At 37.2% G+C, this 72,089-nt stretch overlaps 1 protein-coding gene and 2 non-coding genes across 8 annotated transcripts; all 3 read right to left on the bottom strand.

Annotated features, from left to right (window-relative positions):
• Positions 1–25,285: 25,285 nt before the first annotated feature.
• LOC108987017 (protein MAIN-LIKE 2-like) lies at positions 25,286–40,706 on the bottom strand. 6 transcript variants are annotated; one of them, XM_035694567.1, is made up of 9 exons: positions 40,473–40,664; positions 40,097–40,190; positions 30,308–30,639; positions 28,814–28,933; positions 28,049–28,174; positions 27,284–27,928; positions 27,024–27,191; positions 26,540–26,929; positions 25,286–26,447 (listed from the first exon to the last, which is right to left on the bottom strand). In XM_035694567.1, exons 5-9 carry the CDS (start codon positions 28,154–28,156, stop codon positions 25,434–25,436), a joined length of 2,325 nt encoding a protein of 774 aa, XP_035550460.1. In that variant the 5' UTR covers positions 28,157–28,174; positions 28,814–28,933; positions 30,308–30,639; positions 40,097–40,190; positions 40,473–40,664; the 3' UTR covers positions 25,286–25,433. The 6 variants fall into 6 exon arrangements, with proteins under 6 accessions (XP_035550460.1, XP_018815399.2, XP_018815398.2 ...); XM_018959854.2 differs by having other exon boundaries at positions 40,477–40,664; XM_018959853.2 differs by lacking the exon at positions 30,308–30,639 and having other exon boundaries at positions 40,473–40,706.
• LOC118349777 lies at positions 37,456–37,587 on the bottom strand. The gene has a single exon (XR_004802692.1). It is a non-coding gene; the product is annotated as a small nucleolar RNA snoR74 (small nucleolar RNA).
• On the bottom strand, positions 37,867–37,998 carry LOC118349776. The gene has a single exon (XR_004802691.1). It is a non-coding gene; the product is annotated as a small nucleolar RNA snoR74 (small nucleolar RNA).
• Positions 40,707–72,089: the final 31,383 nt, after the last annotated feature.

Genomic DNA, 72,089 nt, shown 5'->3' with positions numbered 1-72,089 from the left:
GTTTGTAAAGGAAAACTGGGTTTTCGTGTATTGCATTCATGTTCATGTGTTTATGAAAACTGGGTTTTCATGTGAGAATGGAATTTGGGTGCGTGCGTATCACGACCCCAAGCCGAGATGGGGCATTATCTCGGTGGAGCTCCTCTGGTTACTCGGGAGCGGAATAAACTGAGTAACGTCCCCTGGATTGTCGCTGGGCGACAATGGGATCGGACGAGTGATTCGTGCCGACTCCGTGGTCCTTCTGCTGGCGGGGACTAGAGGATGTCTGGCCATGTACGCGCTGGGCGCGGAACTGGGCATCGCTCGTTGTGTAGTGGATGTACCCACGAACGTGTTGGGCGCGTAAGTGGGCATCGCTACAAAGCCAGGGTGTGCGGATGACCCATAGGGGAGATCATGGTGCATACACTAAAAATGGACTATTTTCTGGGAAAATAGCGTGTGTTGGATTTTGTGTAATTCATTTTCTGGGAAAATGTTTTACGGATTATTTTGGGCCAAATGGGATTTTGGCGTGTGTTGATAAATTAATCATTTTCGGGGAAAATGATATTTTGAGGAAAATGCATATTTCTTCATATGCATGCATGTTGGTGGTATTAATGCATTTTATATTCCTGAGTATATTTTTGGGTTATACTTACCTGCGGTACCATTCTGTGGTAACGCAGATTTTGATGCAGATGAGGAGGAGGAGGGGGTGAGCCTGAGGAGACGGCTCCGCCCGAGGAGTGATCTGGGATCACTAGCTTGTTATTTATTTTACCCTTTGTATTTTTGGGACATGTGTTAACTTTATTTTGGATGACTGTATAACTGTTTTTAAAACTTTACTGATGTTTACTTGTATTTAAATTCTGGTACTTAGTTGACTAATCCGCTGCGTTGTTGTTGTACACCATTGCATGTACACACACTTGGCACGTTTGTTGGGATGTGTGACCGTGTTGTCATCATCCCGGCGTCTCGATTTCCGTATTTTCCTTACACGGGGGTCGTGGGCGCCACAGGTGGTATCAGAGCAGTTCGGCTCTGGGTAAAACCACATGTCCCATAGGTGCAGTACCAGAAAGTTTTAAAAGTTGTGATTTGAAAATTATTTAATTTAAAGTTTGTGGTTTTATTGGTTTTATTTAGTTATTGTATATTACTTGTTTGTTTATTTATTTTATTGATTTATTTTATGGTATGTTATTTTATTGTTTTAATCATTTTATTGTGAGCTACTTCATTGATTTTATGCATTTTGTCGTATGCTATTTTATGTATGAAATTTTATTTGATATGATTTGATTTTGTTTTGTTTTGTTTTGTTCGGAATTGAAAGGCGGGTTAAGGATTATGATATAACAGGAGATGGTACGACTGAGAAGGCCATTGTTAGGCTTGAACATTTGGTGTAATAGGTTTGAACTCTTGGTGATTGGTTTGTTTTAATATCGAGGTTCGAACATCTTGGTCAGAGTGAACTTTTTGGAGTAGGAATTCGAATTGCTGCTAAGGAGGGGAATAATTTTAAATTGCTTAGGATAATTAAGGTCTTAGGTTCCGTAGAATTTATGTAATGAGTTTTTGGGGTAGGAGGTTGTAAGTTCAACAAAATTCAAGGTTAGATTTATGATAAGTTCATATGAGGTTTGAGGCTTTATAGTTTTTAGGAAATAAGTTATGAGATTTAAGGTGGTAAGTTCAATAAGCAATTTGATAACATTTGGGGTTTTAGAATTTACAAGTTTTATAGGGTGAATGTTTTAGATTTGAGGTCATCGATTTTAAGGATTTCAAAAAATGATTTTATTTTGTTTAAGGTTTTAGAATTACAAAGTTGAAGGACTGAATTAAAATAGGATTGATGAGAGTTGAGTTACTGATATGAGAATTTTTTTTAGGATAATTTCTTTGGAGACTGAAGGGAATTATCTAGTTCGTGTATTTTCTGAGGATTGAGGATGTTGATCTAATTCGAAAGATTATTGCTTTTAGCTCGATGTTTCAGTGATAGGTTGAGGATTTAATCCGTATCAATTTTAAGGATAATAGATGGTGCAGATTTAAGAAATGATTCTTGTTCATTTCGAGGATATAGGTCTAGTGATGGAAATGGTAATGATGATCATCTGCACGTTTGGAGGATTATTGGTTTTGGCTAAGGGTGCGTGACATTGATGTATAGTAGTGGTAATTTAAGAGACTTTGGCTTGGAGTTTTTGGTGAGTTGATCGAAGTGTGCAATTGAAGTGGGTTACTCAATGAAGCATGGTTGGGAATAGTTATTGTGATTATCTTCAGGAATTAATTGTGACCTGAGTTCACCTAGGAATTTAAATTTTTGAGGTTATACTTTCTTTTGGAAATTGAGCATCCAGTTGGTTGAATTAAGGACATTGTTATTTAACTGGAAGAGAGATTGTTGGGACATCATGTATGGTGTATGATAAGATCTTCGAAGTTAAACCTTAGGTATCAACAGTGGATAAGATGATCAAGTATGCGGTTAATAAAGCATTAGGATCCTTGGGTGCTTTGCAATGACTTTTGGTGGATTGAAGATTTGAGCAGTATGGTTTGCCTTGAGGTTTAATAGTGATGTACTATTGAAGGAATTAGTTATGTTAATGCTAGCTTGTAGGAGTAGAGATAAGTGAGGGAGTTACCAAGAAGGTTTTGATAATGTTTTGGTGTAGTCTATGGTGGTTCGTAGTGAGTTTAGTCACCGCTAGATTAGATGTTCAGAATGTAAGTGATGAGCTTTTGGGTTGAGACTGCTTATTTTCAATTTGGGAAGCCGAGGTTGTTTGAGTTTGGGTTTCTGTCAATGATCATGGATGTATTGTATGGAATTGATTTTGATTAAGGCTGCGAGAGTTAATTGAGGAATTTGAGTTTTAATTCGTGGTTTTTGGAAATGGAGTTTTTTTCTACCAAGATGTGATAAGAGTTTTTGGTCAATAGGAATGGAGCTACCTTGTACTCGATGGTGTTAGTTTCTTGAGGACATAAGTTTTATGCATGTTGCGAATATCAGAGTGCGCAGCAGGAGCATGGTATTTTTGGTTGTAGTCAGGAGCTCAGATTGTGCTGATTTTGGGGAATTAGTGGTGACTTGAATTTTGACAAGATACTTGTAATTGGAGATTAATAATTTAGTTGTGCAATTTGTTATTGATGGTTAGCTTTGGAAGTGGCTATTAGGTTACCAAAAGTAGAATTCAATTGAGGTTTAGAAGTTGTAGCATAGGTGTTGATTTGGAGTTGGCGGCAATAGTTTTTGCTCTTAAGATTTGGCGGCATTATCTGTATGGTGAAGCCTGTGAAGTTTTTACTGACCACAAGAGCTTGAAGCATCTATTTACTCAGAAGAATCTCAATATGAGACAGAGACGGTGGTTAGAGCTGATTAGCGACTATCAATGTGAGATTAAGTATCATCCAGGAAAGGCAAATCTAGTCGCTGATGCTTTGAGTAGAAAGTCTCAACAAGTGGATGAAGCAGAGTCATCAGATTTGGACTCTCTCCTTTATGGAATGAGGAGACTTCTTATCGAGAGTTCTCAGCAAGAGGAATTTCTGGTGGGGAGGAATGAAGTTGGACATCGCTTTGTTTATTGAGAAATGTGACACGTGTCGTCGAGTAGGCTGAGCATCAAAGACCTGCTGGTAGACTTCAACCTCTCCCTATTCCTGAGTGGAAGTGGGATGATATTTCTATGGATTTTGTTGTAGGTTTACCGAGGACTCCTAGTGAGAAGAACTCAATTTGGGTGATTGTTGATCGGTTGACCAAGAGTGCCCATTTCTTGCCTGTTAATAATACTGACTCTTTGGGTAAGTTGACTCGGTTATATGTCAAGGAGATAGTGCGTTTGCATGGAGTACCCAAGAGTATCGTGTCAGATCGGGACCCGCGGTTTACGTCCCATTTTTGGAAGAGCTTGCAGGCGGCTTTAGGCACTAAGTTGAAGTTTAGTAGTGCATATCACCATCAAACAGACGGTCAATCAGAGCGTACTATTCAGACTCTAGAGGATATGTTGCGGTCTTGTGTCATAGGATTTCAAGGAAGTTGGGAGAATCATCTACCGCTTATTGAATTCTCTTATAATAACAGTTTCCATTCTTCCATCCTGATGGCCCCGTATGAAGCTTTGTATGGAAGGAAGTGCAGATCGCCCTTGTGTTGGGATGAAGTCGGCGAGAGTAAAGTAATTGGGCTTGAGATAATTCAAGAAATGAAGGATCAAGTTCAGTTCATAAGGACTAAAATGGCAGAAGCGCAAAGTCGCCAGAAGAGTTACGCAGATACAAGAAGAATAGACTTATCCTTTGAAGAAGGTGATTGGGTTTATCTTAAAGTCTCTCCTATGAAAGGCGTTAAGCGCTTTGGTAAGAAAGGAAAGCTTAGTCCAAGATATGTTGGCCCTTTTCAGATCGTAGAGAAAGTTGGGCTTGTTGCTTATAGAGTTGCCTTGCCGGATTATTTTAGGGATGTTCATGATGTGTTCCATGTGTCTTCATTGAAGAAGAGTTTTGGACAGCAAGAGCCACGTTTTGTTGACCCTGAACGCATTCAACTTCAGCCTAACCTTACTTATGAAGTTGCCCCGACGCAGATTGTAGATTGGAAAGAGCAAAGATTAAGGTTCAAGACAATACCTATGGTGAAAGTGTCATGGGGTGATCCGTTGGTTCAAGATTTCTCTTGGGAAAGAGAAGCCGACATGAGAGAGCATTATCCTTACTTGTTTGTTTGATTTTGACGGTATGTTCTAAGTATGCTCTCGGTTGAATCTTGTTCCTGTCTTAGTTTAATGTTTGACCTTGCTAATTTCGAGGACGAAATTTTTTTTAAGGGGGGGAGGATGTAACACCCCGTATTTTAGTGTATTTTTATTGAAGGATTATTTTTATGTTATTCAAAAAATTATTCTCTTGTTTTAAAATTATTGAATTTTAATTGGATTATTTTTAGGATTTTTAATTGGGAAAAATTAATATTTTATGTGCTTTCTTAATATTTATTTATTGTTGTGCATTTAAACTGCTTTTCATATTTAATTAATTACTGTGGGATTTAATTATTTCAATTTGACTTTACCATTACATTTAAATTATTTTATTTAACTTGTGGTTTTGAAATCGTTTCCGTTGGATCATTTTTGTTACCCAAGTTATGAGGATTGGACCTCATTTCTTTTCCCCTCTTTTTCTTTTCCTCCTTTTCTTTTCCCTTTCTTTTCTTTCTTCCCCTTTTCTTTTTCTCCCTCTGCTTTCCCCTTCTCCCGCGTGCGAAGCCCAGCCCCCTCCCTCTCTCTTCCGTCCATTTCTTTCTCTTCCACCCAGCGCCGCCGTCCGTCGGCGGTGGTCAACACCGCCCGGTCCCTTGCATTCCTCAGCTGCCGGCCGTCCTACCCCACCAATATCACCGCCGTTCGTGCCGCCGTTAGCCCCCACGAAGCCCACAAAGCCGCGGCGCCACTTTCGCTCCAGGGCCGCCGTCGCTCCACCTCCGGCCACCATCTTCTTACCACATCATCCCCGACCTCTTGGCAACCCTTTGGACCCAACCCCGGCTCCGATCTGTCACCGGTGAAGCCACACTAAGTACATTTCCGATTTCGACTTTTTGGCCTTAAAACCGCCCCTTGCGCCGCCACCCACGGCAAACCACCAACACCATTGGTTTCACCGACCTCTCTAGGCCCTACCCTATCATTTTGGGGTCTTCGTTTGTCTCCGTTGAAAAGTGGGTATTTGTGACCCACGGCCACAGTGTATTTTACATTGTGGTGTTGCTCAGACATCGCCTTTTTCAGCTTCGTGATCCTCCGGAAATTATCATATAGCGCTGTAAGTATTTCTCCAAAGTATTCTCATGAATCTTATGTATTTTTGCACTAACTCATTTCACTGTATTTTTGGCATGCCGGACTGAGTCCGAGGAGTACGGGGGTCGGATGGATTTGTGATTGGAGTTGTTGGTTTATTTGGATTGGATTGGATTGGTTATTGGTTATTGATGAATTTTGGATTGGTTGGTTTATGTGCATTTCATGCATGTTCATGTTTGTAAAGGAAAACTGGGTTTTCGTGTATTGCATTCATGTTCATGTGTTTATGAAAACTGGGTTTTCATGTGAATGATTTGTTGGGTGCGTGTGTATCACGAACCCCAAGCCGAGATGGGGCATTATCTCGGTGGAGCTCCTCTGGGTACTCAGGAGCGGAATAAACTGAGTAACGTCCCCTGGATTGTCGCTGGGCGACAATGGGATCGGACGAGTGATTCGTGCCGACTCCGTGGTCCTTCTGCTGGCGGGGACTAGAGGATGTCTGGCCATGTACGCGCTGGGCGCGGAACTGGGCATCGCTCGTTGTGTAGTGGATGTACCCACGAACGTGTTGGGCGCGTAAGTGGGCATCGCTACAAAGCCAGGGTGTGCGGATGACCCATAGGGGAGATCATGGTGCATACACTAAAAATGGACTATTTTCTGGGAAAATAGCGTGTGTTGGATTTTGTGTAATTCATTTTCTGGGAAAATGTTTTACGGATTATTTTGGGCCAAATGGGATTTTGGCGTGTGTTGATAAATTAATCATTTTCGGGGAAAATGATATTTTGAGGAAAATGCATATTTCTTCATATGCATGCATGTTGGTGGTATTAATGCATTTTATATTCCTGAGTATATTTTTGGGTTATACTTACCTGCGGTACCATTCTGTGGTAACGCAGATTTTGATGTAGATGAGGAGGAGGAGGAGGGTGAGCCTGAGGAGACGGCTCCGCCCGAGGAGTGATCTGGGATCACTAGCTTGTTATTTATTTTACCCTTTGTATTTTTGGGACATGTGTTAACTTTATTTTGGATGACTGTATAACTGTTTTTAAAACTTTACTGATGTTTACTTGTATTTAAATTCTGGTACTTAGTTGACTAATCCGCTGCGTTGTTGTTGTACACCATTGCATGTACACACACTTGGCACGTTTGTTGGGATGTGTGACCGTGTTGTCATCATCCCGGCGTCTCGATTTCCGTATTTTCCTTACACGGGGGTCGTGGGCGCCACAACTTCTACATGCTATTAATTAATCAAATCCTTGTTATGACATCATTATTCAACCTTTTAAACCTTGGAAATTTGATTGGGTCAAGAAAAATTGATTTTGGGCTTGATAGCATCTCAAACCCTAACCAAACCCCCATTAAACCCCAAATTGAAGCCCACTTGGTGGAGCCCACCAAGGCCCACGAAATTGGCCACCTTGGCAAAGCTTCTTGGAGAATTTTCCTCCCCCACATGGCAGACCATCCACTGCCATTGGTTGCACCCAATAGTGCCTTGATGTGAAGGAGAAATCCACTCCATCAACCTCCATCTTTCACAGCTGCTGTAAGCAGTCTCTGCCCCTCACTATTCTCCACTTTATGTCACATAGCCACTTCCAATCAAGGGTCATTCCAGCCCACAACTTCCCCCTCCAGGAATCTATAGTCGTGCAAGTCACTTTTCATTCCATTTTATCACTTCTTTCCCCCGTTCTTAGAGAGAAACCCAAAAGAGCACTCTTGGGCAGATTTCTAGGTCTTGTAAGTATTATCTTACAATGATTCTTTCATAAAAGTTGTTTGTATTTGAGTCTAGTTTCCGTGGATATCTTATTAGTCTCATTTCATGCTCATTTGATTGGTCAAAAGTATTTTTAACCATAGAAAGGTCTTTCTGGACGTGAAACTGGAGAGTATGTTATGTTTTGGAAGTTTTGACCAAGCTAATGGACATATCTTGGTCCGAAAATGTTATGGAGTGTTTTTAACATGTGTTTATGAATGTTCATTGAGGTTTTGTTGCTTGAATAAAGCTTTTGATGATAGATTTTCTTAGAGTTAGAAACTTGAAAATTGGAAGTGGAAAAACAATTTCTGTTTTGTGAAAGTTTGAATATTTCGTGGTTTAATCTTATTCCAAAGGCTTTGATATTTTTATATGATGATTCTAAGTCTCTTATATACATGTTAGGATGTTATTTCGAAGATATTTAGTATTAGTTTTAAAGATATGATTTTCTATGCAAAAGGATTTGGTTAGGCCTAAACTTTGATGTTTTTTAGTTAGATCCATGTTTTATTAAATTTTAGCCATGTGATTTTAAGTTTGATGGTTGGATCTTCTTTAGGACACATTTTTAAACCATGTGATGTGTTAGTTTGAAGATCACATGTCTTTAAGCCATGGATCAAGAGATTGATCATAGTTAGTTGGGAAAAACAGTTTCTATTTTGGACTAAGTTTAAAACCAAAAATTCCAAGTGTTGTTTTGTGATTTTTGGTGAGTTTTGTTTGATGATTTAAAGCATTTTTTATCTTAGGATGATGTTATGAATATGTTAGAAGTAAGATTTGATTTTTTTTGAATTTTTGGAGATGTTTTTATTAAGGTCAAAACTTGTGATTTAAGGTTTACTTTTTGTTAAAAAGTTTGGGTCTTTTTACAAAAAGTTTGGTGTTGATAATTAGCTTTTTCTTAATGGATATTTTTAAGGGTGTTTTTAAACTTAGGATAGGAAGATCTTTGTTACAAGATTTTGGTTTATTCATGAGTTTTGAAACTTGAAAGAATTGCAACCAAAATCAAGACAAATGGCCTATGTAGGTTTCGGCCATAGTGAGTTTTTCATAGTTGTGATTGGTCTTAAATTTTTCTGAGTTGATATTTGAGTTTGGGACAAAATTTACATGAGGAATGTAAATTTTGGTAATTTTTGGAATTAGGATATCAAATCCTTAAGTTAGGGGTAAAATGGTCATTTGCCCACATGTAGAGGGTAAAATGATAATTTTACTCTAAGTTGTCTCTTTTCACATTTCTAATTGTTAGTAATTAATTTCTAACTTTTAGAATACCTTCTTACAGTTCCTCTTGTTTCACGCTTTATTCTAGTAGAACGCGACGATCGAGGTAAGTTAGCTTTTAACTTACTATCAGTTTAATGTGTATGAGTGAAAAGTAAGGGAACTAAATTGTATGTATGCATGTTATCATATATGCCATGCCAAGTCATTACATATTTATTTGTTACACAAAATTTATTTTGTCATGAATTATTCATCTGTTACACAAGATATTCTGTCACGTATTCCTATACATTGCAAGTATGTCATGTTAAGTTAAGTATATCATCTGTTACATGTATTTCATGTCACGTAATATTCACTGTCACATGTTACACCATGTTAAGAAATGTTGTCTGTTATATGGTATGCCATGTTACGAAATGTTGCATGTTACATGTATGCCATATTATGAAATGTACTCTATTGCATTTATGTCTTGAAGTATGTCATGTCTGTCATCTTACGTTCATGTCACGTTATGCTACGTCAGGACTTTTGTCTTTTATGTCACGTTCATGTTACGTCACGTTACGAAATGTCATGTATGCCAGTTAAGTTATTCATGTCAATCACGACCCTAAGCGCTAGGATGGGGTAATATCCTAGTGGAACTCCTTTGTTCACGCTGGAATGTCTAAATAGGTGTGAAATTTCCTGGGTTGACGAAGTACAGTCAACAAGTTACGAATGGGGCCTAATTAGCTGGTCACCGAAGCGCGCCAGGCACTAACGCTGATGGTGCCACACATTATGTTACGTGTGTCCACAACAAGTGTGGCACAAACAAATAAGTCATGGGACCACAACAACTGTGGAGCATGAAGTATGGGGCCACAACAACTGTGGAGCATACACTACGTGAGACACAGCAATTGTGACACGTAGAATACATGGGGCCACAATAACTGTGGAGTACATATTAACTCACTCACAACTGGTATAGAAACCTGTGATATGATGCGGTAATCGGCAGGGACACACGGCTCAAGGGAACTTATGTAGCACCCATATGGTCACTTTAATGATTAAGTCTATTGAATAAGATTTCAAGTTTATGTATTTCACGTTCAAGCCATGTTTCAAGTTCACGTTATGTTGTGTTCAAGTTTACGTTCATGCAATCATGGTAATCCCATGAGACAAGAATATGTTTCAAGTTCATGTTATGTTATGTTCACGTTTACGTTATGTTCCAAGTTCACATTTATGTCAGGTCATGCTCAAGTTCATGTTCAAATTATGCATGTTCACGTTCATATTATGTTTCAAGTCCATGTTATATTTTAAGTTCACGTTCATGCTATGTTTCAAGTCCATGTTATGTTTCAAGTCACGTACATGCTAAGCTTCAGTTTAAGTTTAAGTTATGCCAGTTATGTTATGTTGTATGTTAAGTTATGCTATGATTACTTATGATTTGATTATCCATTCATGCTTTTACTGCCATGCATGCATCATTAACTTGTGTGGAAGTTTTCTACTAACTTGCTGAGATTTGTAATCAAATTTCACTGTGGTAGTCCCAACTACCATTCCCCCCGAATGGTAGATTTTGTTATAGGATCTGAAGGAGAACCGGAAATCGACCAACTGGAAACAGTCGACTAAGCGACGGTGTGACGTAGATGGTAGTACAGTAGTTACCTCAAATTACTACTTGTATTTGTGGAGTTCAATCTCCAGCACTCTTTTGATCACAACCATATGGACTATTGTTGTGACCTTAGTTATTTAACATGTCATTAAGTATGAAGTATATTTTAAGTATTTGGTATATTTCAATTTGGTGCATAGTATTGCTAAAGAAAGAAAAAAAATTATTATCCGCTACGAATATTGCATAATACTAGATGCATGTTAGGAACATTGTATCTTATATTTCATGAACGGGGGCAAGTAACCTTGTGTTGCATGTCCCGACGCTTCAGATGTCCGTCTGATCCCAAGCGGAATCTGGGGGCGTCACAGTTCCTGTTTACCTTAAAACCAGGTTGCCAAATTTGAAGGATCTGGCCTTCACTCTGCAATTGAAGTAGTGTTTTGCCTCCCTTTTGTTAATCGTCGCTTACACTTTGGCTTCTTCTCGCCTTTCCTATAGAAAGTCGAGGTGTTCTTCCAACTTCTTGTTGTTGGAGTCTTGGTTGAAGTGCTGGACCCTATAACTAGGCATCCCAACCTCCACGGGTACTTTCGCCTCGTTCTCATATGTTAACGCGAAGGGGTTTCCCTCGTTGGCATTCACATGATTGTCCGAAATGCCCACAAGACCCCCAGGAGTTCTTCCGCCCAATTACCTTTCTAGTGGGTTAGCTTCTTTTCCAAGATTCCTAATTGGTGGGTTAGCTTCCTTTTGAGGATTCCTAGCAAGGTTTTGTTGGTCACTTCCACCTTCTCTTTGGCCTAGGTTGCCTTGGGAAAGAGTATATGAATTTGATTCCCAGTTCTACACACCATTCACGATAGTGACCAAAGTCAAATTGTCAACCGTTGTCTAAAAGTATGATTCTAGGAATGTCAAATGACATACAATTGATTTCCACAAGAACCTGGTGATGTTGCTCATCATGATCGTGGCCAAAGCTTTTGCTTTCCACCCACTTGGTAAGGTAGTCCACATAAACTACTACAAACCTTACACCTCCTTTGCCTGTGGCAATGGCCTAAATAAGTCGACCCCCTATTGTGCGAACGGCTAAGGTGACGTGATTGACGCCAACATTTCTTGCTGCCAGTGTGGAATGGGTGCAAATAGTTGACACTTCATGCATCTCCTGACGAATTCCTTTGCATCTCTATGGGCACATGGCCAATAATAGCTAGTTCTTACGACTTTCATGCATCTCTTGACGAATTCCTTTGATTTCCACACACTCCTTCATGTATTTCTGTCAGTATGTATCGCGACTCTTCCAGCAAGATGCACCTTAGGAGAGGGGCGAAGAAATCCTACCTCTATAACACCCCATTAATCAAGGTAAAGCGTGTCACTCTGTTCTTAACCTTCCTCGCCTTTACTTTTTCAACTGGAAGCTATCTAGCATCCATGTATTTTGCTATGTCCAGCACCTAGTCTGGTGTTTTCCATCCCACTTTTGAGACTCCAATCTCGATGGCGGGAGTTTCCATTGTCCTAACCGTCGCTTCCCATGGTAGGCCGAGATCCTCCATGCTTGAGGTGACTCGTGCCAATTTGATCATTATCCAATTTTCCTCTCGCGGTATGTGACGCCCCCAAACCCTCGCTTGGGATGTAATGGAGACTTGGAGCATTGGGACATGCAACACAAGGTTACATACATTCATTCATGATAGTTAATATGCAATGTATCATAGTATGCAACTAGCAGTATGCAATAATTGCAGCGGAATAAGGGTGATTAGTTATAATTCATGCCAAAATGAACTAAAATATCCCAATAGCATTAATAATCATCATAAGTTCAAACTTAAGGATAACATTTCCTTAATACAAAATACTTAATCCAAATTCCATGGTTAGATCAACTATTTCATATATTCTGAAATATGAAGAGACAATACTTATAAGCATCAAAATTATATCTAGTCTTCGCTCATGGTCTGGCTCCTCTTCAACCATCTGTATCCAGTGGCCTTCTTGTTCTTCCTCTAATGGACTTGACACAACTTCTATCATTCCGGGGGGAATGATAGTGGGTCCATAAGGGTGAGATTTACTTGAAATCTCTGTAAGTTAAACAACCAATTTGTACAAAGATTAGATATGCATGATTAATGATAAACATGATATGCATGGAATGATATGCAGAAAAAAAAAATATTTGTCTTTCATTCTGGTTTCTCGATATTTTCAGAAAAACTTTGATGCACTTCCTCATTCAGAGAAACATTTTCACTTTCTCATTTAAAAAACGTGACATTTCGAAAGAGAACATTCCATACCTCATTGCTTTAAAAAAATCATAATATTTCATTATTATTAAAGCCATCATTAATATATGTATGATAGCAACACAGTTTTCCATATGCACCGTGAGCACTTGCTTGTGATCATAGCATAACTCATGTTAACACTACGTCTTTGTCTACAGACATCGTTTTCAATGCATTGGTAAAATAACATAACGTCATCATAACATCATAACATATATACCCACTAGTATTAGGTGTCATAACATTTGATTTCGTTCATGCGTTCTTTAAAAAGAACCCATTCGAAGCCCGATGACTGTTCTTCGTCAACTCAAGGGTTACCACTCCATTTTTACTCACTCTAGAGTGGACAGAGGAGTTTCACTAGGATAATTCATCATCCTAAATTTTAGGGTCATGAAAAAACTTATTTTCATACAATGTTTGAAAAAATGTATTTCATGACATGTGCATATATAACAAAGCTTTCATGTAAAAATGACTTTTATAGATACAATATGTTAAAATGGTGAAAATATCACGTCATGTAAGCAAGTAATCAAATGCTCAATGATGTGTCATATGATGTTTCATTCTCAAAATGACATTTAAAATATGAAGTGACGTTTATACAAGAATCATAAATAAACTATCTAAGAGTAAGTTAGAAGCTAACTTACAAACTTCTTGAGTTTGGAAATATCATAACGACTGAAATCAAATTCATACTGACTTAATATTTGTACTACTATGGAAGACGTTCATAATCAAAAGGGTTTAAAATGGGTATTTATAAAAATACCCCTAAACTTTCAAAAAATGCCACTAAGGCCCTAAATTTTTACTATTTGCAAACAAACCTCAAATTCAACCAAACTTCATGGACCTCATATTTTTCATATTATAAAACTATCCATACTCTTAGAATTGTAAAATTCAAAATGGAACTAGCTCCAACACTCTCAACCCGTGGCATGCACTCTAGTTGATGCCTAAGTATGATTTCAAATATTGATCCCTATGAATGCATGCATATGAAAGTCTCTTTGCTCCCAAACAATCACTATAGTCCTTAATGATATGATAAAATCCAATTCTTGGGGAAGCAAGTTCATCCCAACACTTAATCATGGCTAAAATTCTTAATCTTCAATAATCCTCCATTTAATCAAGTTTGATGTTTCTAGTGTAAATCACAAAGGCATGCTTTCGAAACTCATCCAAAACATGCATTTTCATTCTTATCCCAATCACAAGATCTTCTAAATTCTCATTGATTAAGCCTAGGTGAAATAAATCAAAACTTCATAAAATAAGCATGATTTAGTCAAAATCGTGCATGCTTGATGATCAACACAAGATATAATTAAAACCTATCATGGCATGCTTCTAATCTCAAAATCAAACCTTCAATGATCATTCTAAGACATTAATAAATTATATCATAACATACTTAAGACATGCCATAGGTAAATTTTTACTTAAAACAATTTAAACACTTAAAATCATCATTAATGAACCCGGTTTTGAATTAAGTATGGTAACATTTTTCTAAACTCAACCAAAATTCCCTCCAACACTTGAAAACAAGGCTTGAAATGTAAAATAATATCAAGGAAAAGAAAACTTACAAAGTTTGTAGCCCACTCAAGCTCCTAGCACAAGAACTCTCAAGAACACTCAAACTCACTCACTTTTCGTTTTCTCTCAAGACTAAGGGGGAAGATTGCTCTTTATGCTAAAGAGGAGGTGTGGAAGAATGAGGGGGTAAAAGGGCATTTTATAGATGGCCAAGAGGGTATAGGCGTTGGCCTTAGTCCAAGGGGATTGGTTGAGATGGGAGGTGGTGTAAGGGCTGATTTTTTTTTTTCCAGATTTCACTCCATCAGCTTGTGTCATCTTGTGCAGACCAAAACAGTGCCCTAAACCACCATGATTTCACTTCTACAGTTGCTACATTTCTCCTATAGGGTCTGGTCAAGTCATGGTGCAGAAGAAAAGAAAGAAAAACACAAAACCATCAGACACAAGCAAACGGGTTCAATGGTGTTTTCCTCGAGTATATTTCGGTTTTGTGATTTCTTTGGCTGAAAAGAAAGAGTCTAAAGCTTATGATGACCATGAGGACCTCTTGAGAATTGGGTGGTTAAGGAGGTGGTGTGGGGTGGTGGCTTAGCCAAGGGTAGATGGATTGTTGAATCTCAACCAAATTAGTTTGCAACCAACTAGCTTCCTAGGTGCAATTAATTTGGTGTTTTGGTTTGGTTCTTCAAACCAAACTCATCCAAAGCTCGGTCTGGGTTCAATGGGGTCTCATGAGATGTTTAAGGACCATAGTACCTTTGAGAAAAAGGCACAAAAAGATTGGGCTTAAGGGCAAAACAGTCCATGCACTCAAAGGGTACACATGTGTGCCAATTAATATAGTTTTGGGGTTTGATATGTCATTTCCTCTAATGACATGTGTGGAGGTTTATCTAGGGTTTTAGTATGATCTAAGAGTGATGTAATTGAGTAATAAAATAAGAAAATTTCAGATCAAAAGGTTAAAAAAAATTAAGAAAGAAAATTAAGTTTCAAAACATGGTTTAAAGATCACTAATCTTGGGTAAGTTGATTAATGGTCTTAACCAATTTTAAAACTTAATTTGGGTACTTAGGTATGATATGGGTTTAAGGAAACTCATGGTATGGTGTATTGGGTTTTCAATTTGAAGAGTGAAATAAAACAAAACAAGGCTTTGGGCCTTGTGGGCTTAAAAGGGCCATGAGTGTGGGTCAAAGGCTCATGGACTTTTGGGTTTGAGTGAGTGGGGGCCTTGTTTCCAGATTTTGAGGGATTGAAAGAGACCTCAAGATCCACAAAGATGGGGCTTGAGAGGCTTACTTTGATATAATTGGGCCATGGTTCAAATCTATACCAAGTTTGGCCCAAAGGCCTTATGCCTTTCTCATACTTGGGCCAAGGCTATCCTATCAAGTATTTCACTCCTATGAGGCTTATTTTAGAGCTTCTAAGGATTGGCCCATAAATTTCCTAAGCTTCTAAAGACCTTAATAGGATTACTAGTGGGTTTGCTTCTCTAATCATTCATGCTTAATAAGTTGGGTCTAATACCTTCACTCTTACTAAGTTAGGCCCAATGGCCATATGTCATTTTCATTGAGCCTATTTTCTAGTGTCCTCCAAGATAGGCTTAAAACTTTATATCTCCCAAGTTGGGCCTAAGACTTTTTAACATCTTAACCTTAGCTCATCACATCCTTAGTGCATTAGGGCCCTAAAGTCTTGTTGCCTCTCCTAAGCCTTTATACCCAAAAACCTTGGGCCCTTAGTAAACCACTCTTTGGGCTTTCTCCAATTCCATCAAATATTTAACCCAAATTGCTTAGTCCATTAATGTGGTAACCATCCAATATGCCATATGTCATTCCCTTATAGGCCTTTTGACTTCTTATCCTCAAAATTAATAAAATACTTAAAATTCTCCAAAATAATATTGCTTAACCAATCAATCTCCAAAAATTTTATTTTTCCTCAAAAATCAATATTGCACTAGAATCTTCTAAAAATTCTTCTAAACCCAAAGTATACGGCCTTTTTGTCAATTCAAGTATCCAAAATTGTTCTTATTCTAGAATAGCTCAACTCCTAATTAACTAGGATTAAGGTTACTAAGGTCAAGGCCTAAGGAGCTTTTTAGGCGGGGTGTTACACAATATATGCTTGATATTGAAGTATTGGAAGAGATCATGCTTCTCTCACACTAGCTGCAAGCATCTCTTCAGCTTTTCGCTCTTAAACTAATCGACAACCACTTTCGAGTCTGCTCTTATATCAACTCCCTTAGCTCCCAACGCCTCAACCATAGCGAGTCCTACCAACAATGCCTCATACTCTACCTTGTTATTGGTGGTTTTGAAAACAAGCATTATCCTGTAATGGTGTTCTTCTCTGCAGTCGGTCATGATGTACACTCCTACCCTCCTGGTCAACAAAGACTTACCAGGGCTTCCCGGTTAGTGCAATCGGGGTTTCTTTTGGGATGTTGGTAAACTCAGCTATGAAGTCAGCCGAGATCTATCCTTTTATGGTGTTTCAGGAAAGGTACTTGATGTCGAACTCCCTTAACTCAATTGACCAGTTTAGGAGGCGCTCGATGGCATCTAGCTTATGTAACACCTTCTTCAAGGGAGCTTCTATTAGGATCTAAATCGGGTGAGCCTAGAAGTATGTCCTTAGTCGTTGAGCTGTTGTTACCAGTGCAAACGCCAGCATGTCCATCCTTGGGGAACAAGATTTGGCTCCTCTAAATGCCTAGCTTGTGTAGTACACCAGTTTTTAGGTGCCTTTTTCTTCTCTTACCAAGGCTATCAGGATCGCTGCTGGGGAGACCGAAGATATAGGTATAGCGTCTCTCCTAGTTTTGTTTGACTCAGAAGAGCCGGGATAGAGAGGTACTCCTTCAATGTTTTGAATGCTCGGCCACATTCGTCATCCAAGGATTGAGCTGTCAACAATACCTTAAAGAAGGATAAGCATTTGTACGTGGACCTGGCAACAAACCTATCGAGTGCTACCACCCGCCTGGTCAGCCTTTGTACTTCCCTTATGTTCTGAGGTAGCTTCATGTCCATTATTGCTATGATCTGTAATGAACAACGTCTTTTCCTCATCGCTTGGGCTCATTTGAATATGATTTTATCCTGAGTAGCCATTTATGAAGCTCAACATGTGATGCCCCAGAGAGGAATATACTATCAGGTCTATATGAGGTCTAGCAGATGGTCAACCTCCTCTACTATAGTCGTGTACTTCTCAGTGTTGAAGTCCCTTCTCTTTTGTTGGTCTGCCTTGACTTCGAGACTCAAACAAAGGCGATGTTTGATGGTCTGGTTATCTATTTCGGGCATGTCTTTGTGACTCCAAGCGAACACATCCTTGTGTTCGATTAGGAGCTGCTTTAGCTGTTATCTGGTTTCGAGCCCCATTCTAGTCCCAATTCTTGTGATAACCTCCGGATGATCTGGGTCCAAGGTCACCAGCTCTGAAGGCTCATTCGTCTTAGCTTGCTTCAGATGCTTCTCATCCCTTGTTTCCACCTAATGGTCAATGAGCTCTGGTGGTGGTGGGGGTGCTCCGTTAGAAGCTGAAGCCTTAACCATTCGTGTAACGCCCCGATCCCGAAGGTCCGAAAAGTTAGTTCTTAATACTTAATATCAACTTCAATAACACAACTATAAAATCCAGAAAACTCCATAAAATGTTAATCCATTTAATCAACCCAAGTATCTATGTTCCTTCATGGGGACAACAAAGAAATTTTCAATAACATAAATTAAAAACTCTCAAAAAACTCGAAAATATCTTTAACTCATCAAATCAAAATAACCGAAAATAAATCAGTTTACTGACTAAGACTCTCAAATAAGCACTTGTACTCTCAGACACTTATTCCACTACGATCATCACACATTACTAAAACTTCCTACTCTTGTTCTCCAGCTGAACCATCAAAATTATCTGAAAAATATTTGGAGATAAGGGGTGAGTTATCAACAACTCAGTAAACAGAGAACATATACTAGTGTGTAAGCATGAGCATTTACAAAGATCAGAATGCTGAACAAAACATTTCTATTTTCAAAGTGCGGAAGCAGAATATGTTATCAAAATATCAGTGCAAAGATTTATAAATAATTTCATTCAGGAATATCCTTTGGCATAGCATAAATAATGATCATCATCATCATCACATCATATCAGAAGAGAGGCCATGTATAACCCTTGTGGTAGGGTTGTGCATCTGCGGATAGCCAAGCAGAACATAAATCACTCTGTTACCAAGGTGTGCACTCAAAACAGAGACTATTGATATAACTCGTGATAGGGCCGTATCCACTATTATAACCCATGGTTGGGCCGTATCCACTATTATTACCGGTGGTTGGGCCGTATCCATTATTATAACCCGTGGTTGGGCCGTATCCACTATTATTACCCTTGGTTGGGCCGTATCCACTATTGTAACCCATGGTTGGGCCGTATGCCACTATTATCACCCGTGGTCGGGCCGTAACTGAACAAAGCAGAAACATAATCAAATTCAGAATTAGAGAGTCATGCCAAAGGTTTTCAGAAATCTGTCACCAAGGTGTGCACTCAAAACAGAGACCACTGATATAACTCGTGGCAGGGCCGTGTCCACTATTATAACCCATGGTTGGGCCGTATCCATTATTATCACCAGTGGTTGGGCCGTATCCACTATTATAACCTGTGGTTGGGCCGTATCCACTATTATTACCCTTGGTTGGGCCGTATCCACTATTGTAACCCGTGGTTGGGCCGTATGCAACTATTATCACCCGTGGCCGGGCCGTAACTGAACAGAGCAGAAACATAATCAAATTCAGAATCAAAGAGTCATGCCAAAAGTTTTCAGAAATCACATCTTATCCAAACATAGTACTGAACAAAATCATATCATTTTTGTAATCAAAGCAAATCCAAAGCATATTTACATAATTATGCACAAATTTTCATATTCGCTCTTTTTGCATAGGTCAGAAATATAATGTCAAAAATAAGCTCATGTCTATACCAGTCATGACAAAAATATTTTCCCTTTCATTAGAGTTCAATGAGTAATGAAGAATAAATAACTGAGGTTATTTTCACATTTCTTTTCAAAACATATGATGCACATTTTCGTAAATCAATCTCAGTTTATTTTTATTTTATGCAAAGCCTAGCATAGGAACCCCGCTTACTTGGACTTCTTAGTTTTTCAGAAACTTTTCCTTAATAATGCCAAACAGAAATTACTCTTCACCTATAAGATAGTCACATAATTCCTGTAAAATTTCAATCGAACACATATTTTAGTATTTAATCTTAAATACCAAATTAACCTATTCTAATTCCTAAAAAAAAAAACCTAGAATTCTCATAACCCTAAAATACCATAACTTCCCAAAATCCTCAATATCCACTTAATAAAACAAAACTCCATCTCAAAACTCAACTTCAATTAAAGACCAAGTCTGAGCTACAAAAGCTTTTGTAAAATACAAGCTGAACATAAAACCAAACCCAACCTAAAAACAAGGCCTATTCAAAACCCATTTAAAATATACATTCAAATCTTACTTGGCTCAAGGGAAAAATAGTAATCTCATAAATCCATAATCTCCCCCTACCCCTCTAACTTCACATATTTGTAGCACTTAGAAACACCTATAAATTTTCGAAACTCACAAGAGAGGGAAGACTTGTGACAGAAGTCACCGTGAGGGAAGGAGGTCGCGGCGGAGCTGGGTTGCGGTGGACGGTGGCTATCCTGACGGCAGCACACTGAAAGAGAGAGAGAGAGTGAGTGGTGAGAGAGACAGAGAGCTAAAGGGAGGTAGAGCTGGAAATCGAGGGATATCTCACATACGACAATGCGTGGGTTGGGCGGTGTTTGGTGGTGTTGAAAGGTTCTTCGGTGCCTTCTGTTGTAGCTATCTGTGGCGGCAGGGCCTCACTGTTCGTTGTTGGTGGTTGCGCAGGGAAGAGCCATGTCACGCGAAGTTTTCGGGGGTGAACCCTTTAACGTAGAGAGAGCGAGAGGGGATGCTGGCCAGTGGTTGATTCAAGAAGGACGGTGGTACAAACATGCTGGAAACTTGAAAGGAGGGGTGGTAGCAGCTTGGTGGTAAAACCTGGCTCACGGTGGGGGAAAACGGAGTGCTCTGTTTTGATGAGCAAAAATAGGGGTGTAACTTGCTGAGTTTTCGAGATGGGGGTGGCGGCGTACTGGGTTGTGGGTTGGTTGATCAAATGCGTACGAGCGGGTGCATTGGTGTAGCAGCAATACTAACGATGGAGGGTTGGGCTTCGGACGGTGTGGAGTCAAGGAGGAGGTGTGACCAGGTTGTTGTTGGTTGGGTGGACGCTGGTGGCAGCAGCTGTTGGTGCATGCATGCAATGGTTGGGCGCGACTAGGGTGGTGAACGTGGGGTTGAGGAAGAAGGATGGGCTACTGCGAAGAGCCTAGCTTGGGGAAGATGATTATAATGACAAGAGGTGCTGTGCAGTGTGCGTGAAATGTGTAACGCAACATATATATAGTAAAACAAAAAAAGAAAACCCTAGGAAGGAACAAAGGGAGAAACCTGCAAGAAATACGTGCATGGGGAGAAAATAGGTGCGAGGCGTGCATGGCATGGAGACTAAAGGGATTTTCACGGCTTGCGTTTTGGACGGGTCTTTTTTTCCTTAAAAAAAATTGGATCTCGATTCAACCTCTAAAAATATTATAACTTGTCCCACTAATTTTCAATCCAATAAAAATTTCACCTAATCCAACGTATTTAAAGATTTAAACCTACTCGGCAAACCCAAAAATTATTCAATATCATAGTCTATCCCAACAATAATTGCAAATTTCAAGTGGCCTTTTCATAAAAAAATTCAGATGCTAATTCCTTGCTTGGCCAGGGTGTTACAATTCAGATCTCCCTTACTTCATTTTTGAGCTCTTGTACATAACATTCTCTCGCCAACACTTGCTTGCCCTGAACTTCCCTTACTCTCGCTCTTGCCCAAAAACTTCATCTTCAAATGGTAAGTGGAAGCTACAACTTTCAAGCTATTCAGGTCAGACACTCGAGGATAGCGTTGTAGGATAAGTGGGCTTTCACCACTAGGAAACCAGTCATTGTGGTGGTGGTGCGGGATTCTACGCCAACAGCAATAGATAGTGTTATGGCTCATACGGGTTGCATCACCTCCCCTGAGAATCCTTTAAAGGCATGGGCAAAGGGCGCAATCTGCTAGGGACTAGGGTTGATCTTCATTTTTGCAAAGGTGTCCCAAAAGAAGATGTCAGTCGAACAGCCGTTGTTGATCAAAACTCTCCTGGTGGTATAATTGGTGACTAACAATGTTACTACCAGTGCATCATCATGGGGGTATCAGATCCCTTCACAATCTTCGTCAACGAAAGATATGGCGACCGCTGTATGGCGCCTTGCTTGCTTTGGGGGCCTTTCCGATGAGAACACTTCTTCGTACCAAGCCTTTCGTGTGTGGGCCTTTTTACAAGACGAAGGCGTCCCGCTATGATTCGGATCTTGTTCAATGGTGCATTTTCCCTTCTGAGGCTTTGGCGAGAAGGCTCTTGGGGATCTATTCGCGTTGCCCTCTGTCGCTTTGGGCTTGTGCTCTTGTATGACCTTCAAGATCGGCTCGTCAGTGCGGGTCGTCTTCTGGGCATGGGTGTTGAGTGTTCGGCGACCAGACACTCTAACTCCCCATTCTTGCTAATCTCTTATTTTTTCTTCTTTAAAGTGTAGCAGTCTTCCGTCCTCCAATTGGTGGTAGGTGCAAAAACTGCGACTTTTTCCACCTCAGCCTTTACTGCCTCGTATGCTCTCCTTACTTTCTGTCTGCATGTTTAGGTTTGTATGGGCGAATTTGGAGCTTTGCCTCTTGGAAGGCACTTCCCCATCTTGCCTCTCGCTATGCTGACCCCTCTTGGCCTTTTACGGAGCTTTCCTGTCATTTGGTATCTTGGAGCTCTTTTTTTCCTCCTCCAGTTCAATCTTCCTTTAGGCTGTCAAAGCCCTAAACGTGTCTTTGGCATTGATGAAATCGTCCACTCTATCCATGAACTCCCATAATGTAGTCGGGGTTCCCCTGGCCAACTTCGTCATGAACGGGTTCTTGGGCCATACGCCTCCCAAGAGCACGGCCAATGTGATCTTCTTGTCCTAGTTGTCAGTAGTCATGCGCTCTTTATTGAGCCAGGATAGGTATGCCTTCAAACATTCATCCTCCCGCTGCTTGACAGTTAGGAGCTGTGCTGTTGGCTACCTCCTTTTCCTACTTGCCATAAGCTGCATTAAGAATAGCCTGTCAAGCTCTTCAAAAGTTTTAATTAAACCTAGGTGTAAGGCACCAAACCATCCTCTTGCCATCCCCCTCAAGGTCAAGGGGAAGGCTTGGCAGGTGATCTCTCTGGGAACCCATACAGAGTCATGTGAGCTTTTAACGTTGCGAGGTGTTTGACGGGGTCTCCAAACCCGTTGTACAGCTCTATCTGTGGAACTTTGAACTTTGAGAGCAAGGGTACTGCCATTATCTCGGCGTTGTATGGCAGATCGGTGCCACTGAGAAAGGTATTTATTGAGGAAGGTGTGCCTATCTTTCTAGCCATCTCCTTGTATTTGTACATGAGGTGATGTAGGTCTTGGTACATTTTCTATTTCTCCTCATCACCAAGGCCTGGCCCGACCATATTTTGTGATTTTGCATTATTTCTTTTAGCCCGACTCGGCATAGTAGCCCCTACGTCCTTCCGCTTGAGAGCTTCGTTTTCTCGCTAAAGATTCTCCATTTCCAAAGTCATGCAGTTCATTCTCTCCTCCATTCTTGTGAATCTTCCTTCTATCATGCCTTTCGCTAGAGCACTTGTTGTCGCAGTTTCCCAATTGCGGATTACCCAAGAATTTGTTGCCGCAAGCATATGAAAAGTATACCAAGATATAGGAGATGAACAATCCCAGAGATGACACCAAATGTTAGGGTTGTTTTTCGTAATGCCGGCCACGTCTCCCTGTAACTTGTGATCAAAGATTATAGGGGGCTGGGAGTAATTGAAATGAAAAGAATGGAAAAGAAATGAATGAAAAGAAAGGAAAGAATGCTTTAATGTATAAAATATATAAGGGCTAATGACTGAATGAAATGAATGATGATACTAATGAATGGACAGATTGCAATGCCGAGTAGGTTTTACGGGCGGAGTCCGGGTCATAAGAACTTCTAACCCTAACACACGGGAGTGTAACACTGTGTATCGACCTATGAAAAGTGATAATAGTTAACTGGATGTTGCTAGAATTGTTAGCTCTTTTTCAGAGAAATGTACAAGGGAAAAAAATGCTTTGTTTTTTAAAGGAAAATAAATGTTTTCTTTATTTAGAAAGAAATGTTATCTTGTAATATCTTTCAAAAACACAAATTTTTTTATTTAAGGTGTATGTAGATGAATGAAGAAAGTATGAATGAAAGTATATATTAGTATATGCTTACAATTTGAAGTAATACTTATTGAGTATTCGGCTCATTTTATTTTAATGTATGCCTCACTCAAGAATAAAATAAGAACAAAGCTTCAAGATGGACGTTGGCTTGAGCTAAATGTGACAAAAGCCTAATATATTTTCATATAATTTAGAGTTAATTACACTTTACCCCCTCGAACTTTCACTCAATTCACAATGTGCCTTCGAAACTAATAATTGCATCAAAGTGGATCCTCGAACTTTCAAAACTTCCCTATCCTCCCATTTCGTCTACCAGCAGTATTAAATCTAACGAAAATTTACTGCACGTGCTGCTCATGTGTATAATATTCACTGTAAATATGTAATTTTCATCTAATTTATTATCATTGACCATATAAAATATAAAATAATATATGCTATCAATTAATAATAAATCATTAAATAATTCTTTTATTAATTTATATATGGTTAATGAATATCAAATAATTTCATTGTGTACATAGATTATTCATACTTGCTTGCAACTTAGGTATAAAATAATTTTATATATGGTTAATGATTAATGATTTATTATTAATTGATAGCATATATTATTTTATATTTTATATGGTCAATGATAATAAATTAGATAAAATTATATCTTTGCAGTGAATTTTCGTTAGATTTGACGCTGCAGGTATACGGAATGAGGGGATTGTGAAGTTTTGAAAGTTCGAGGCTCCACTTTGATGCAATTATTAGTTTCAGAGACATATTATGAATTAAGTGAAAGTTCGAGAGGGCAAAGTGTAATTAATCCTATAATTTATTAACTTAAGTTTTTGACTTTGTGATTTAATTCATTGCAAACACTTTTAATTTTCAGAACATGCTTCATTTTTAAGTACAGAATCTTTTACCCTATCTATAAAATTCTACCACCTTGTGGAATGCTAGACTGGATTCAAATTCGGTTGTGCTTGGAGAATTATCTTACGTACGAACATACATCCACGACGATATCTTTTTCGCCTAGCTATCATCCTTGGGAAAGATCCTCACCATGAATAACCCAAGGAAACGCCATCTTATTATGATGGACTGGTGCTGTATCTGCAGGAAGAGTCGGGAATATTTAAACCATCTCTTACTCCATTGCGCTGGTGCCTAATCGAATGACTTATTTAGCCAAATTTCAGAAAGATAGTAGACCTCCTTGCCAATTGAAAAGGGTTATATGATAACCCTCAAACTGCACGCTAAGGAAAGGGGTCTTTGTCTGTTTAGTATAACAATGGAAGAGCTTGAGGTCTTTTATCTTCAAGACTTTTGCTCCTTTGGACAACCTCCATTGATTTTTCTGGTATACTTGGACCGCCTTATGATTTTATCAAATAAAATCTTACTTTACTTATCAGAAAAGAGTAAGAAAAATTGTCATGGAGGCTGCATATCATTATAAAATTTGGAATCTTAGATTGATGAGAAGGCAATAGTGCCCAAGTTACGAGAGTATTAATAAGGAGCACATTATATCATAGACACCTATTGGAGTAATTGAGACAAATACCTCTACAAAATCACATGGTAAGTTCATAATTTTATACTACAACGCTACAAGTACCCTTCTGTGCAATATCATCACAAGTTTCGAGAGATGATGGTGGAATAACATCTAATTCTTCTTTAGCAGTATGTGGATCACTCTCACTACTATCATGCAAAAGCTGTGAATCATTTACCTCATTCGTTGCAACTGGAAGCCCTGGTTCTATAACCTCCTTAGTCGCATCACCAACCTCATTAGTTGCAAAAGAATGCTGTGATTCAATAACCTCATCTGTTGCATCACCTACTTCATTGGTCGCAACAGAATACTGTTCTTCAACAACCTGGTTAGTTATATCAGGTTGTGAATCAACAATCTCTTTAATAGCATCTGAAAGCTGAGAACCATTTACCCCTTTTGATGCATGCTGTGAGTCATCGACCTCCTTGGGTGTTTTGGTAAGCTGTTTGTCATCAACCTTATCAGCTGCATGGTTTATCTCTGCTTTCTCTTCCTTACTAGCTCTATGGCTTAGCTCTGTATTTTCTTCCTCACAGACTGCATGTCCCATCTCTGCATTTTCTTCCTTGCCAGCTGTATGACCTACCTCTAAATGTTGAACCTCAGTATCTGCATTGCAAAGCTGTGCATTCTCACCCTCATCTGCAGCATGAATTATCTGCAAAGGCATCTCTTCGCTATGTATAGGACATATCTGCAAAGGATCCACCTCTCTACCGGCATGGTGAAATTGTAGTTGATCACCCACAATGCCAGCACCACCAAATTGAGATTGATCATCATCGCTAGCTTCATTGTACTGCACTTGATCGTCCTTCCGGAACCGTTTTCCACTAGCCTTCCTTCTCACCCTCTCCTTTCCTCTTACCCTTTTCCCAAGTTCAGTTTCCGGGCTTACTGAAACCATGGCTGGACCTCCAACTTGGTCCCTAAGACACTCATGTGCAATATACCTAATCCTCGAAATTGATTCAATTTGTTGGGGATCCAAACCTTTTGTCGAGAATGTATCTGCTATGTGTGCAATATCCCTCAAACCAGCATTCTGCAAAAATGTTTCCAAACAATAATTTAAAAATACAAAATTTATTTACAATTGCTACCAAACATAAAGTAAACAAGGCAGCAGAGACTTACTGTTCTTTGGAACTCGGATGAAAGAGAAATAGGCCTCCCTACAAATTTACGAGTAATTCTCAGATACCACTGCATGTACATGCTCTCGTCTGCAACATCATCACCTTCCACAATATGGAGTCTTCGGTCCAACCATTCGTTAAGCTCTGATTCCATTTTCCCTGACAAGTCAACCCCACCATCAACACCACGACTCTTTCTCTCCCATCGCTGCACATCCTCTGGGATTGATTGAAGCATGCCATATTGCCTTAGACATCGATTTGGGAGATGTCTTTCTGCCTTGTCAAAGCATATCAACATTGTCTTGGACCTCCCAAGAATTAGAGTACTTTTAATATCTTCAGGAATTACCATACTATCCATATTTCTGTAAGGAAGCCACTCCACCTACACACCAACCATTCCAATTGCATGACATTTCTTTGATTTGCAATAAGAGCATAAAACTGAAAAACATGTGTGAAAAGTAAAAGAAACTTACATCACAAGGTTTTAAGGAATCCAAGGCCTTACGGTAAAATACTACATCACGGTTTGCGGTTGGGCCAGTCTGTTTTCCTTTCCACCTAAGTACAAATGGAAAGCAATCATGCATCGGATCGTGATTGAGCTTTGGTCGCCCAACATTCAAGTGGAAGTAGCTCCAACACTGCACATTAAGAAAAGGTAGAATATTGGCAAAAAGTTGAAAGACACCAATGAAGAAGGTTCAAAAGAATAAAGAATATGCACATGAATAACCTGTAGTAGTGTCAAACAGCCACTGATAGTACTTTGAGATCTAAGAGAGGCATTCCCAAGGGCCCTGTACAGGAATCCCAATGCTGCTGCTCCCCACGCATAATTTCCACAGTGATCAAAATTCTCAAACAATTGAAGATACATGACAGGGACTTTATTCCCAGTGGTGGTGGAAAATATTGTGCTGCCTACAAGATATAGAAGGTAAGCACGTGTATGCTGTTCAATCACTTCAATTGGCGCATCTTCAGGACATCGAGAAAAGAACTCTTTCAACCAACTTAGTTTCACCATTCCACCACTCGTGTAAATGGACTCTGGAGCTCTCCCAAGGTACTTCTCACAAACTGAGCTGCATGTGGTATATGTTATGCCTATTACAGGTTCTCCATCAATTGCAAGGCCAAGCAAAAGCGCAACATCTTTAAGGGTTACGGTCATTTCTCCGACATTCAAGTGAAAGGTATTGGTTTCTCTCCTCCACCTCTCAACTAGTGCAGAGATAAGTGGGTTGTCTAGACTAACTGCTGGAATCAATCTCAAGTAGCCAAATCCAGCCTTCTCTACCAACTCGATCTGTTTTACTGTAAGTGTCCACTGATCAAGTTTTGAAGTGTGTTCGTGACACCGAAGTGCACCACGCTCCTGTTGATGCAATAATGAAGCATCATTACACACAAGTATTACTGCTGAAAATATTTCTCTGACGAAAACACAGGTAAGATAAAAGTAGTTCATTGAGGCATATGTGATGGTAATATGTACCTGCCCTTCCCAAACTGCTGATGAAACATGTTTCTCCTGATCATAGAGTACTGAACTATCAATTGGTCCAGCACTGGCCGCATAGGGGTCCATCACTGCCAGTTCCATCAGTACCAGAGACAGAAACTGTTGATAAGAGAGGCAAAAATGGAAACATTGGATTCACGAATTAAATCAAGTGCAACATCCTGAAACTCATTTCAATGTATGTTATCTGAAAATGCAATGATAAAAATTACAATGCATATAACTGGGCACCTGTTTTAAAGGCAGACCTTAACGCTTCAAAACAGAAAAATAATTACCAGGGACAGAAAATGGAAAAAAAAAAAAAAATCTTCCTTACTTTTCCCGTATATATTGCAAGACCCAAGCAAAAGGTCATATTTTTCTAAATTTTAAATTGCAAAATTTTCCACCAAATGCTATCTTGAAAATGTTTATAGTTTATCAACTGGAAAATGAAGGAAAGAGTTTCTAATTGTAACACCCAGTACCCGGAGGGTTAGGGAGTTAATTCCTGCCTCTTAAAATTACAATACATCATCCATACTGTACTCTAAAGACAATGAATATTTCTTTATAATAAGTAAAAACTCATTTATTTAAAAAAAAAAAAAAAACTTTCCTTCATAACTACGCTTCAAGTCTAATCTTAATCAATAAACGAAACTCCACAAGTCTCAAATAATGCACTATTAACTCATAATACTAACATGGAGAAGAATTAAATAATTCACTAATTAATCCAATGGTCTCTTGTACCCTTTTGCACTTATTCAAAATTGGTAACCACTTGTGCACCTCAAGCACTTATTCCTCTACGCTCAACTAGTCCCACACATACTTCATATTCCTGGTCTTCAACTGGCACCTCAAAGGCATCTGAAAAGTATTAGAGATAAGGAGTGAGTTTATCAACAACTCAGTAAGCAGCGATCCTATACTAGTGTATAAACATGAGCCATTTATAAAATGCATAAGACCGACAATTATCAAAATGGTTGAAATATTACCAGAAACATATCATTTCAGTGATCATTATATGCATATATAATACTATGAGACCTTCAGGGCAAGGATACTGAACAAAATCATAGCTAGAACATAAGCAATGTTTACTCCCATGGTAGGGTTGTGCATTTTGCGAATAACCAAGCAGAACATAAATTACTAAGTGAGCAAAGAGATTGCACTCATAAATCAGAGGCAACAATTTTTACACCCGTGGCAAGGTCAGACATCAGTGGCCACCATTTTACACCCGTGGCGAGGTCAGACATCGGAGCTCACCATTTACACTCGTGGCAAGGTCAGACATCAGATAAAATAAAATGCAATGCAATAATAGGAATAGTATCTGATCAAATAATATCATATAATCGGACAAGTATTTTAGAATTTCATATTCACAGTTTATGCTGGAGAAAATCATCGTGCAAAGATCTACTCATGTCTACTACACCAGCCATGATAAAATGTCAAATTTTAAAGTTCAGAAGTTGAGACTAGTGCGGAAAATCACCGAGGCCATTTTTATAACAAAACATGTAGGGTTTTTACAAAGTTAACCTCAGTCAATTTATAGCAAAATCTAGCATAAACACCACGTACCTAGCTTTTGCAAAGTACTATCTAAGACTAGAACTCGAGCCGCAACGGAAACGCAACCTAATCCAAAAAGGTATTGCTAACATATTAATAACTTGTCCTTGTACAAAACCAACCAACAGACAACATTGTAAAACTCGAAACTAAAAGTCCAAGTGCGCTCGTAAACAACCCATAACAAATTAGTCCATCTTGATGCTTTGGATTTATAAAAGCCCAAGTACACTTCTACACTACACAAATAGATTAATCCAACCTCCTTGGGTTCCCTTAACCCTTCATCGCACCCACGTCAAATGAACATTCCAAACTTTAAAGTCAAACAAACTTACCTCCGACATGCCAATCATGCAACCAGCCCACACTTCCTCCCAATATGTCTATCAAACAGCCCCCCCCCCCCACTCCAAATCAAAATAGTTGCACATGGTGCCTCGGGTTTATAATGACCCAAGCTAAAAGCCCAAAACTTCGCCTCTATTCCATCCAACCTCTTTAACATTCGTTTAACTCCGTTACAAATTCAGTATTACAAACACGCTCACCAATCCTTGCATATTTAGAACACCCATCTTCCCATACGCACAAATCGCACAATTCACAGAAATTAAAGAGTGATTACAAGGCTAATGTTCGAGGTTACCGTACACGAACTCATTGCAGTAAATCTGTTGAATCTGAGACTGAGGTGGTGCTGCCTAGGAGCGTTCGGGTTGCTCTTGGTGGTGTGTCAGTGTTGATTGGCTCGAGATGCGAGAGCGGCAACACCCACGGTGGAGAGGAATAGAAACAAAGTGAGCATCCTAGTGGCGTCTGGCATTCTGCTGCTCACCGAGAGGGTCCGGCGTGGGTGGTGGCCAAAGGATGGAATGAACGGAGATTGGAGAGGGAGAGGCTTTGGGCAGCGTTCGAAGGTGACACCCACGTGCATGTGATCGAGGTGGTTGTTGCTCACAGACAAGGGGCGGGCTTGTGGGTGTCTGCGCAGGAAAAGGGGGGGGGGGGGGGGGAAATTAGGGTATGGGCTGGGGAAAGAGAAGTGGAAAGGGGAAAAAAATAATTCTGATCAAAACAGTGTGTTTTGCACTGCTTGTTTTTTTCTTTTTTGGGTTTCACACTAATTGTCTTCCTTAAAGCTTCACAATCATTATAAGCTATCTCAATACTCTTCTTCTACACTTAAAAAAATGGTTTATTATTATTTAGCTTACAAATGGTGACTACACTTAAAAGTTAGATCCAGGGAGGGGTAGCTTAGCTATGATCCATTGTTTCACCATTTGAAAACTTCAACCCGTGCATGTGATGAAATATCAGTTCATAGCATGACTACTTTGCTAGCCTTTAATTGAGCAACCATTGTTTCGAGCATAATGCTTTGTAGATTTATCGTATACTTATTTCAATTTAAGAAGACATTTCAAGCTTCATTCACTGCACAACTTGAGGAGAGCTCATTTTACTGTTTTAGAATCTAAGCACCTTTTAATTGTTTCGAGAGATAATTACTTAAATATAGTATCGTTTGGAAAGAGACATTGCTTGTGAAAATCTTTCTGTCAAATTTCCTATGACCAGAATATAGAAATATAAACAACCTTGGGAAAATCTTCTTCTTCTTTTTTTATTTTTTTATTTTTGGTAAATAAGAATTTTAGTGATGAAAGAAATAGTGTAATAGCCCGCTAGAAATTCAATGGTGGAATTTCTATAGGCTTTAGGAATCTCATGAAAAATTTCAAAAGTTTTCACGATTCGACCAATCACGTATGTTTTAGTCTGTCAGCATAGTCAGTGTAACCACTCATTATGGTGCCAGATGCACGATTTTATTTATTTGATATAATTAGGTGTTAGAATGTCATATGGTCTATGCCTTTAGACTCAGTTGATTATTTATGATTTTATAGTGCAATAATCTAATTTTCAATTTTTGAACAAAAAGTTTGTTCGAAAACGCATTTTGTTTATTTCGAGGCACTTCGGGATTGAGTCTCGATAAACAAATTGCACAGTTAGTTTAGTGTGTATGTTTAGGATTTTTCAGTGTAAAGTTTATTTTTCACTTTCCCGGAATGAATAGTAACCTCAATAGTAGCACTAAGTGTAGTGTTTTCAAAATCACAATGTGAAATGTCCAAATTAAGTTAGAGAATTTTTGTTTGGACACTTAACAAGATCTTAGTCACACTTGACAAATAATATTGGACACTTAGCACCAAGAGGAACCATGAGGTAGATTGTGAAGGAAATCAAGGTATGAGATCATGCCACCTAAGCAAAACCTTATTCTATCCAACCATCCAAGTTGTGCCAAACCAAAGAGGGTTTCAACCCTAGTGAAACCCTAAATGGTTGGAATCCAATTGAAACCCCAAAAGATTGGTTGAAACCGAAATCCTATACAATTTTCCCAAACCCTAATGTTGGCCTCCAAACCCTATTTGATCCAATTTCTAGTATTGTGTTTAAATCACTTCCATATGCTATTGATTATACATTCATGCCTTTACTTCCATGCATGCATCATTAACCTGTGTGGAAGTTCTCTATTAACTTCGTGAGATTTACAATTAGTCCCAACTACCATTCTCCCCGAATGGCAGGAGATGTGTCAGGATTGAGGAGAGGGAATAGAGCCTGGCAGATTGGAGGAGGTTGATTAGGTGGCGCCGACGCGACGTGGAGCTTGTGGTCTCCTTAATTAGATTTTTGGATAGTATTATGGTATTATTGGTTACGCGAGTTGTTTGACGAGCTAGCCCAATAATTATATTTTTGGTGATGTTATTATGGAGCTCGATCTCCCATGCTTTTGAGATTAGAGTCTTCTGAGACCCGTACTGTAATCATGGATGTTTATCATTTCAATATGTATGGATCATGTTTTAAGTATTTGAGATATTATTAGTTTGGTGCATAGTGTTGCTAAAAAAAAAATTATCCGTTGCGAATATTGCATGCTACTAGATGCATGTTAGGAACATTACATCTTTATCTGTCATGAATGGAGACAAGTAACATTGTGTTGCATGTCCCAACGCTTCAGATATCCATCCAATCCCAAGCAGAATCTGAAGCCGTCACAAATAGGCATAGTCCAAGTACATGGGACATACAAGAACAACACCTATATATGATCGTCTAGTGATACAAGAAAGTCATGAATATTCAAGCCATTTTATTACATCTGTCAAAACATCTAGTGATATATTATAGAAAAAAATATTCTAAGCTCGCCTATTGACCACTCATGATCTTCAAAACATCTGTCATTCTTCTCTCAAAGGCACAACTATAGAACAATCGAAACTATTTTCCAAATTGTTGCAATTTGGAATTCCTGTGTAGGCCTCTCCAATTTGCTAAAAATTCAACCACCCTTCATAGCATCACCAAAGCTAACCCCCATTCTAGCAAAGAAATCGTCAACGGTGGCTTAGTGTTTCCTTATATTGTCTAGAGTGAGGATCTTCCCCAATGGGTTAGTGTGTTCCTTATTTAGGTGTGATGATAATTTTGGTATTAAATGGAGGATCTATGGTGTTAAGTTTAAGTCTTTAATATGATGATATGGGTGATTAGAAATTGAAGTAAAGTTACATCCTATTTTTATAGGTAATCGATTACGCACCTGAATCATTAGATCAATGATATGAGGTAAGTAGCATGATCATACCTTTATGTAAATCGTACAGTAAACGAGAACATTCTTTTAGAGTATTACATATGTATGGCCCTTTGTTATGATAAGTCATTATGATAGTGATTTTGAGTGTCATGATAAATCGTAAATGCCATGATTTTATGCATACGATTTATGTTATTTTGCATTTGTACATGCATCACGATATGTTTAGAAGTGCCATAATTTTTATGTGGTTTTCATGCATCATGATAAGTTATGATAAGTCCAGTTATGACAACAAAGTATGCAAGTGTGATCATGAACGAATGTATGCATACGCTATATGACAACAACCATATAGCTATCGAGCAACCATATGGAGTGAAGGAAACTAGCGGTTTGCCGTTGGTGCCTCGTGTGGGAGAAGGTTTAGAATCAAAAGTGCAGTTGGGTACTGTGGCTAGGGATAATCTTGTTCCCCTGGTTTCTCTTCCTTCGTTAAACGATATAGCAGGTTCACCATCAGATTGGGTTGTGAATAAAGTTAACAGGCTTAGCAAATCCTGGGGCTTTCATATGGAGAACATGGAGAATATGAAGACCAATTTAAAGCTCTAGTTACTGCAATTGAAGTGAGTCACGATTGAAACCAAATCACATTTTAAGAAAAGCAGGGAGTTAAAGTGTCAGGTGAGTCACGCTTGAAACCAAATCACATTTTAAGAAAAGCAAAGAGTTAAAAGCGTCTTTCATGGGCAATCAACTACGATGCTAAGGGAGGTAGCTCAAGTCGAGGGAAGACTAAAGGGAGGTGTAACGCCCCAATGGAAGGCCCAAACCACATGGCCTATATTCTAAAAGGACTAGTCAATGATACAATTAGAGCTCCATTGAAACCTTATAAAGAGCAAGAACTTCTCATTCCCAAGCAATGTGGGATCCCATACACCACCTACCATTATCCATATCATGTGGGATATCACAATCTACCCCCCTTAAATTCCCGACGTCCTCGCCGGGCCTGTCCATTGTAGGTGGCACGGCTCAAGTCCCACATTTCTAGTTGGGATAGGCTCTGATACCATTTGTAACGCCCCAATGGAAGGTCCAAACCACATGGCCTATATTCTAAAAGGACTAGTCAATGATACAATTAGAGCTCCATTGAAACCTTATAAAGAGCAAGAACTTCTCATTCCCAAGCAATGTGGGATCTCATACACCACCTACCATTATCCATATCATATGGGGTATCACAGGAGGGCATTGTGAAGACAATCTTGTAGTGGGATGTTTGGGTAGAGGATTAGTTTTAGGGAAAAAAGAGGCTGAGGTTGGGGAGGTGTGTAACGTTCCAATTCAGGCTTGGTGTATTTTGGGTAGGTTTCATGGGCTTTTTGGGTCATTAGGGGCTCTCTTTTATGGGCTAGGTGTTTTCTTGTACGTCCATTGTACTTGGTTACTCCTATTGATATATATATATATATAATATTATTAGTTATAAAAAAAAAGATATGTATTGGCCTATGTTATGGTAAGTATGATGGTGATAAGTATGATGGTACCATAAGGTAAGGGTATATTGCATTGCTAGGATAGACACTGGTAGTGCACCTAGTGGTGTCATCCTCGTATGGATTCCTAACCCATGGCTACGGTTGGAATCAAAATCATCAAGACCGCTAACCCTAACTCACGAGAGATAATAGTGGATATCAGCAAATAAGTAAAGTGTAAGGCAAGTTAAGACACTATGCACAATGGGTATCGGCCAATAAGAAAAGTGAAAGACAAGTTAAGGCATTATGCACAATTCATGTACACGTTTAGTTCTATAAGTATGCATGATTTTCAAAGAAAACTGATGTTTATATTATGTTTGCTATATGATATGTTGCTTATTGACGTCTCTCATCTAGGCAGTTTATGGCAATGTTTGGTTTTATGCTTTCAATTATTAAGTTATTTTGTTAACGACTCTAAACTGATTGTTAAATTTATGAAATCTTTTATACCGAGCATCTAAATAAATTTTTTTTTAAAAGGATAGTCCATTATTTTCCATTTTTGGGCTTGAGCCAATGCTAGCAATGGCAATAATGTTCTGGAGCCCACCACTTTATCAAATCCCCATAAAGGTGTTACAATCATCTCATCTCACTTCTATATCCAAACTTACACTTTTAGAAACCAACTCATCTCATCTTAACTTAAACATCTCACTACTATTCATAGATTTCTCATTTCATCACATCTGTATAACCAAACGAGGCCTGAGTCTTGGCAGCCCAAGTGAGAGTTTATTAGACTAGTCCCAAAAAGATGCCAAGGAAACCGAGTATGTACATACTGAAACAGGGGCAATGCCAAAGTTGCCCTTAAAGCAAGGGAACATGTCAGCCCCAAACCCTTTGGGTGCATAAGTTGGGGAATTTTTAAGTTAAGCCAACTTGGGTTGAGAAATGATATTTGTAGTTATAGAGTATGCAAACATTGCACACTCATTTTGAAAAGAGTAAATATGGGACCCGCATGAAAAAGATAATCTTCTAGTAGTGGACTCCACTCTTTTCAAAAGGAGTACGCGGTGCTTGCACAATCCATGAGTGTATCTAGCATTCCTTTTTTGAGTTTATGTATTTATTGTATTGCAAATTTGTGAACTTTGATAGCAGATTTGAATTGTTTCAGGTTGAAAACTTTCGTTTTCTTGTAGTAACAGTCAATTAAGGAATGTAGAAAGCATGCCTAATGCAACACTTAGAAGTTTCCTAATCTTTCACAGCTGCATTGACTTGACAAAGCCACAGAAAATCACACCCTTTTTTCCTGCCAACACATAGGAATAAATTGAGGACATTTGAGAATTAGAGCTGCAATAATTAGGAAATTCCCCATTAAGAGGCTACTGCGATTTTAGGATGAATTCAGGAAAGATCTTCTTTTTATGGCAGAAGCTGAAGAGAATTTAACAGGCTGTCACAGCTGTGTTGGCCTGGGGAAAAACCCTAAAGAGTCATATCCAAGGAGGCTGCCAACACCCAAAACCAAATACGGAAGTTGCTAACATCACCCAAGGAAGAGGAACAACCTGGAAAGATCTAGGAAAATAGTTGTCCAGCCAATTAGGAAACCAGAATCCTGAAGGTTTGACCAATCCTCTAGGGTGTAAACAATTTCTAGGGACTATCAGACTAGGGGGAACTTCCCTTTAAATTACGCAAGGTGAATTTGCGGAAAACTCCTTACCAAGGGCCTGTGCCATTAAAAAAAATATAGCCTCGGCAGAAGCACTCAAACCATAATAGGGAACTTTCTGCATGCATTAGGCGTAGGAAACTTCCTAAGAGAAGCTTGGAAAGTATGCTGTCAGCCTGAGAAATCCTGGTTTGGGCACCAACTTGGTGCCCAAGTTATCCACTTTCCCAGTTCCTTCAAGTTAGGAAATTACCAGATTACAAACTTCGCAAATAGGCTTTGTAAACCTGCTGACCAGCACCAAAATCAAGCCCAATAGTCACCCAGCTAGTGCCCAAGATCTTACCTTAATTTCCTAACAAGCTGTAGGAAGCTGCCAGAAAAGAAAATCAGTAAAAATGCCAACACCTGTTGCCCCTTTGTAGCTCTAACCTTCACTGAGACTTTCTGCAATAAAATGGGAAACTTACCTTTAATGAAACACGGAAACCACTAGACAAGGCATTAGCTGCCATCCCTTCTCCCTTAGGGTTCTGTTTCCATGAGCCCCAGGAAAACAGTCTTTTACACCCCTGCCCTAAAAGATTTCCAGAAAAAAATCCCTCCCAGCTCTTTACTCAAAGTTCCTTGTTAAAAAAGAAGCCTGCAGCATCATCTCTTCACCATGTCACCAGCCTCTTTGGCCTTTGAAATATTTGATGACTACTGAAATCTAACATAATTCCTTTGTTTCTAATGCCTACATACAGAAAACCAAGGCAAGGTTGTGCAAGAACAACCCAATTTCTTCAGAGAAACTCGAGCGGACAGACTGATGTCACTTGAACTTCCCTTATAGAATACAGCTATACAAACCTATGTAAGGACTTTCCTAGCATTAGATTTTTTTTTTTAATAAGTATAAAACTTTTTTTTTTGATCGGTAAAACATTGAAGTTGATCAGAATTTAATAAGTATAAAAACTGTAAAACACATGGCATCATTTACTGAACCTTCAGTCACTAACAACTAAGGAGGTTCACCCAATAACAATGCAAGTATTTTTCTTGAAATAGTGTCTAATCATATCCTATAGTAGTCTACTGACAAATTGAATTATTTGGAAGCAAGATTTTAAAGTTAGCCATATTTTATGAATGTAGTCCACATGGACTAGGTGCTGTGTTCTCTGTAAAAGCTTCATTAAAAACACAAGCGTTAAAAAAGAGAAATCAGACCTATGTAACACTTGAACTTCCCTTATAGAATACAGCTATACAAACCTATGTAAGGACTTTCCTAGCATTAGATTTTTTTTTTTAATAAGTATAAAAACTTTTTTTTTTTTGATCGGTAAAACATTGAAGTTGATCAGAATTTAATAAGTATAAAAACTGTAAAACACATGGCATCATTTACTGAACCTTCAGTCACTAACAACTAAGGAGGTTCACCCAATAACAATGCAAGTATTTTTCTTGAAATAGTGTCTAATCATATCCTATAGTAGTCTACTGACAAATTGAATTATTTGGAAGCAAGATTTTAAAGTTAGCCATATTTTATGAATGTAGTCCACATGGACTAGGTGCTGTGTTCTCTGTAAAAGCTTCATTAAAAACACAAGCGTTAAAAAAGAGAAATCAGACCTGTACATATATACAAAGCATGAATAGAAGGATTCAAATACTAGCAATAGGGGGTAGAAATTGTAGTAAATATTACGAGTGCTTTCCGAGGTTGCAAAGGAGGAGCTTGTATTATATATACACTTGAGCACAAGAGGTAAGTCATATAATCATACCCTTACATGGTGATTTAAAGTCTTTTATTCTTGAAAAATATAAGCAGCATGATCCCCCTTACGTGTGTGATTTATGTTCTGTTTATGCTTGAAAATGCAAGTGGCACAACCATACTTTTATGTGGTGAAGTAATTATATTGTTTTGCTGAGAAAGTGTTGTTTGCCTATGCTATGCATCGCCATCTCCATTGGCCAGCCCCTATTCATGAATCTTGGTAGGATTAAGATAATGTTGCTTGTGGATTCCATTATGTATATTATGCTTACCACGTTGATTGCCTTAAACAGATACCATGCTATGATAATCATGCTTACAAATGTTATTATGGCTAGTGCTATGCCATACATATGAATATGACATGCCATATATCATGAAGTCAATATGCTCACATGCCTCATGTTAAGATAAGATAAGAAGAAAGCCATGCGAACAATGAGTTAAGCTTTAATGAATGGCTGATGATGTTATGAGTGGAAGTGCAAACCACATTGAAAGACACCTAGGTAAAAGTGTGGTCCACCAAAGATATGTTATGAATTAATATTATGATGCGGTCAACGACAATTGTACCAATACACAAGAAAGATTGATGGATGTAAGTGAAAGACAAGATTAAAACGTCATACATAGAACACACTAGATGCATAGACTCATTGAATCGATCATCCATGACCATGAGATATGTTTAGCCAATTTTAGAATTGCCATAGTTATTCCCAGATGTTCTATGAAAACCGCATATACTATGTTACTGTTGAATGATCCACATGCTCTATAAGTGTAAATATGTATAAACGTTTCCAAGGTAAAAGTTTAAGTTTATGTAAACAGCGTGATGTGCTATTTACTAAGTCATCAACTCGCTTTTTGTGTGTTTTATCCATTTAATGTCCTAGTTGATGATGTGGACACTGAGCAGGAGAGCTAGAAGTAGACTATGTCTTACAAGAGCTTGAGACCTTATTAAATAAGTGTTTGACACATTTAAAACGTTTCTGTTACATGTCATCATGTCTTTCTTTCCAGTACAATGAAACACTATGATATTAAGTATTTTATAAACCAATAAAATGTGAAAAATGTTTAGTATGCTAAGTTTACTGTTGAAAAGATATTCATTGCATGTTAAACATATATCTGGAGTGTTTTTAAAGTTGTTACCAACCATTTTCAGCATCTCACATAATCTCTAGAAGTGATTTTCAACAAAAGCTTCAATTTCGAGCTTTTTAAAAAGTAGGTTTTTAGCCTTTTTACATGTTTAATACATTTTCGCATTGGATTACAGTGGATAATAGAGCTTTTGTTTAAGGGGCTTTTGTTTAGAGCATTATTAAAAGGTTCTATTATTGAAAAGTTGTTTCTTATTTGCTTACCACATGTCTGAAGTGCTTTAAAACTATTACTCTCATTTGGTAACAAAATAAAAAAGTGCTTTAAAAGCAGGTAATGACCAAAACAGACAGCTAACAGTTTTAGCTTTTAACTAACTTTTTTAGTTCAAAATGGCTAATAAGATATTTAATTTTTAAATGGTACATTGACCATTACATACCACCCCAATGTCATCTCTCCTTTCCTCTCTCACTGGGATATTAGATTAGCTCTCAAATTTTAAACTCAGCCGAGAACAATTGGTAAAACACAGTTCTTATTAATTTGGGTTCCAAATTATAGGATGTACTGACCTCAAGTCAAATCAGGGGTGAATCAAGCTTAACTGTCTGAAGATTTTGGACAATATTCACCAATTGAGGGGGAAAGAGAGAGAGTGAGCTGAAGGAAAAACTAAAGGAGACAAAAATGAGAAACGAAGAAAGCTTACCGAACAGGGGAGGCAACTCTTCCTGGGTGGTTGGAGCACGAACCGTGTGGATCAGCAACCCAATACTAGCCCGGACAGGACCGATTCATATTATCTGCTTCCATAGCAACAATGAAACAAAGGGATTTATCATCGTTTGTTTGCCTCTAGGCTGATAACCGCCCGATATTGGAGGATTCTAAATCCCCACCCGCCCTACGGACTGATGGGTATCCTCCAATTTCGTCCGCGGCCTCCGAAATAGAACAAAAATTGAAATCAGCCACAAGAATCAGCAAGAAACTTTTCCAAGAATTCAGCGAGTCAACAACAAAATGGAAACACAACCAAAGAAACAACCACCAAAGCAGAGAGAGAGAGAGAGAGAGAGATTTACTAACGCAGAGAAGACGCAGCAGACATCAGTCAATGAAGAACCAGCCGAAGAGGAAGCAGACGAATCAGAACAAGAAGCCGAGGAGAAGTGACAGAGGAAGCAGATTGAGAGACCGAGAGGCAGAGAGAGACTGTTCTTCGATGGAGAGACTTGAAACAGCGAGGGAGAGCCGAAGGGCAAGAAATGCAGAAATATAACTAACCCTAACATTTTAATATCATTTAGGAAAATGATAACATTTTATATTATGTAACTCATTAAAAAATTATTCTATAAACTGAAATCACTATTTTAAAATTTTATTTTAATTATAATTTTATTTTTAAAAAAAAAAATCGTTTGTTTGTTATTTTATTTATTTTATTTTTAATTTTTTTAAAAAATTTGTTTGTTTGTAATTTCTTTATATAATTTAAAACTTTTTGAAAGAGTGCTAGAGGTCAGATTTTTGGCGCAAGAGAGAGCGCATGAGAGTGAGATCGATACGGGCAAAGTAAGGCTTGGTTTAGATTGCTATGATTGGGTAATGAGATGATTTTAGATAGAGGTGTAAATTCAAATCGAAAAACCGGAAAACCGGTCCGGATCGGACCGGTTTTACAGGTTTTGAACCGGTCCGGTCCGGAACCAATTTTTAAAATGTAAAAACTGGCAGGTTCTGGTCCAGTTTCGGTTCCGAAATTTTTTGGATCCGACCGGACCAGTTGATTAAAAAAAATAAAAAATAATATTTTTATATATAAGTTTTATACAAAATATTTTATATATATATTAAATAAATATTTAAGTTTTATATATAATGTATAATTATAAATTTTTATGTGAAATTTTATGTATATTCATATATGAAATAATTTCTTATTATAATTTATAAATTATTACATAAAATGTTAATACTAAATCACTAAAAGTTTATAACTAATACTAATATATAACTTATAATTATATCAATAGTCTAATATTAATACTATTATATAGTCTAATATATTAATAAAAATATAAAACAGTTTTTTTTAAATCAATTTTTTTTTTTTTTATAAAAAAAGTTTTAATGACAAATTGTGAAACTTACATTTTAAAAAAACAAGAAAACCGAACCGGACCGGAAACCGGAAGTACCGGTTTAGGAGGGTAACCGGTGCGTAATCGATTTTAAAAAATACAAAACTGGTATATATTGGTTCGATCCTAGATTTTATCCAAAACGGGACCGGACCGTATCGGTTACACCCCTAATTTTAGACGATCTGTAAATAGTAATAAAAAAATAATAATAAATATATTAAAAATAATAATAAAATATTAAATAGTGGAGTGATCTCATCTACTACCCTAACATAGCGTAAAACAACATCAACTCATCTCATCTAGTTATTATAATTTTTTCAAACTCTCAAACAAAATATAATAAACAATTCAACTTTTTCAAATTCTAAAATAAAAATAATAATAAAAGAATAATATTTTAACAATATTTTTATTTAATGTTCAACTTTTATCTTATCTCATCTCAACTTACTATTCAAACTAGGCCTAAGTATTTTTAACCTCAATCTAAAGCAACGTCATTTTATTTCTAAAAGCAATTTTTTAAATAGAAGTCGAATACCGGGTTGCATGAACAATATTAACATTTCACTTTTATTTAAAAGTTATCATTGAAATTTATTTAAAAACCAATTTTGAAATTTGTTTCTATTAATCTATCTAGTTTCTATAAATTTATTTAAAAAATTATTAATGTGGTAAGTGAGTATTATATTAGGGTCAATCAATATTAGGGGTGGACAACAGGAGCCTGCACCCAGCTACCCCACCCTCGCATGGTGGGAAGAGCAACCTCACCCGCCCATGCAAGGGCGAGGGCGAGGCTGCACCCTGTTAGGACATATATTTACATAAATAAATATATATTTATACATATTTATATAAATATAAATATTTATATAAATAAATTTGATATATTTATATACAATTTGTTAAAGTTGTATTCCCTTCATTGCATTGTCTTGACCTTCTAGACCAATATTTATATAGGAGGTTAAGACAATACAATAGTTTTACTTAGGGGTGTAACCGGTCCGGTCCGGTCCGGTTTTGGACAAAATCTAAGACTGAACCGGTATGTACCTGTTTTGTATTTTTCAAAACCGATTACACACCGGTTATCCTCCTAAACCGGTACTTTCGGTTTTATCGGTTTCCGGTCCGGTCCGGTCCAGTTTTTTGATTTTTTTTAAATGTAAATTTCACAATTTGTCATTAAAAATTTGTTTATAAAAAAAAAATTAGTATTAATTATAAGTATTAGTATTAGTTATAATCTTTTAGTAAAAACTTTTAGTATTAATTATAAGTATAACTATAATCTATAGTCTATATTAGACTATTAGTATTATTTATAAACTTATATATTAGTATTAACATTTAATGTAATAATTTATAAATTATAATATGAAATTATTTCATATATATATGTATATATATATGAAATTATAAATTAACATTTAATGTATAAATTTATAATTATACATTATATATAAAACTTATTTATATTAATATTTAATATATATTTAAAATATTTTGTATAAAACTTATATATAAAAATATTATTTTTTATTTTTTTTAATCAACCGGTCCAGTCCAAAAAATTTCAAAATCGGAACTGGACCGGAACCAGCCGGTTTTTACATTTTAAAAACCGGTTCTGGACCAGATCGGTTCAAAACCGGTCCGGTCTGGACCGGTTTTCCGGTTTGAATTTACACCCCTAGTTTTACTTAAGTAATGTGTGACTCACTTTTTTGGGTTCAAATACAATGAACCTAGTGAAGGGATATGGCATGGTTGCCAAGTGGCTCGTAGCTCTTCAAAAATCGAAAATCCCTTGGCCTTCTTCCCTTCTTGAAGACTCAAGCTCCCTCTTGCATGTGTGCCAAGTGGCTTATGGCCGAAAATGGCATTTCCTTTCCCTCTTACAAGCTTGTTATAGAAACTAGGTTGCATGCTTGACAAACTGAAAATCCCTTTCCAAATCTCTAATGATTGAAACTTGGGAAACTTAAGGTCTCTTTATCCCAATTGGCTCCTCCTTTTTAAATCAAAACTCTAATTTGATTTTTTTAAAATCTTAGATCCCTTAAATGACCAAAAATCACTAGTCCATTGGGCCTTCATGTGGGCTTGGGCGCATATCTCTTTAGCAAAAAGGTAGGGCCTTTGTCACTTACTAGGTCCCCCATCTTAACAAACCATAAGGATAGATTCTAATTGGACTAAAGTAAGAAATAAAAGTAACAGGTGAGGACTTGGCTAAGTCCAGATTATCACACATTTCATTCTCATGCATTCGTTTACTTTTGTTAATGTCTGTCATTACATATCATTATGATCCTAGTCTCAGGTTTAACTTGCTGAGATTTTTATAATATCATAGTATTAGTTCCACTATAGTGTCGATTATCAGAACCGTAGATTTTGTGGACAATTTTGACGAGGAAGAGCTTGAGCAAGATGTCTACCCGCACATAGACAAGTGAAGTAGGTGTCGTTGTCAACAGTAAACAGATATTTACTCTAGTCATGTATCCCTTTGCTTCAATCTCTCTAAGAGTGACAATATTGATCGTACCTATCTTAAGATCTTTATGGACATGTAATGATACAATGGTGTTTGTGGAGGTATTTGTGACTTGTGAAGATGTTTATGTAATTTTATTATGATGTTTAAGATTTTTCTCTAGTTTTCTCTATTACTAAATTCTTAGACCAATTACTTATCCACTACAAATTGTTCATATCATTAGCAACATGTGAAGTGCATGCATATTACTGTCATTAATTTATGGGGTGTATAATCCAATGTTACATGTCTTGACATCTCGACAACCTGTCAAATCACAAGTGGAAGATCATCAAATCACAACCCCACTTCCTCCCCATCGGTAACAAGGACACTATGAAGAGGTTGACCCGACTATACACTAGGGAAATAGTTTGTTTGGTCGGGGTATCAAGGTCAATAATGTCATGTAGGGATGCAAGATTCTCCTTCTGATTCTAGCAATCCGTAGGCAACAATGGGCATTGGATTGAGGTTTAGCAATGCCTATCGCTTGCAAAAAGATGGATAGTCGGAGCGAGGCATGCAAACTCTAGAGGACATGTTGAGGGCGTGTATATGGGAGTTTATATGAAGTTGGAAAAATCACCTACCACTGAAAGAGTCTACCTACAACAATAATTGTCAAGCTATCATTCAAATGGCACCCTATGAAGCCTTGTATAGGTGAAAATGTAGGTCGCCTCTATATTGGGACGAGGTAAAGAGAGCAAATTGATTGAGCTTGATTTGGTTCAGGAAATGAAGGATAAAGTAAAGGTAATAAGAGATAATGTGGCACCCTCAGTAACGTACCCGGCAAGGGTCACTGGTGAGAGGGATGCTAGTCGGTCGAAAACATCCCAATCCTTAATACGGGAGAAGCGTGAGTTTATACAATCAGCACACGCTAGGCGTAATAAATGGCAACAAAATATGTAAAGGGATTAATCAAAGACTAATGCTAAGTGTACCAAATATGCGTACAAATAAAAATCCTCCACTAATAGTAATATTCACATGCCATTATCATTTCTTCCCAAATATTATTATATACTGTCATCAATTCATCACTTACATCAATACATAACGAACCACACATAGTCCGTCACCTAACTAAAATAAACATCAAGTAATTAAAATAAGCGCTAATCAGAGATCGACCTTTGAACTACTCCTTGGGTTGGACTGGTCCTTCTTCCTTGGGAAAATCCGCCTGAAATAAATCTCATCAAGGTCTATGACTCCGTTGAACGAAACCACAGGTGGGACCACCACTACGAGACTTCTAAGAAATTCTAGTAGGTTAAAACCCATAACAGTATTAATAATGAGAGACAATGCAAATGAATATGCATGCACTGTTTCCTGTAAATAAAGCCGAAAACACATATTTATGCATGGCAAGGAGTCACCCTCCGGGCAGAAACACATGTATTCTTAGTCATGATGAAGATTCACTTCTGAGTAAATCTCAAGTACATAAGTATGGCAAGAAATCAAACTCTAAGCAAATCACATATATGCATATTATTAGGCGAGGTATCACACTCTTATCAAAACATATAAAATCCACAAGATCTCATCACATAAGTATCAACCAAAAATCAACTCCACTCATTCGATACAGAGAATCTCCCTACTCGATCAATGTGTGCATTCACCAAACAAATCAACGGGAATTACTCAACCCATCTGACTCGGGGAATTGCTCTACTAGGTCAATACATAACAAGGACACGACACATGATCAACTTAGGGACTCTCTCAACCCATGTTATCAATTGAGGCCAATACGAAGATATTCCACCTTGATCATGATGGGGGAATCCCTCTATCCTATGAAACTCATGGTAATGTGCCATAGGAATTGTGTAAGGACTCCTCAACATGTCCATGGTTATTAGACACACAATATGTGGGGACCATGCCAGCAAAAGAAGACAAACCACCTTCCGAGGACAAAGGGAAGGCAAAGAAGAGGAGAGTCTTTCCTTGTCGGGTGGAAGGCAAAGATGATCTTCCCTCATTGTTTTGGTGAAAATGAGAAAAAGTGGTTTGCAGAGTGCAACTAGTCCAATGGAAGGGTGAGTGGAACCATCTAGAAAGCCTGGAAGTTACATCTTAGCACAAGGTGGAACAAGGACTTTCACCCTGTGTAGAGCGAGCAAGTACCCAGGTGAGGAACAAAGAGCTGAAGAAGCTCGAAGTTCTGAAAAAAGCCAATCGTACAAAGGCAAGGAACAATTAAGGACAAGACTCGTGCACATGTACGAGTTTTTTGAGATAACAAGGAAACTTTTAGAGGGCCGCATTGTTATACACAGAAGCCTACACTCCATCTAAAATGTCACATCTAGAGTAGGTTTGCTGGGAAAAAGCTACAGTATTTTAAACCATACCATCTAAACCCAGGGATATAGTCCAACACCATGTGAGAGATCACAATTCAAGGAGTGACTGTGGATTGGACCTAAGGCAAGTCGTAGGTGTGTGTCTTATCCTGACAGTTTGTCTTTGTTATCCTGCAATGGGACGATCGAGACCAAAGAGCTTCTATTCAAGCATGTTTGGAGTCAAAAGGACGTCAGAAGGACACCTGACGGTTCGATTCTATAAATGACTTAAGGCCACATTTGGATACAAGAAGCATCTCATCTCATCCTATCTCTTCATTACAAAATTTCCAATTCAACATTTTTAAATTTCCAAAATAATAATAATATTCTAATAATATTTTATTCAATTTACAATTTTTAACTTTCATCTTAATTCACTATCCAAACGGCACCTTAAGGTAAAAGCTAAATTCTCACTTTTGAGATACGAATACAAAAGGCTTGTTTGGAAAGTGAGATGAAATAAGAAATTTTGAGAAATTTGTGAATAGTAGTGAGATAGTTTGAGTTAAGATGGTTTGAGTTGGTTTTGTAAAATTGTGTGGGTCCCATTGTAAGATATGTTTGGATGTAGAAATAAGATGAGATGATTTTAACTTTATATGGAGGTTTGAAAAAATGGTGGGTCCCACCAATTATTTGAAAATATTTTTAATGATTGATTAATATTGATGAATATATTTCTATTATCAATTATTAAATAGAGAATCCCCAAATAAATCTAAATGGAAAATTCCCAATTTATTTTTTCCCAAATTTAATTAATTCAAAAAAATCCTAAAATTACCAATTATCAATAAAAAAAACAAATACACCATTTTAATTATTGATTATAGCTTGGGAAATTCGCAAGTCTATTTTTCTCAAATTTATTAATGCAAAGATTCTCAAAATTATCAATTATGAATTTGTGACGCCCACAGATTCCGTTTAGGATCGGACAGACATCTGAAATGTCGAGACATGCAACACAAGGTTGTCTGTTCCCATTCATTGCATATAAGAAGCAATATTTCTAACATGCATCTAGCATTATGCAATATTCGCAGCGGATAATTTTTCTTTTAGCAATACTATGCACCAAACTTATAAAATCCCAAATAGTTAAAACATAATCCATGCATACTTAACAAAATAAACATCCACGATTACCGCATGGTTCTTAGAAGACTGTAATCTCAAAACAACGGAGACTTGACTTCATAATTACATTGCCAAAATACACTATTGGGCTAGTTCGTTGAGTAACTCTCGTAACTCGATTAAAGATGTCGGAATATTATCCAAAAATCTAACTATGGAGGCTGCAAGCTCTGTGTTACGTTTACGGCATCAAGTCAACCTCCTCCAGCCTGCTAGTGTCTGCTTCTTGCTCTGATCCTGATACATCGCCTACCATTTGGAGGGAATGGTAGTTGAGACTACCATGGTGAGATTTGAATACAAATCTCAAAAAGTTAACAGAAAACTTCCACGCAGGTTAATGATGCATGCGTGGCAGTAAAAGCATGAATGCATAATCAAAGTCATAAGTAAGCATAACATAATTTGACATATATCATGACATAAATGACATAAACTGAACTGAAACTTAGCTTGACGTAACATGACATGTACGTGAACTTAAAACATAACATGAACTTGAAACATAGCATGAACGTGAACATACATAATCTAAACATGAACCTGAGCATAACATAATATAAATGTGAACTTGAAACATAACTTGAACGTGAACGTGAACATGACATAACATGAACATGAACTTGAACATAACATGAACATGAACTTGAACATAACATGAACGCGAACATAACATGATATAAACATGAACTTGTAGACTTATCTCATGGGGTTATCATGATTGTGTAATCTTATTTCATGTCGTTACTATGATTGCGTATTCTTATCTCATGTGGTTACCATGATTGCATGATCTTATCTTGTGGGGTTATCATGATTGACATGAACTTGAAACTTGACATGAACGTAAATTTGAACATAACATAATGTGAAACATGACTTGAATGTGAAATACATGAATATGGAATCTTATTCAGTAGACTTAATTAATAAAGTGACAACACGAGTGCTACATGGGTCCCCTTGAGCTATTTGTCCATGCCGATTATCGCATCACAACACAGGTGTCTATACTAGCTGTGAGTTTGTTAATACGTACTCCACAGTTTTTGTGGCCCTATGAATTGTTTGTGCCACACTTGCTGTCGATACACATAAAATAAAGTGTGGCTCCATCGGCGTTAGTGCCTGGTACGCTCTGGTGACCAGCTAGTTAGGCCTCATTCGCAACATGTTGAATATACTTCGTCAACCCAGAGAATTTCAAACTTATTTAGACACTCTAGCGTGAATAAAGGAGTTTCACTAGGATGTTACCTCATCCTAGCGCTTAGGGTCGTGATTGACATGAATAACTTAACAAGACTGTTCTTGAGCTATACAAACTGTATTCCAGACGGGATAACATGAATACAAAACGACAGAAGTTTTGACGTAGCGTAATGTGACATGAACGTAATACAACAGTCATGACATACTTTGGGACATAGATGTAACAGACAATATTTCATAACATAGCATACATGTAACCAACAATATTTTATAACATGGCACAACATGTAACAGACAATATTTTGTAACATGGCATAACATGTAACAGTAAATATTACGTGACATGACATACATGTAATAGATGTCATACGTAATGTTATATACTTGCAATAGGTAGTAACATGAGACAGAATATATTGTGTAACGGATAAATATTTCGTGATAGAATAATTCGTGTAATAGATAAACATGTATAAAAACATATGAACATAAATTGTATTTCTCTTACCCATTATACATACACAGTAAACTGATAGTAAGTTAAGAGTTAACTTACCTCGATAGTCGCGTTCTAAGAGAATAAAACGCAAAACACGAAAAACTGTAAGAGAATATTCTAAAAGTTAGAAATTAATCTACTAATAATTAGAAATGTGAAAATAGACAATTTAGAGTAAAATTATCATTTTACCCTCTACATGTGGGAAAATGACAATTTTACTCATAATTTGAGGCTTTCACATCCTAACTCTAAAAATTACCAAAATTTACATTCGTCATGTAAATTTTGTGCTAAACTCAAATATCAATTCAGAAAAATTTAAAATCATTCACAACTATCAAAAACTTACTATGGCTGAAACATTCATAGGTCATTTCTCTTGATTTTGGTTTGCAATTTCTTCCATCTTTGAAACCTATGATTAAACTAAAATTTTGTAACAAAGATCTTCCTATCCTAAGTTTAAAAACACACTTAAAATATCTATTAAGAAAAAGCTAATCATCAACACTAAACTTTTTGTAAAAAATACAAATTTTTTAACAAAAAGTAAACACCTTAAATCACAAGTTTTGACCTTAATAAAAACATCTCCAAGAATTCTGAAAAAATCAAATCTTACTCCTAACATATTCATAACATCATCCAAAGATCAATCATGCTTTAAATCATCAAACAAAAGTCACCAAAAATCACAAAACAACATTTTGAGTTTTTGGTTTTACACTTAGTTCAAAACATAAACTTTTCTCTCAACTAACTTTGATCAATCTCTTGATCCATGGCTTAAAGAAATTTGATCTTCAAACTAAAACATCACATGGTTTAAAAATGTTTCTTAAAGAAGATCCAACCATCAAACTTAAAATCACATGGCTAAAATTCAATAAATCATAGATCTAACTCAAAAACATCAAATCTTAGGCCTAACCAAAATCCTCTTGTATAGAAAATCATATCTTTAAAACTAATACTAGATATCTTCGAAATAACATCCTAACATGTATATAAGAGGCTTATGATTATCATATAAAACTATTAAAGCCTTTGGAATAAGATTAAACCACGAAATATTCAAATTTTCACAAAACAAAAACTATTTTTCCACTTCCAGTTTTCAAGTTTCTAAATCTAACGAAATCTATCATCACAAGTTTTATTCATGCAAAAAAACCTCAATGAACATTCATAACCACATGCTAAAAACACTCTAAAAACTTTTCGGACCAAGATATGTCCATTAGCTCTGTCAAAAATTCCAAAACATATCGTACTCTCCAGTTTCATGCCCAGAATGACCTTTCAATGGTTAAAAATAATTTTGACTGACCAATGAGTGTGGAATGAGAGTAATACGATATCTAAGAAAACTAGACTCAAAGAAGAACAATTCTTATGAATGATTCATCATGAGAAAATACTTACAAAGGGTGAAAAATGGCCACGCAAAAAGACCTAGAAATCTGCCCGAGAGAGCTCTCTGGGATTTCTCTCTAAAAATGGGGGGAAGAAGTGATAAAAAGGAGAGAAATGTGTCTTGCAAGACTTTAAACTCCTGGAGGGGGAAGTTATGGGCTTGAAAGACCCTTGATTGGAGTTGGCTATCTGAAATAAAGTGGAGAGTAGTGAGGGCAAAGGACTGGCTGCAACCACTGTGAGAGATGGAGGTTGATGGAGTGGACTTCTCCTTCACAACGAGGAATTATTGGATGCAGCCAATGGTAGTAGATGGTCTGCCATGTGGGAGAGGAAACTTCTTCAATAAACTTTGCCAAGGTGGCCAAATTTGTGGGCCTTGGTGGGCTCCAACCAAGTGGGCCTCAATTTGGGGTTTAAAGGGGATTTGATTAGGGTTTGAGATGCTATCAAGTCTAAATCCAATTTTGCTTGACCCAATCAAACTTCCAAGGCTTAAAAGGTTGGATAATGATGTCATAATAAGGATTTGATTAATTTATAGCATGTGGAAGTGATTTAATCAAGTGATTAAACATAATGTTAGAAATTGTGTTATAAAGGGTTTGGAGGCCAACTTTAGGATTTGGGAAAACGTTTAGGATTTTGGTTTCAACCAAACTTTTGGGGTTTCAATTGGATTCCAACCATATAGGGTTTCACTAGGGTTGAAACCCTCTTTGATCTGGCACAATTTGGATGATCAGATGAAACAAGGTTTTGCTTAGGTGACATAATTTCACATATTGATTTCCTTCACAAATCTATCTAATGGTTCCTCTTTATGCCAAGTGTCTAATATTATTCACTATGTGTGGTTAAGATCTTACAAAGTGTCCAAATAAAACTTCTCTAACCTAATTTGGACATTTCACACTATGATTTTGAAAACACTGCACTGGATGCGCTTATCGAGACTACTATTCACTCCAAAACAATACATAATAAACTTAGTACTGAAAAATTCTAAATATTCATACTAACCTATAGTGAAAATCGTTTACCGAAATTCAATCCCGAAATACCCATAAAAATAATTTCACAATTTCGAACAATCATTTCGTCCGAAATTGTAAGAATGAGTTTTTGCGCCATAAAATCCTAAATAATCACCTGAGTCTAATGGTGTAGACAAAAACACATTTTGACACTTCTAACTACTTTAAATAGTTAAACTCATATTTCTAACACCATAATGAGTGATAACACACTATGTCGACAGACTAAAACCTGCGTGATTGGTCGATTCATAAAAACTTATGGGATATTCATGAGATTCTTAAAGTCAATAGAAATTTCATCAGTGAATTTTTAGCAGGTTGTTACAGAATTTATGAACAAAAAGTACATCATTCTAGTTATCAATTATAGCTTGGAAAATTTCCAACTTTATTTTTCCCAAATTTGTTTAATTCAAAATTTTTCAAAATTAACAATTATCAATATAAAATACAATATTCTAATTATCAATTATACATTGGAAAATTTGTAAGCTTATTGTTCTAAATTTTATTTTGTAACGCCCCAACTTTGGAGGTCTAGGGAGTTAACTCCTTTCACCTGATAACCAATTTCAACAATACTAATAAATTTTCCAAATCCAATCTATATACTTCCAAAGGCTCTAAATCAAACATAAATACCTCAAATTTATTTAACCATACATATCCACATATCAGGTCCTCAATACCATAAATCAGATAAAATAGATCAACATCTCCACATGTCTCAATTAATGTAATAATTGATTACTTTATTACTGATCACCAGCTGAACTATTAAAGTCATAAGAAATATTGTGAAGATAAATGAGTGAGTTATCAACAGCTTAGTAAGCAAAGAATATATACTAGTATGTAAACATGAGCATTTATCAAGTTCAGAATATGGAACAAAACATTTACTTTCAGTTTTTGCAGAATCATAACATGTAACAAAATATCAGAGCGAATCTTTTAGAAAGTTTTCTTATTCAAAAATCATTTGGCATATCAAAATCTGAAACATCATCTTCATATCATATCAGAGTATCACATCGGGACAAATACCATGCTACTATTATATCCATGGCAGAACCGTATACCACTATTATACTCGTGGTAGGGCCGTAAAACATGTTTAACCCTCATGGTAGGGTTATAAACTATCATTATTCCCATGGCGAGGCCATATGACACTATTATACCTATGATGGGGCCTTAACAGAAACATAACATAAACGTCATTGGGACCAGATTATAATCAGATGTAGAATCAAAACATTTATGCCAAGGTTTTCAGATGAAACATTGTATCAAAATAGAGTACCGAATGACTTTCGATCATTTCACATATTCAAAATAATATAATCAAAACATTTTCATTTAATTAAAGCAAACTTTTAGATCTCATATTCACTCCTTTTGCATAATTTAGAAACAAAATGTAACAAAATAAGCTCATGTCTACATTAGTCATGACAGAAAATACCTCATTCATATACAGATTCCATGAATATGCAGAACACATATTTGAGATTATTTTCAAGTTTCTTTTCAAAGCAAGCACGCATATTTTCAAAATCAATATCGTTTCTTTTATGTAAAGTTTAGTATGAGAACCCCGCTTACATAAACTTTTGCAACGTGCTATCTTGGTCTTGTGTTCGACTTCTAAATATTTCAACACCTAAAATAGAAAGATATTCATTGAGTTTTTAATAATCACAAGCCATCATAGCTAACTCTATCAATTGTTTATGTATAAGAATAAGTCAACCAAAAGCATGTCATGTAACTCAACTCCCGCAACCATATTTTCGTCATGTGTATATTCTTGGCAGGTTTGGGGGTGAGATAAAAATTTTGTGTTTTGTTTGAAAGTTTAAAATATTATATTTTAATATTATTATTATTTTGAGATTTGAAAAAGTTGAATTGAGATTTGAAAAAGTTGAATTGTTTGTTATATTTTGTATGAGGATTTGAAAAATGTGTAATGATGAGATGAGAATTTTGTATTTTGTCTTGTGCCCCTAACCAGCTTCAAAGTCAAATTCTCAAGGACAAGCATATTAACCCAAATCAACAAACCCAATAGCCACTTATCAGTTCCCAAAAGTAACTTATCAATCCATCTTAACCAACGTCAAACTCAAAGTATCAGCATGTACAAACCCCTTAACACATCTCACATATAGCTCAAAACAACCCACCAATAACTTCGAACAGCCCCATAACTCCATATCCCGCATAACCTACCCCAACTTCTAACTCATCTAATCTTATGCCAAGAGACTTAATGCAAATTAAGAGACCTTCCACAACAGCGACTCAACAAAAAATAACCCAATTCACCATTTCAAATAGGCCAAAGAGACAACATAAACTCCAAAATATACCATATATATATCATGTGTAGTTAACAGAAAATTTACGCTGCTAGTGCTTGAATACTTACTAAGTTTTTGTGTATTTGATACAACTAGGACAATGGCAAGGAGGTGCTGTTATAGTTCTAACAAAGGTATGCGTTGTGCGAGTGAGCAAATCTAAGGGTTATTGAGGGAATATTGTGTGACAAAGGGGAAAAAAAATAAATCAAGAAGGGCATCGAACTACAGTTTGAGATAGCAAAGGGGCTTACTAATGTTTGAGTTCGTGTATAGAGGAAAGAGAAGAATATAGGGGCGTTGGTAGCAACTGATTATGTGACGCCCTTAGATTTCACTTGGGATTGGAAGAACATTTAAAGTATCGGGACATGTAACACAAGGTTACCAGCCCTTGTTCATGACATATAAGAGATGCAATGTTCCTAACATGCATCTAGTAATATGCAATATTTGCAGTGGATAATTTTTTTTTTAGCAATACTATGCACCAAACTAATAATATCTCAAATGCTTAAAACATGATCCATCTATGATTACAGTACAAGTCTTAGAAGACTGTAATCTCAAAACATGGGAGACTGAGCTCTATAATTACAACATCAAAATATAACTATAGGGCTAGTTCATCGAGTAACTAGTGTAACTCGGCCAATGATGCCATAATACTATCCAAAAATTTAACTAAGGAAGCCACAAGCTTCGCCTCTCATTGGCATCACCTAATCAACTTCCTCCAATCGGCCAAGCTCCATTTTCTTTCCTCGACTTGACACATCTCCTACCATTCAGGAGAATGGAAGTTGGAACTACTACGGTAAGATTTAAATACAAATCACAACAAGTTAACAGAGAACTTCCACATAGGTTAATGATGTATGCATGTCAGTAAAAGTATGAATGCATAATCAAAGTCATTAGCAAGCATAAAATAACTTGACGTGTAACATGACATAAACTGACATGTCTTGAACTGAAATGCGAACTGAATTTGACACTTGACATGACATGAACTTGATCTGAATAACATGAAATTGAACTGAAATATAGACTGAACGTGAAATTGAACATAACTGAACATGAACATGAAACATGAACTGAACGTGTACTTGAACTTGAATAACATGAACTTGAATTTAACGTAGCATGAACTTGAACTTGAATAACATGAGTTTGAACATGAAATACGTAAACTTGGAATCTAGTTCAATAAACTGAACTTGAGCATGAACTTAAACATGAACATGAATATGTCTAACAATCAATATGATTTCTCTAGTGTTTCCTTAGGAATGGTGAACAATCAAAATGATTCTGCCTAACATATTTCATCATACATACCCAGATAATCAGAATAATTACACCATGAGTATTTTAAAAAAGATACCCTAACAATCAGAATGATTACGTCAAGAGTACCTAGTAATACTCTGATAATCAGAATGATTATGCTAGGAGCATTTGAGTAGAGGTATTCTTACAATCAAAATGATTACACCAAAAGTACCTTGCATGAATTATAAATGGAGATGCTCAGACAATCATAGTATCCTAGGTATGACTGACTGAGAAAATACTATTTTAGAGACACACCTCGTACTCTAGACATGACGTTACTTGAAATGAAATGATAGATGACATGACATACATAACGTGACATATATGTGAGATGCATGACTTGACATAACATGAAACAGATAAACAATTCGTAGTATGACATAACGTATAACATACAACATTTCATAACATGTCATTTCATATAATAGACAATATTGTGTAACATGACATACATGTAACAAATGGCATACGTGACATGACATACTTGCAACAGATAAGAATGCATGACAAAATATATTGTGTAACAGATAAGTATTTCGTGATAGTATACATCATGTGTAACAAATAAACATGTAATGGCGTGACATTGCATGACATAAATGATAACTTACGAACATAATTGTAGTTCTCTTACCCATCACATATACACAATAAACTGATAGTAAGATAAGAGCTAACTTATCTCGGTCTTCACGTTTCTAAGCAAAACTCAAGCGCAATCACGAAGAACTAAAAGTAGTGATTTTTAAAAGTTAGAACTTAATCACTAACAATTAGAAATATGAAAAAAATACTAACTTAAAGCAACATTACCATTTTACCCTCTACATGTGAAAAAATGATAATTTTACTCATAACTTAAGGATTTTACATCCTAACTCCAACAATACCAAAATTTACATACCTCATGTAAATTTTGTCATAAACTCACATATCGAATCAGAAAAATTTAAAATTAAATACAACTATGAAAACTCTATAGAGATTGAAACTTACATAGGCTATTTCCCTTATTTTTGTTGCAATTCTTTCAAATTCAAAACTTATGATTAAATCAAAATTTTGCAACAAAAATCTTCCTATCATGAGTCTAAAAACATACTTTAACATCCATTAAAACAAATGCTAATAATCACCACCAAAAGTTTTAGTAAAAAGATCCGAACTTTTTAACAAAAAATAAACCATTGAATCACAAGTTTTGACCTTATTCAAAACATCTTCAAGAATTCGAAAAAATTCAAATCTTACTTGTAAAATATTCATAACATCATCCTAACATCATCCAAAAATCATAAAACAACACTTGGAGTTTTACGTTCTACACTTAGTCCAAAAACAGAAATATTTCATTAACTAGCTTTGATCAATCTCTTGACCATGGCTTAAAATGACGAGATCTTTAAACTAAAACATCACATAGTTTACAAATGTGTCCTAAAGAACATCTAACCATCAAAATTAAAGTCACATGTCTAAAAATTAATAAAACATGGATCTAACCCAAAAAATCAAATCTTATGTTTAACTGAAATCCTCTTGCATAGAAAAAATCATATCTTTGAAAATGATACTAAATTTCTTCAAAACAACATCCTAACATGCATATAAGAGCCTTAAAATCATTAAATAAAAATATCAAAACCTTTGGAGTAAGATTAAACCACCAAATATTCAAACTTTCTCAAAACAGAAACTATTTTTCTACTTCCAGTTTCTAAATTTCTATATCTAAAAAAATATTTCATCAAAAGCTTTAGTCATGAAGCAAATACTCAATGAAAATTCATAAACACATGTTAAAAACAATCCATAAACTTCTCGAACCAAGATATGTCCATTAACTTAGTCAAAAACTCCAAAATATAATACACTCTTCAGTTTAAAGCCTATAATGACCTTTCATGGTTAAAATAACTTTTGACCGACTAAATCATTACTATATGAAACAAATAAGATATCCATGAAAACTAAACTCAAAAATGAACAAATTTTATGAAGGAGGCATTGCAAGAAAATACTCACAATGGGTCAAAAATAGCCACGCAAAATGACTCAGAAAACTTCCTGAGAGAGCTACTAAGTGTTTCTCTCTAAGAACGTGGATGAGAAGTGATAAAATGAAAGGAAGGGAGCCTTCCACACCTATAGAATTTTGGAGGGTGAGGAATGGGCTTGAATGACCCTTGAGGGATGGTGCTTAGGTCACAAAAAGGCAAGAATAGTAGAAGGGGAGTGGGCTGCTGCTGCTGCCTTCTAGAAGGGGTGTGATGATGTGGCTTTTTTCCTCTCACATCATGCAAGACGTTGGGGTGTCATGAGTTGTGGATGGTCAGCCATTGGTGGGTGGAAACTTCCTCAAGAATTTTTGCCAAGGTGGCCAAAATTCGTGGGCCTTGATGGGCCTCAACCAAGTGGGCTTATTTGGGGTTTAGAGAGGGTTTAGGATGCTATCAAGCCCAAAACTAATTTTTCTTGATCCAATCAAAATTCCATGGTTTAAACGGTTGGATAATGATGTCAAGCATGAATTTAAGGAATTAATAGCATATGAAAGTGATTTAATCAAGTGATTAAAGACAATACTAGAAATTGGATCAAATAGGGTTTGGAGACTAACTTTAGGGTTTGGGGAAACCATTTGGGGCTTCAGTTTCAACCAAAGTTTTGGGATTTCAATTGGATTTCAACCATTTAGGGTTTCACTAGGGTTGAAACCCTCTTTGGTTCGGCACAATTTGGTTGATCAGATGAAAAACAGAGTTTTGCTTAGGTGGCATGATCTCACACTTTGATTCCTTCATAATCCAACTCATGGCTTCTCTTGTGCCAAGTGTCTAAATAAAACTTCTCTAACCTAATTTGGATATTCTACACTATGATTTTGAAAACACTGCGCTAGATGCTATTATAGAGGTTACTATTCACTCAAGGAAAGTGAAACATAAATTTTACTCTATAAAATCTTAAATATTCACACAAACCTAACTGTGAAATTCATTTATTAAAATTCAATCCTGAAGTGCCTCGAAATAAACAAAACGCACTTTCGAACAAGTATTTTGTCCAAAAATTGAGAATGAGATAATTGTGCCATAAAATCATAAATAATCAACTGAGTCTAATGGAGCATACCATAACTCAATTTGACACTTCTAACTACATCAAATAAATAAAATTTCACTTTTGGCACCATGGTGGGTGATAACTCTGGCTATGCGGACAGACTAAAAACCTACGCGATTGGTTGAATTGTGAAAACTTACGGTGTTTCCACGAGGTTCCTAAAGCCTATAGAAATTCTACCAATAAATTACTAGTGGGCTGTTATAGATTACACATGGACAACAAGGTGTTGCATGACTCTACAATTGGTAAAGAATAAATAATTAAATAAAATAATTAAAGTAAATAAAAGTAAAATCAAATACCACTATTTCGAGTAATACGATGTACATAGAGGGAGAGATTTGAATCTTAATGAGGGAGTGAACGAAGAATGGCCTATCAGAGTGGAGAATGTCCAACGACAGTGCTACCGTGGTGGGTGGCACTGCTCGATGGGAAAAAAAAATCTGTGAAAAAGATTGTGAGTGAGGGTTGGAGTGTATGTGTGAGTGAAATCTGAGAGTGAGTGAGAGTCTCAGTGTGTGCGTGAGTGAGAGCGAGGTCAGAAAGTGAGGATGAAGGGGATAGAAGGTGAAAGAGAGATATCTGAAACTTAAAGAGAAAAAGTGAATGGAAAGTGGGCTTATCGGCGTGGAGGGCATCTGACAACGATTATGACTGTGGTGTGTGGCATCGCTCGACGAGGAGGAAAATTAGCGTCGATGAGGTCCACTTGCGACGATGCCTTGATGGTGATGGTGCGCGACAGGGAGTAAGGGTGACACTACTCTATGAGGAAGAGATTTGTGAGGATGGAATGCAAACCGCAAGAGAAGAGAATAGGTAGTAGCGAGAGAGATTTGAGTAACAGGAGGAAAGAAGAGGAAATGAGGGATTTTTGGGATGAAGAAATTGAAGGGGAAGAAACCAAAACTGTAGTGCAGATGAAACTGAAATGGGGGAGAAAATTTACCTAAACGGCGTCATTTCCTCTTGAAGGGCTGGGCTTCCATCTGGTATGGGCTTAGGCTTTGGACCCAGGTATTACATCCTCCTTCCCCCTTATAAAAAAAATTTTATCCTTGGAATTTTTCACAAGCTATCAATATCTTTGTCGAACAATTGTGGGTACTTGACTCACATTTCATCTTCTAATTCCCAGGAGACTTCATTGATAGCATGATTATTCCATACCACTTTAACCAATGGAATAGTCTGATTTAGTAGCACTTGTTCTTTTCTCTCTACAATCCGCACCAGCCCTACTGTATAAGTCAGATTTTTCTTAAAGTTGAAGTGGCTCGTAGTCAATGATGTAGGTGGGGTCGGGTATATACTTCCTCAGCATAGATACATGAAATATGTCGTGTACCCTTGAGAGTTCTAGTGGTAGGGCTACCCTGTAAGCCACTGGGCCAATCCGATCAAGAAACTCAAAGGGCCTGACATATCTAGGGCTTAACTAGCCCTTTTTTCCAAATCTCATGACCCCTCTCATCAGTGCAATCCTTTAGAATACCTTATCCTTGACTTCAAAATCTAATTGGCGATGACGATTATCTGCATAACTCTTCTGTCAACTTTGAGCTCCTCTCACTCTGGCTCGAATGATCTCTATCTTCTCTGTTGTTTCTGTATGATTTCTAGACCCAAAATTTGTCTTTCCCCAACTTCATCCCAATACAAGGGAGATTTATACCTCCTATCATATAATAGCTCATAAGGTGCCATCCCAATGCTAGCCTGGTAGCTATGATTATCAAACTCGACTAAAGGCAAGTGTCGTATCTAGGTTCCCCTGAAATCCAGCATACAAGCCCTAAACATGTCTTCCTAAATTTGAATGGTCATTTTTGACTGGCCATCTGTCTGCGGGACAAAAGCGATGCTGAAATTTAACTTAGTGCCCATGGCCTCCTGTAAACTTTTTCAAAATTTTGAAGTGAAATGAGGATCCTTATCCGACACAATGGACACTAGTACCCCGTGCAATCTCACTATCTCCTATACATACAGCTCGGCTAGTTTCTCTAGCTTATAAGAAATTTCTATAGTCACAAAGTGAGCGGTCTTCATCAAGCAGTCCACTATCACCCATATTGCATCTTGCCCAGTCAATGTGTGTGGTAGGCCTGTAACAAAATCCATAAAAATATGCTCCCACTTCCATTCTGGAATCTGGAGTGGTTGAAATAAGCCTGCTTGCCACTGATGTTTCACTTTCACCTGTTGGCAAGTTAGGCACTGTTCTACAAATTTGGCAATTTTCCTTTTCATACCATTCCACCAAAAAGACTCCCTCAAGTCCCGATAGATTTTGGTACTCCTTGGGTGAACTGTATAAAGAGAACGATGCGCTTCCTCAAGAATTATTCTTTTTATTTCTTCATTATTGGGCAAACACAATTTATTCTGAACTTCAATATTCCATCCTTGGACACACTAAACTCAGATTTATTTCGTTTTTCTACCTTTTCCACTAGTATCAGTAACCTTGAATCCTCTTTCTAGACAGTTTTAATTCTATCTATCATGGCTGGTTGAACCATCAAACTAGCTACGAAGGCCTGCTGATCATTAGTCACAACCTCAATTTATGTTCTTTCTAGGTCCATTATTAACTGACGTTGAGTGGTGAGAGTTGCAACTGTTGGTCCCATTGACTTTCTACTTAGTGCATTAGCTACAACATCATTAGCTTTGCCTGGGTGATAGTTTATGGTGCATTCATAATCCTTGATCAGTTCGAGTCATCTCCTCTGTCTCATATTTAACTATTTATGAGTAGAGAAATATTTCAAGCTCTTGTGATCCATGTAGATTTCACACTTTTTCCCATATAAATAATGCCTCCAAATCTTAAGTGCAGATAACAATTGCTAAATCCAAATCATGTGTGGGAAAGTTTTGCTCATATGCCTTCAATTGCCGTGAAGCCTATGCTATAACGTTCCTATGTTGCATCAATACACACCCCAAACCCAACCTTGAAGTGTCACTGTAAACCACAAATCTTCCTCTCATTGGGAACTATCAGAACTGGAGTTGTCACCAATATCTTCTTCAATTCCTAGAAGCTCTCCTCACACTTTGGAGTCCACCCAAACTTATTTTTTTTTCCTGGTAAGGGTGGTAAGAGGAACCACTATTTTTGAGAAACTATGAATTAACAGACGGTAATATCTAGCTAAACCCAAGAAACTTCTAACTTCATGCACATTGGTTAGTCGTGCCTAGTTAACCATTGCTTCAAATTTCTCAGGGTCTATTGAGATACCATCCTTTGAGACTACATATCCCAAAAATGAAATGGACTCAAGCCAAAATTCACACTTCTTCAACATAGCAAATAACTTCTTATTCCTGAGTGTCCCAAGTACCTGTCTAAGATGCTCTTCATGTTCAGTTTTGTTCTTGGAGTATATCAATATGTCGTCAATGAATACCACCACAAATTTATCTAAGAACTCATGAAATACCCGACTCATCAAATCCATAAATATGGATGGGGCGTTGGTTAGGCCAAAAGGCATGACCAAGAATTCATAATGACTGTACCTGCTTCTGAATGCTGTCTTAGGCATATCCTCAACTTGGATCTTCAATTGATGATACCCCGATCTGAGATCAATATTAGAAAATACCTGAGCACCTTGCAACTGATCAAATAAGTCCTCTATGCGGGGCAATGAATATTTATTCTTTATGGTTACGCGGTTAAGTTCTCTGTAGTGAATACACATTCTCAATGTCACATCCTTCTTTTTCACATGGCGTGACCCCTAGCCATCACCCCTCACTTTCTTTCTTTTCTTTCTCTCTCCCCTCCCAGCCATCACCCCTCTCTTCCCTGATTCTCTCTCTTCCTCTCAGCGTCTCAGTCGCGGCCCAACCCAAGCCACCGCCACATGTCGATAGCATTAACCCTCCACTAGCACCACCTGACTGGTGACCCCTTACACCTCCGATCACCCTGTAGCCACATATCCCGTAGTTCATCCCTAGGCCTTGTAGCCCTCTATCTCTTCTCCCTTGGTTTCTCTCCACTGCGTGACCACGAGCTCATCATCGAGCCTTGTTGACCACCCCTCCCTCATGGCTCCAGCCTCATGTTGTAGCTCTTCCTCTCCCTTTTGATCTCTCTTTTCTCCCTCGGGTTCTCCATCACCGCCGTATGTCCATTCTGGCCTGCCTCAGCCTAGCACCGCCGCGGGCAACTCCTCCACGCCGTGGTGCTCCCACTCCTCCACCCTAGCCCCCGTGTCTCTTCCTCTCCTCCCTTGTTCTCTCAACCCACAGCCTTTGGCCCTTCCCGCGCCGTCACCATTGTTAGCCCCTTCAGCCACCACCTAGCATAGCCTGAGCTCCACCATCGTGCCCAGCTAGTCGAGGCCTTGCCTCCCTCTCTTTTCTGTTTCGGCCTCTTGCACCCATGCACACCCCTCCACCATTGTACACGGCCATGCCAGCTACAGAACACCCCTCTGCACCTCCCTTTCTGATCTCGTCAGCCATGGCTAGCCTCCACCATAGCCCGAACAACCCCTGTTTTAAGGTCACAACAATGACCACCACACATCAACTGGCCTCTCCTTGCACATGCGTAGCTGCCGTTGCTATACCATACTGGGTAGCAAGTGACGCGACATCTCAACCCTGCCGCATGGTATAATTCCTTCTCTTTTCGCTCGGAAATTTATTTCTTGTGAAGCTTGATTGTGTTGTGGACTGTGCTGTTGTTGTGAAGTTGCGGTGTTGTGAACAACGTGATGTAGTTGTGAAGTGATGGACTTATATGTGAAGTGGAGCTATTGTTGTGAAGTGTTGGGAATTGTGAACGGTGTTTTGGAGTAGTTTATGATGTGACTGTGCAGTTTGAAGTGACGGGCATCACTGTGTAGTTGTGATGTGGCTATGTAGTTGAAGTGTTTGTAGTGTTGTGGCTATAAGTAGTGCGAAGTGACGGAGTGTTGTGCCTTGTGATGTAATTGGTGATGTGACAGTAAACTGTGAAGTGAGGGGACTAGGTGTGGAGTTGTGATGTGATGGTGTTGTGTGTAGGGATGTGATCACTACACAATTTGCATAATGGCTGGATGCCATGTGAGGTGATGGACCATTGAATAGTTCGGGGTTACGAACTGTGTAAAGTGATTGGATGCAGTGTAATCATGTCGTGGTCGTATGTCATGTGGGTCGAGTGAAGTGTCGGGACAAGCTAAGTAGTTGGACGGGTTGTATGAACTGTCATGTTGTATGGGTTTGAGTTGGAGGTTAGTATCGGAGTATGGAGCTTGTTTACACAAGCGGGAGTTAGTGGATTATATGTTGATCTTAGGTGATAAAAGGGGTAGGGTACATGTGTAATTTGATTGGACACATGTGCTAGACAGATTTATCATATGTAATGGGTAATCTGTCTTAAGCATAAGTACACGATGTTTAAGCCTCAAGGTTGGCTTAAAGTTGTGTATTATGCTTAAAGTTGCATTAGAATTGGTTAAGATTACGGTGAAGTGTTGGTTAGGTTGTACATGAATGAATGAAGGAATGTATGTATTGGCTAAGGTTGAGATGTGTAACTTAGTTGGCCCAAGTTATGCATCGAAGTGGATGGTTCAGTAGGTAGAGAGAATGATGGAGATGACTGTGTATCTTAGCCTTTAAAGTGAATCAAGGAGGTTCACTTTGAAGGATAAGAACGTGAAGTAGGAGGCTCTGTGTTTGAAAGGTGACCTCAAGTGGGTCATAAGTTACGACCCTGAGATTTAGGAAACGTGATAAAGGAAAACATAGAGGATGGATTTGGATGATAGAGTGTGTCTAAGTGAAGGAAGTCTGAGTGAAGAGAAGTTTATGTATTTTCTAAGTTTAAGTTACATATGCACTTGAAGAGAGAATGATGTAAGGTTATGTATGCATGTAGGTTGCCATCTGACACACACAATGAATGGACTGCATGAAGTGTAAATAGCACGAAGTCCAAGTAAGTATTATGTTCATACTTTTATAGAGTTTTCTAAATGATATGAAATGAAAATGAAATATTTTCTTTATGATGCTTTATGAAATGAAATGAAAGGATGTTTTATGAAAATATGTTATGTATGAATGTTTAAAAGTATATGTAAGTAAAGGCCCTATTTGGCAACCCCTATTTATGCATCCCAAGTAATAGTTATATGCATGTGAATGGATTATATATGTAGTATCTATTGTCTTTATTTTCTATGAAACGAAATGTTGAGGTTTATGCTTGATGCTTTTAAGTGATATTTAAAGTGACACTATAAAAAGGATTTTAAACGAAGCTATGAAATGATTTTAAATGATGCCATGAACTAATGTTTATGATGATGCTCATGTTTATGCTTTTAAAAGACGTTTTAAATGTTGAGGTTTAAACTTATGCTTTTAAACGATGTTTACGAAATGAATGAAAAGGAAAATACTGAAAGGATTGAATGAATGAAAAGAAATGAATGTTTTAATGTATGAAAATACGTAACGGTCATGACTGAATGAATGGGTACCAAAGGACTGCGCAGATTGCAATGTTGGATAAGTAGTACTAGTGCTGCACCCATTGCTACCCTCCGACTGAAAGGGATTTTCAATCTATGGCCACGGCAGAATCCAGGTCCAAAAGGCCACTAACCCCAACACACGGGGCGTAATAGTGTGTATTTTCCAGTGGAAAAGTGAAAATAATGAATGAATGCATGTATGCTTTAGTTTATTTATGAATGAAAGTACAAGGTGTGCAAAATGTTTTATGAAAGGAAAATATTTTTAAAGAAAAACCCCACCTTGTAATGTTTTAAATGAATGAATGCTTGTGTAAAGTATGTAGATGAATGTGAATGCATGAATGAAAATTTACGTTAGTATATTTTTACAGTATGAAATAATACTTACTGAGTATTCAACTAACTTTTTTTTTTATGTATGTCCCTCCCCCTCTCAGGGACAAAATGAGGAAGAAGCGTAAGGATAGACATGGCCCAAGAGAAGTGTGACAGAAGCCTAAGGTTTTATGTAATGAATGAAGTAAGTTTTGTAAAAGGACTTTTATTTTAATTTAAAGATTGCCGCTGCAAACTCTCTTTTAAATTATAGAGTAGGTTTTTATCTTACACTTAGAACCTTTCATATCCTGGGAAGGAAATGGAAAATGTTTTAAAATGGTCAATAATTCCCGTCTCATTTTTTAAAACCATTTTCTAAAGTCTGACCACAAGGACGGGCATTATAGTTTTCCTTCTAGTAAGAAGCAAGATTGAAATCCTTGCACATCTTCAAGAACTTTCGGCCATAGAGTTGTTATACACACACTAGTATGCTCTTTTCACATAATGCATGCAAATGACTATTAGGGTTACAAGGACCAACTAGTGCCGAATCATTATGGGTTCTACTGAGTAAGCGGAGTACTAACACCATTTGACCTAGGGTTTTTCTTCAAGGTAAAGGAAGGGTCATGAGGCCCTAGAATCAATTAGGGTTAAACCCTAGAAACACGAAACACATGTTTCGTTTGAAGTATTGTTGATTTCAACAAGTCTAATGATTGAAATATACACTATTAGCTTACTTGATCGTTGAAAAATAATACTTTTGAAGCTTTATAAGTTAGCTTTTAACTTACTCTTGGATAATGTATTTATATCATGTGTAAATTTTACATTTTTGTTGTTTAAATTGGATTATGGAATTGCTACTTATCACATGTTACGATTCATATCTTATACGTGCATGCTATGCTTGAATGTTGCTTTTTAAATTATTAGTTCAAATGACATGGTTGGAGTTTTGAGAAACAATATATGCTTTGTCGAGCTTTCATATGTTATACCAAAGTAAATGTTTCTGCATGTTCTAATTCTTTCAAGCTGTAAGAGTGAAGCACTTTTGTATGTGGCATAAGTATATGACATTGTTGCATGAAAGTTACATTGTCACATGATTTTTGGGTTGTGCATTAAAGAAATGATTTGTCACGATCCCAAATGCTAGGATGAGGGAATATTGAGGAAACTCCTCTATCCACTTTAAACTGTTTAAATTAGAGTGGTAACTCCTGGGTTAACGATCAAAGCACAGTCAATCCATTGAAAATGTGGTGAAAGTGAATTGTGAACTGCCGTATCATATGGAATTTGACGTACTCACACCCGGTCAAAAGGGCTGGCAATGTGATGCGGTAACTAACAGGGAGCTCACGGTGCTTAAGGGAGCCGTGAGGTGTCCACCCACTATAGATTATAAGTGATTAATGTGAATTGAAAAATCATGTTCTTACATGGTTATTTCGTCATCTTTTACATGGTTACATGGTCAACGTTTTGAAAAAAGAATACGTACAAAAATGAAATAAGTTTTTTGGTCAAGTTCATGTCCATGCATTTATACTCATGATTTGCCTATACATGCTTATATTATCTTCTTGTATGTTATTGGTTTAACTTGCTAAGATTTCTTGAAATCTCACTGTGATAGTTTCCACTACCATTCCAAAAGAATGGTAGAAGTTGTGACAGGACCCAAAGACACTACTTAGGATGGATGAGTTGCCTAACCTAATTGAGGACGAGTTCACCATAGAGGCTCGATTCCATATAGTTATTTCTTGTTTAAAAGCTATCTCACATTTTCTTAAGGAGATACAGGATATCCTAAATGAAGATTACATACCAGAATGGGCACTCGAGCTTGAGGAAGCTCTTACTCTAGAGAACCAATTGGACTATGTGAGTGACAACATAATCATGGTATGAGAATTCATAGTGGAAGCCCAAGAGGTCACTTGAAGTTTTGAGGAACAACTATCTAGACCTCAAGTCTCATAAGAGGATAGTAAAGATTGATGAATTTTGTGAACTTGGTATCAAGGGTTGTGGTTTAAACCCTTTATTTATATTGGGAGATTTTGAACAAGTACTTTTGGGATCAATAGTTACTTTATTTGGTACCATAATTTAATTGCTCAATCTTTACTTAGATTTGAACTTTTTCCACTGCGATTATTGCATACTGTTAGAAATATGTTAGGTGAATTGCATGTTAACTGTCATGAACGGGGTGTATAACCTTGAGTTGCAAGTCCCAACACATCAGTCTTTAAACAATCTCAAGAAGGGTTTGGGGGCATCACAAAATGCAACCAATGAGACTCTTCCACCATATTTCTAAACATCTCTATTCACAATCTTGAATATACTTGGACAACCATTGTTGTCTTGTCTTACTGAGTTACTGGATACCAAAATTTACTGGTTCATTCTCTATTAACCATACGCCACAACTTTCCCAAAAGATAGTGCTCATGTTGTGGTGTCTCGTTCCTCAATAAAAGACATGATGAGGATCTGTGGTGCCAAGGGTACTAGTCGGTTGGCAACACCCATGGTTTAGATTGAAATTAGGCATTCAATGATCATAAGAAAGTGCATGTGTAAGTGAATGGTCGTTTAAACCGCAGCAGAATAAGTAAAGGTTAAGTGCTTTATATGAGAGTTATATGAGAGTTTAAACCATAAATAGGTTCATTCAATAACCACTCAAATATCCCTATGTCACTTTATTTCCAAAAATAATATACAGAACCATGTGTTTGTCCCCTACATCCAACTACGGTGGATCGAACTTGATTAGTTGTCGGACTAAGCAATATAACACCAAAGAAACAATATAGTTTCCAATATAGTTTCTAATACAGTTTCTAATACACCTCGAGTACTCCTAGGTCTATCTCTGCATCAAAACCTACAATTCCGACAAACAAAATCATACGTAGGTTAAACAGCTATAACAAGATTGTTAATGAGAGACAATGTACGTGATGATATAATGCACAATTTTATGAAAATAAGTTGTGAACACGTGTATTGTGCATGGCGAGAAATCACCCTCTAAGCAAAACATAAACATTTAAAGTTATGGCGAGAAATCACACTCTTAAATTAGCAATCTTGTTATAACTGTTTCACACTCTAAGTAAAACAAAGGTATGAAGACCCGTGAGTGAACAGTGAGCCTAGAGAAAACCCAAACCCACCTATCCCACCGCCACCCCCCACCCACCATTGACCGGCGAGTGACACCACACCACCGTCACAGATAAGGTTGACTGGCCCTAGCATCCTCGCTGTGGGCCGTCCGGCATCGGTCCTCGCTGACAAACTGGCTCTTTCGACTTTCTTCATTCTCGAAAGTGTCAAATTGTCACTATCATTTTCGACACCGCCATAGACTTGAATGACAGACTCAAGCGTCTCAGTTGTGGGGCCTTCGACGTTGTCCTTCTCTGCCGACTGGGAGTTTTGCTGTTTTTGTGACGCCCCCAAATTCCGCTTGGAATCAGATTGACATCCGAAGCGTCGAGACATGCAACACAAGGTTACCTGCTCCCGTTCATGACATATAAGATGCAATGTTCTTAATATGCATCTAACATTATGCAATATTCATAGCAGATAATTTTCTTTATGAGCAATATTATGTACCAAACTTATAACATCCCAAATAGTTAAAACATAATCCATGCATACTTAACAAAATAAACATCCACGATTACAGCACAGGTCTCAGAAGACGATAATATCAAAACAACGGAGACCTGACTCCATACTATCCAAAGACTTATGGAGGCTGCAAGCTCCGTGTTGCGTCTACGGCGTCTAGTGAACCTCCTCTAATCTACCAGTGTCTGCTCCCTACTTTGATCCTGACACATCGCCTACCATTCGGGAGAAATGGTATTTGAGACTACCACGGTGAGATTTGATTACAAATCTTAGCAAGTTAACAGGAAACTTCCACATAGGTTAATGATGCATGCATGTCAGTAAGACATGAATGCATAATCAAAGTCATAAGTAAGCATAGCATAACTTGACATATAACATGACAAAAATGACATAACTTGAATTAAACTGAAACTTAGGCCGACGTGACAAGGCATGTACGTGAAGTTAAAACATAACATGGACTGACAACATAGCATGAACGTGAACTTGAAACACAACATGGACTTGAAACATAGCATGAATATGATAGATAAACTTGTGATGACATGTCATATATAACAACAAATGAATATAAACTGTAGTTCACTTACTCATCACACATACACAGTAAACTGATAGTAACTTAAGAGCTAACTTACCTCGATTGTCGCGTTCTGCAAATAAAGTGCGAAACACGAGGAAATGTAAGAGGATATTCTAAAAGTTAAAAATCTAATTACTAATAATTAGAACAGTGAAAAAGGACAACTTAGAGTAAAATTACCATTTTACTCTTTACATGTGGAAAAATAACCATTTTACCCATAACTTAAAGATTTCACATCCTAACTCCAAAAATTATCAAAATTTACATTCTTCATGTAAATTTTGTCCTCGACTCAAATATCAACTCAGAAAAATTTAAAATCATTCACAACTATGGAAAACTCACAATTGTCGAAATATTCATAGGCCATTTCTCTTGATTTTGGTTGCAATTTCTTCCATCTTTAAAACTCACGATTAAACCAAAATTTGGTAACAAGGATCTTCCTATCCTAAGTTTAAAAATACACTTAAAATATCCATTAAGAAAAGCTAATCATCAACACTACACTTTTTAACAAAAAGTAAACTCTTAAATCACAAGTTTTGACCTTAATAAAAACATCTACAAGAATTCCAAAAAATTCAAATCTTAATTCTAACATATTTATAACATCATCCTAAGATCAACCATACTTTAAATCATCAAACAAAAGTCATCAAAAATCACAAAACAACACTTGGAGTTTTTGGTTTTACACTTGGTCCAAAATAGAAACTTTTCACTCAACTAACTCAATCAATCTCTTGATCCATGGTTTAAAGACATGTGATCTTCAAACTAAAACATCTCATGGTTTAAAAATGTGTCCTAAAGAAGATCCAACCATCAAATTTAAAATCACATGGCTAAAATGTAATAAAACATGGATTAAACCCAAAAACATCAAATCTTAGGCCTAATCGAAATCCTCTTGCATAAAAAATCATATCTTTAAAACTAATACAAAATATCTTCAAAATAATATTCTAACATGTATATAAGAGGTTTATGATTATCACATAAAAATATCAATGTCTTTGGAATAAGATTAAACCACCAAATATTCAAACTTTCACAAAACAAAAACTGTTTTTCTGCTTCCAATTTTCATGTTTTTAGATCTAAGGAAATCTATCATCAAAAGCTTTATTCATGCAACAAAACCTCAATGAACATTCATAAACACATGCTAACAATACTCTATAAAATTTTCGGACCAAGATATGTTCATTAGCTTGGTTAAAAAGTCAAAAACATAACATACTCTCCTGTTTCACGCCCAGAATGACCTTTCTATGGTTAATAATACTTTTGACCGAGCAATTGACATAGAATGAGACAAATAAGATATCCACAGAAACTACACTCAAATACGAACAACTTTTATGAGGATTCATTATGCTAAAATACTTAAATTGGGTCGAAAATCTCCATGCAAAAAGGTCCAGAAATCTGTCTGAAAGAGCTCTTTTGAGTTTCTCTCTAAGAATGGGGTGAAGAAGTGATAAAATGGAGTGAAATATGCCTTCCATGACTTTAGACTCTTGGAGGTAAAGTTTTGAGCTTGAATGACCCTTGATTGGAGTTGGCTATGTGACATAAAGTGGAGAATAGTTAGAGCCAAGGATTGCCTGCAGCAGCTGTGAGAGATGAAGGTTGATGGAGTAGATTTCTCCTTCATATCAATGCACTATTGGGTGCAGTCAGTGGTAGTAGATGGTCATGTGGGAGAGGAAACTTCTTCAAGAAGTTTTTCCAAGGGGCCAAATTCATGGGCCTTGATGAGCCTCAACCAAGTGGGCTTCAATTTGGGGTTTAAAGGGGGTTTGGTTAGGGTTTGAGATGCTATCAAGCCCAAAACCAATTTTTCTTGGCCCAACCAAATTTCCAATGTTTAAAAAGTTGGATAATGATGTCATAGTAATGATTTGATTAATTAATAGCGTGTAGAAGTGATTTAATCAAGTGATTAAACACAATGCTAGAAATTAGATTTGAAAGGGTTTGGAGGCCAACTTTAAGGTTTGGGAAATCATTTAGGGTTTCAGTTTCAACCAATGTTTTGGTGTTTATTGGATTTCAACCATTTAGTGTTTCACTAGGATTGAAACTTTCTTTGGTTTGTCACAGTTTGGTTGATCAGATGAAACAAATCTTTACTTAGGTGGCATGATCTCACACAATGATTTCCTCACAAATCTATCTAATGGTTCCTCTTTGTGCCAAATGTCTAATACCATTCACTATATGTGGCTAAGATCTTGCCAAGTGTTCAAATAAAATTTCTCTAACCTAATTTGGACATTCCACACTGTGATTTTGAAAAAATGCACTGAGTGTGCTTATCGAGGTTATTATTCACTAAAAAAAAAAAGCATAATAAACTTAGCAC

The sequence above is a fragment of the Juglans regia genome, chromosome 10 (genome assembly GCF_001411555.2).
Source record: "Juglans regia cultivar Chandler chromosome 10, Walnut 2.0, whole genome shotgun sequence".
NCBI classification, from domain to species: domain Eukaryota; kingdom Viridiplantae; phylum Streptophyta; class Magnoliopsida; order Fagales; family Juglandaceae; genus Juglans; species Juglans regia.
This window is presented reverse-complemented; position numbering and strand designations above follow the sequence as displayed.

Excerpts from the sequence above, each read along its gene's own strand:
- LOC108987017 (XM_018959853.2), bottom strand. The coding sequence starts at position 28,156 with ATGGAACTGGCAGTGATGGACCCCTATGCGGCCAGTGCTGGACCAATT. Across the intron at positions 26,930-27,023 it reads ATTCCTTAAAACCTTGTGAT|GTGGAGTGGCTTCCTTACAG; the intron begins GTAAGTTTCTTT and ends GTTGGTGTGTAG. Across the intron at positions 26,448-26,539 it reads CATCCGAGTTCCAAAGAACA|AATGCTGGTTTGAGGGATAT; the intron begins GTAAGTCTCTGC and ends ACATTTTTGCAG.